The sequence below is a fragment of the Nicotiana tabacum genome, chromosome 23 (assembly GCF_000715075.1).
Source record: "Nicotiana tabacum cultivar K326 chromosome 23, ASM71507v2, whole genome shotgun sequence".
NCBI lineage: Eukaryota > Viridiplantae > Streptophyta > Magnoliopsida > Solanales > Solanaceae > Nicotiana > Nicotiana tabacum.
Window position 1 is genome coordinate 30542996 of NC_134102.1, and position 72089 is coordinate 30615084.

At 36.4% G+C, this 72089-nt stretch overlaps 3 protein-coding genes across 3 annotated transcripts; 2 read left to right on the forward strand and 1 right to left on the reverse strand.

The window, feature by feature from the left end:
* Positions 1 to 11159: 11159 nt before the first annotated feature.
* LOC142177098 (uncharacterized) lies at positions 11160 to 23824 on the reverse strand. Its single transcript, XM_075245560.1, has 7 exons — positions 23738 to 23824; positions 23035 to 23107; positions 13600 to 14242; positions 13190 to 13254; positions 11962 to 13118; positions 11560 to 11697; positions 11160 to 11327 (listed from the first exon to the last, which is right to left on the reverse strand). Exons 1-7 carry the CDS (start codon positions 23822 to 23824, stop codon positions 11160 to 11162), a joined length of 2331 nt encoding a protein of 776 aa, XP_075101661.1.
* Positions 23825 to 25292: 1468 nt separating this feature from the next.
* On the forward strand, positions 25293 to 42854 carry LOC107784095 (uncharacterized protein At1g01500). Its single transcript, XM_016605162.2, has 2 exons — positions 25293 to 26108; positions 41982 to 42854. The coding sequence occupies exons 1-2, from the start codon at positions 25431 to 25433 to the stop codon at positions 42210 to 42212; spliced, it is 909 nt and encodes a 302-aa protein (XP_016460648.2). The 5' UTR covers positions 25293 to 25430; the 3' UTR covers positions 42213 to 42854.
* A 1697-nt stretch (positions 42855 to 44551) lies between these two features.
* On the forward strand, positions 44552 to 49839 carry LOC107784094 (uncharacterized). The gene is made up of 7 exons (XM_016605160.2): positions 44552 to 44691; positions 47382 to 47479; positions 47572 to 47634; positions 47749 to 47796; positions 47904 to 47957; positions 48540 to 48597; positions 49519 to 49839. Exons 2-7 carry the CDS (start codon positions 47408 to 47410, stop codon positions 49560 to 49562), a joined length of 339 nt encoding a protein of 112 aa, XP_016460646.1. The 5' UTR covers positions 44552 to 44691; positions 47382 to 47407; the 3' UTR covers positions 49563 to 49839.
* Positions 49840 to 72089: the final 22250 nt, after the last annotated feature.

Here is a 72089-nt window from a genome sequence, read left to right on the forward strand (position 1 = left end):
CATACTAAGTAGCAGTCATACTGACCTGCTGTAGATGCTCAAATTACTTGCGGAATTCCTCTCTCAGTGTGATAGGGAGGAACTTTTCCAGAAATAGCTGAGAGAACTGCTCCCATGTAAGTGCAGGTGATCCGACTGGTCAGGTAAATGTATAATCTCTCCACCACCTCTTGGCGGAACCCATCATCTAAAATACAGCAAAATCAACCCCATTGGTCTCAACTATACCCATGTTCCGCAGCACCTCATGGCAGCGTTCAAGATAATCCTATGGGTCCTATGAAGGTGTACCACTGAAGTGAACTGGAAAGAGCTTGGTAAACTTATCCAGTCTCAATAAGGCCTCAAAAGACATGGCGGGCCTATCACCGATCTATGCCGCAACAACTGGCTGAACTACCCCAACTGGCGGGGCTGTTGGAGCCTGATTCTGGGGAGCCATTTGCTCCGGAGCGGGAGTAGTGGGAGTTTGTGCTCCTCCCCCATCCTGCAAGACGGCTGGTGCCACTGGAAATGTACCATTATGGGCCACGCCCTCCATAAGACTTACCAAATGGACTAAAGCGTCCTGAAGTACTAGAGTGGCTATGAATCCTTCCGGGACCTGAACTGGTCCAACTGGTACATTCTGAATTGGAACCTCCTCCTGAAGGTCCACCTGAGGTTCTTCAACAGGTGCAGCTGCTCGAGCTCTGTACTGAGCTCTGCCTCGGCCTCTAGCACGACCTCAGCCTTGACCTCTACCCCTGGCCATAGTTGCCACCGGGGGTTCTGGTCCCTGACCATCGGTAGAAGTATTACGTGTTCTCACCATCTGTGAGAGAATAAGAGTAGAATGGTTCAATCATCGATGATAGAATAAAATCGCATGACAGAATAAGAAAGAAGTGATATTGTTCCTAAACTCCATAGCCTCTGAGAGATAAGAACAGACGTCTCTGTACCGATCCTTCAGATTCTACTAAGCTTGCTCGTGACTCATGAGACCTATGTAACCTAGTGCTCTGATACCAACTATCATGACCCAAAATTCCCACCTTCGGACCGTGATGGCGCCTAACATTTCACTTGCTAGGTAAGCCAACGTTAGAATAATATTAACCAATTTTTAAATAATTTTTAAATTATTAATAATCAAAGAAACAAATGCGGAAACAAAGTTTGAAATATAGTGAATAATCCATAAAACAACGGTGTCAAAATACCATCCCAGAATTGGTGTCACAAGTGCATGAGCTTATAGAATAAATACAAATAAATGTCCGAATAAAATAAAGCGGTCTAGAAATAAACACACAGCTAAAGTAAAATAGACGGGGACTCCAGAACTGCGGACGCCATACAGTTATACCTCAAGTCTCTTCTGGTAGCTGAAATCCGAGCAAGTCTATGGTACGCCGCTGGGACCAACTCCAAAATCTGCACAAGAAGTGCAGAGTGTAGTATCAGTACAACCGACCACATATACTGGTAAGTGCTGAGCCTAACCTCGACGAAGTAGTGATGAGGCTAAGGCGGGTCACTTACATTACTTGTACGTAATATTAGTAACAACAACAATAATATAAATAAATTAGGTAACTCATTTATAATAATTGAAGCCAACTCAGCAGTTATAACCAATTATCATTTCCATCAATTCTGTTTCAGCGTGCAACCCACTCTCACAATATATTCACATTCGGTTCTATTGCGGCGTATAATCCGATCCCCCAATATTGACTTTTAATAAGTCTGTCATATATTTATTTCGATCAAGTATATATAGACTTTTTAATAAGTCTGTTGTGGCGTTCAATCCGATCCCCCAATATTGACTTTTAATAAGTCTGTTGCGGCGTGCAACCCGATTCTCCAATATGGACTTTTTACTAAGTCTGTTATATATTTATTTCAATCAAGTATATATATATATAGACTTTTTAATAAGTCGATTGCGGCATGCAATTCGATCCCACCCGATCCTCCAATATGGACTTTTAATAAGTCTGTTGCGGCGTGCAACCCGATCCTCCAATATATTCATTTTAGTTAATTTGGTTGCGGCGTGCAACCCGATACTCTAATATATTCATTATAATCAATTCTGTTGCGGTGTGCAATCCGCTCCTCCAACATTTTTATTTACCAATTCTTATAGAAGAAATTTCTCCAATAAGTGCAACAATTAATATAAAATTATAAGACAATAAGCATACAATAATTACGATTTAATTATGAAACAAACAAAGGCAAATAGCAAATTATTATGGAAATCAGAGAGAAAATATGTTGTTTAATATTTAATATGCTAAATGTCAAATAACAATTAAGCCACATAATTCAAATAGCATGTAAAAATTAATGCAGGAATTCGAGAATTGATATTTGCCAAAGAATAGGAGAGAAACAATTATTATAATAATTAATTCATGATTTAAAAGAATTTATGATTTTTCAAGTAAGCATGCAAACAATTAATTTGACGACGTATAGACACTCGTCACCTCGCCTATACGTCGTTCACATGCAATTCATATAACAAATAATTTGAGGGTTCTATTCCCTCAAGTCAAGGTTAACCACGACACTTACCTCGCTTTGCAAATTCCAATCAATTACTCAACCACAGCTTTTCCTTTCAAATTTATCTCCAAAAGCTTCAAATCTATTCACAAACAATTTGATATACTCAATACTAATCATAGGAATTAATTCCATATGAATTTACAAATTTTTCGGATAAAAATCTGAAATTCATTAAAATATTTGACAGTGAAACCCACGTCTCAAATCTCGGAAAACATTGCAAAATCCGAACGCCCATTTCGCTATGAGTTCAACCATACAAAAATTATCCAATTCCGATGTCAAATGGACCTTCAAATCTAAATTTTTCGTTTTTGGAAGATTTTAGAAAATTCTGATTTTTCTTACATAAATTCATGGATTCATGATATAAACGAGTATGGAATCATGAAATATAATCAATATAGGATAAGGAATACTTACCCCAATGTTTCCCGTGAAAATTGCCCAAAAATGCGCCTTAACTGAGCTTAAAATGACCAAAATGAGTAAAAATGTCGAACTCTTCGATATATACACTGCCCAGGAATTTCCGCACCTGCGGTGCCTGGACTCGCACATGCGAGCTCGCATCTGCGAAATGGGGCTGCCAGGCGAGGCCTCGCACCTGCGGAGGAAAAATGTGCACCTGCGCTGCCTTCCGCTTCAGCGATTGCCAAGTCCGCTTATGCGGACATGCGGGTGCATGCAAGTTTCCGCACCTACGGACCTTTGCCCAGATTGCCCAGGCCGCTTCTGGGATGGAAGGCTCATTTTTGCAAGATCGCACCTGCGGTCAAAAATCCGCAGGTGCGATTACAACAGAAGGCAAAATTTCAGATTTTGCTTAAGTCCAATTCTTGTTCCGATTTCGATTCGAGTCATACTCGGGGTACTTGGGACCCCGTCCGAATATACCAACAAATCCTGTAACATAATACGGACTTACTCGGGGTCAAAAATTACGTCAAACAATGCTGAAATTATAATTCATACCCCGATTCGAACTTTAGTTTTAAACTTTTCCATTTGCAAATCTCGTGCCAAAACATATTAAATTAATGCAGAATGACTTCAAATTTGACACACAAGTCCTAAATAACATAACGGAGCTATTCAAATTTCCAGAATCGAATTCCGGCTCCGATATCAAAAAGTCAACCCTGTGGTCAAACTTAGAAGTCTTTAGCCTTTATATTGCTAGTTCCGTTAAATGGTCATAACTTGAGCTAGGAACCTCCAAATTAAATTAAGGACATACACCCAAGTCTCAAATCACGATACAGAGCTACCGGAACTGTCCAAACACCGATCCGGGTCCATTTGCTAAAAATGTTAACCAAAGTCAACTCAGTTGAGTTTTAAAGCTCTATTTTACATTTTAATCCATTTTTCACATGAAAACTTTTCGGAAAATTTTACGGACTGCGCACGCAAGTCAAGGAATGATAAATGGTTCTTTTCGAGGTGTTAGAATACATAATTACTTATTAAATTTAAAGATGATATTTTGGGTCATCACAAAAGGCATCACATGGTAACAGTATGTACCAAAATTTGTAATAAATAAAGTTTTCTCTTGATCCTCCGGGTGCATCCTAATTTGATTATACCCGAAATATGCATCAAGAAAACTCATCAATTCATGCTCAACTGCGGCATCAATAATTTGATCGATGTTCGACAATGGGAAAGAGTCCTTAGGGCAAACCTTATTTAAATCCTTATAATCTATACACATCCTGAATTTATTATTCTTTTTTAGTACTACTACTAAGTTAAGAAAGAAACTTAAAATAGCTAGATTTAGCTTCCAAACAAAAGTGGGTGATAATTCTTCTAAATTAAACTACTAAGAAATTTAACTAACTAATGAACAAGTACTTATTGAAACATTTTTGAAGTTTTATCAAATAGAGAAAAGCCTAGGGTTGTAACCTTAACCTAGGTGTAAACCTAATGGGTAGAGTAAATCTATGCTTTCTTGGTAGATCGAGATTTTTTATGACTCTCAATACATAAGTGCCCAGTCAATACCTCTCGGTTAAAGAGTGATTATACCCAAATTAGCTCTCTCAAGTCTAAATGGTAGCAATCAAAGCAATTGAATATTAGTCTAAGTTAGATTATCCCTATCTCTAGTTTAAATCCTTTAACTAAACTAATCGATACTTCAACTAGTTTAATTTTTTGTTAGCCAAGTTTTCCTATACTAAATTCCTCTTTCTCAAATAAGAACAAAGCCAAATAGGCATGAATCAATGTTTGCAACTATTAATTCTAACTATAAAGCATAAACAAGGCTAAATAATATTCACCCAATAAATAGCAAGCATTAATATTAAACACCCATAAGTTTTACACACTAGGGTTGGATTACAACCCTAGATAAAATCTAGATACTCATAGCAATTGACATAGAAAAATAAAAATAAAAAGTAATTGAAGACATAAAACTAAATTAAAATGAAAAAGAAATTGATCCTCTCTAATTGTAGCTCAAAGTTTCCCCAAATCGCTTAAAATAACTACCAGTTGCTGCTACAATACAAAAATATGCCTTAAAAAAGTGTTTCACGTCTGTTTATAATGCTCCAAAATTCCTGACAAAAATACCCTTCAAAGGGTTTTGTGGCCACACTTTAACATCTGCGGTCCGCACTTTACTAGGTTAGTCCTGCGAGTGCTTTCAGTAGGAGGAGTTCTGCGGCCGCACATTAGTTTATATGACCGCACTTTGAGGAGGCTTTAGACTTTGTTCGATTGCATATTATCTGATCTTTCAGGCTTGTCAGTGCGAACCTATTTTGTGGATGAAGTGTGACCGCACTTTTTGGTTTGCAGATCGCACTTCTGCCAAAAATCCCTGAAGCTACTACTGGTGGTAACAATATTCTCTCCTTTTGGAACCGGATTGTAACAACCCGACCAGTCATTTTACTTTTTAGAACCCCGTTCCCTTAAATAAGTCTCCCCGTATATGCTTTTATTGTGTTATGACTTGCGGGGATGGTGAGTTCGGGATTTGGAAGGGTTCGGGTTGAAATCGGAACACTTGGTTTCTTAGTTAACTTTAAAAAGGCTAGGTTTGACTTCGGTCAATATTTTGAGAAAACGACCCCGAAATCGGGATTTGACAGTTCCTATAGATTCGTATGATGATTTTGAACTTGGGCGTATATTCGAATCGGGTTTTGGACGACCCGGGAGCGTTTCGGTATTTAATAGTGAAAGTTAACTATTTAAAGGTTTTAAAGTTATTTAAATTTGGTTTGGAGTAGGTTTTGGAATAATTGAGATCCGTTCAGAATTTCGGGCCTAAGAATAATTCCGTATGGTGATTTAAGACTTGCACGTAAAATTTGGTGTCATTCCGAGTAGTTTATGTATGTTTCGGCATGTTCGGACTAAGTTTGAAGGACTTGAAATTTCTAAGTTGAATCAATTTGGGTTGAGGTATGATTCTTTGTTTTGATGTTGTTTTACGTATTTCGAGGGTTTGAGCGAGTCCGTTTTATGATTTCAAACTTGTTGGTATGTTCGGGCGGGGCCCCGGGGGCCTCGGGAGTTAATCAAACGAGGCTCGGACCAAGTTGGAACTTGGGGGCAACAACTGAAGCTCCCATCTTCTGGTGTAATCGCACATGTGCATGGACAGCCACAGGTGCGAGCTCGCAGAAGCGAGCCACAAGATGCAGAAGCGGCCAAGAAGGTGGCTGCTAGTGACCGCAGAAGCGGGGAAATGGACCGCACCTGCGAAGGCGCAGGTGCGAGGAAGGCAGCGCAGAAGCGGACATAGGTCGCAGGTGCGACGCACGCACCGCAGAAGCGGTCTCGCAGAAGCGAGCCACTGGTCACAAAAGCGAAGGAGCCGGCTAGGGGAAGGACCGAATCTGTGAGGCCCTTTCCGCAGATGTGGAGCCGCAGATGCGGAAACCACAGAAGGCAGAACACTTTATTTAATACAGGGCTTAGGCATTTTTGCTCATTTCTTACACATCTTGGGGCGATTTTGGAGCTGGTTAGAGAAGGATTTTCATCAACCAATTGAGGTAAGTAATTTCTACCGCATGTGAGTTAAATACATAGTTTATGGGTAGATCATAACATGTGTATTATTGAAAAATCATGGGTTGGATGAAAAACCTAGGGTTTTGGTAAAAATGGTATTTAACCACGAAAATGGTTATGAAATTTAGTGAAAATCATATATTTGAGTTCCTAAGGTTATGGGTAACGACTTTCTGCGAGAATTTTCGGAATTCGAGCACGTGGGCCCGAGGGTGAATTTTAGGAATTTTTCAATTGGGGTTGGGTAATCACTTTAATAATTGGGATATGAACTTTCGAGCATGTATTGACGGTTTTATATAACACTTGACTAGTTTCAAGTCGTTTGGCACCGAATTGAGGGTTTAAGCACAATTTTGGACCGAAAAGTAGGCTTTGAGACTAGATAAGTCTCTTTTCTAACCTTGTAAGAGGGAATTAATCCCATAGGTAAATTTAATTAATATGTGCTTCTATTTGTGGGGGCTACGTACGCACGAGGTGACGAGAGTCTGTACGTAGCTACTGACTATGCTTATGTCCGAGTAGTTTTAGGTTTGCACCATGCTTCGTTGACACCGTTAATTGATTATGCTTACTAATTATCTTGTATAGAGATGAGGTTGAGGATTTCAATATTTTAAAAGGTTTCCAGTTGAATTTCTTATTTTGGAAAGAGTTGAGGGATATTATGATAATTTGAGAAATCTATGTTCAACCGTGTCGCAAGTATATTCCGCGAGCAGGGTAAATTTCCACTACTCTCATGGGAGCGGGTCGTTCGCCTCGGCAGGTTAATAGATGCATCTATGGTTTGTGCCATTCGACCCTCGGCAGTGCACACAGTATATGTATATGTATTATGGGATCGGGTCGTACGTCCTCGGCATAATTCGTGCGTATTAATACTGGGAGCTCAAGTATATTTGATATTGCTTCATTGGCTTGAGAGGCTAAAGGGTTAAATAAGGGAAATTGATTTAGTACTTACGATCGGTGAAAAGATTGTTTATTTATTTCTTGCATCTGAGTTCTATAGTCATTTATATATTTCATGTTTAATTAGAATTTTATACATTTTATTGTTGGCCCATAGTAAGTGTCGAAGTCGACCCCTCGTCACTACTTCTTCGAGGTTAGACTAGATACTTACTGGGTACATGTTGTTTATGTACTCAAGCTACACTTCTGCACTGAATGTGCAAGATCTGAGGCAGGTGCATCTGGATATCAATCCGGCGCGCAGCCTTGACTACTACTAGACTTTGCGGTGAGCTGCCTCCCGAGCCTGTTTCGCAACAGCCGAAGTCTTTTTTTGCTTTATTTTCTGTCTATTTCATTTTGGATAGAAGTGTAGTACTCTTTTGTATATTCTACTAGTATCTCATACACTTGTGACACTAGATCTTGGAGATTTATGCTAGTAGACACTTGATGGCTTTGGGTTGTTTTACTTATCTCACTTGCTTTAAAATTTTGATCTTGCATTCTTATTAAACTCTTACTTCTTATTTATGCATAATCTAAAATTCAACTATTTCAAATCTTTAAAAGTGACGATCACAGAGTTAGTTCACGGTTGGCTTGCCTAGCGGTAACGTTGGGCGCCATCATGACCTATAGGAGAAATTGGGCCGTGACAGGGATCATGAACTCTCGTAGCAACTCTGAGTCTCCTTGACCGATTGTAAATATATCTGCTTTCCTACCTTGATCTTTCCTTGCCCCAGCATGAGCTTTGATGAAAGAATCTGTAAGCATTTCAAAAGAATTAATTGAATGTTCGGGTAAAGGTGAATACCATGTTAAAGCCCCTTTTGTTAGGGTTTCGTCAAATTTCCCCTCACAGTTGTGATGTAGGTTGTAATGTATTCCTATGGATCTGAGGTTCTATCATATTTTGCAATATCCGGTATCTTAAATCTTTTTGGAATCAACTCCGGAGCCGTACTTGATTTGAACGGCAACTGAGTATACTTCTTTGAGTTTGGGCCCTTCAAGACCGGAGGTTCCCCCGGGATCTGATCCATCCGAGTATGGAATTCTTTAGCATTTTTATCCATCTGAGCATTCATTTCTCTCATGAACCTTATGAGCTCGATTTTAAAAGAATCATATGTGTTGTTTTCAATTTCGGATCCACTGTTTGCACCACCTGCTTGGTTGTTATTCGATCTAAACTCCTCCCTAGAGGCGACGTTATCGGTTCTTGGAGTTGTCTGATTTATAGGCACGCCAGGAGGGGCTCGAACGCCACCATTGGAATTGTTTGAAGCAACCAATTGTCTTGTTAGAGCTCAGTCATTATTCAGTCATGTCTTAAGAGATGATTCATGATTTTCTTTTATTGTGCTCTCAAAACTTTTACAGTATCGACAACAGGTTCATTATCTATATCATCAAGCGTAGGACTTCTCGTCTGCCGAAATTGTTTTTCTACCCGATTAGGAGTTGACTCATTCCCAACCATACAGGTTTTACTGGTTGAATCATCCTGATGGTCTCCATTATGAAAGTTGTCCACGTGCTCGTTATTGTTGTTTGTTCCAAAATTGAGAGAATTTTTGACATCATTAGGTGCTATAGCTGTTTTATGCTTATAGCAGAAAAATTTCAAAGTTCGTTAGTAAAGACGAACAAATCAAAGTAATACCACAATTATCTATGTCCCACGGTGGGCGCCAAACTGTTTACCCACAAATAGGTACAGTTAAATTTAAAACGTGATTTATAGACACGTGGATTAAATTGATCTGTTGAAATAAAATAACAAAGAGCAAAGCGGGTAAAATAAGGATAATTGAAGGAAAGACAAGGTCAAGAACAAGAAAATCTTAATAACAGTAAAGCTTTATCAATGAGAGAATAGTATCAGCCTTTTCTCATGCAAGTATTTTGTGTCCTTCAATGAGTACAAATTTCACTATTTATAGCTAAATTAGGGAAGACGAGATCCTCAAATCATGCTCCTCTTTAAGGTGAGTAAAACTCTCTCTTGATAGTTTCATAACGGTTGAGAATAAATACTATGATTTTCTGTAATGGCTGGTCCTTTAATGCTGACCTCTCCAACCGGTACCTTACTTTCAAATTCTCTTCCCCGGCCTTGATGCCTTCGGATCTTATATAATATCAGTCTCATGCTTGTAACCGGTGTTAGCCATTTACTGACTCATCTCGTACTTGTCTTCACTGCACGTATCTATTCGAGAAGCACGCAAATACTAATAAAGAAGAGCTTTTAATCGTTTGTCAATAGAGTATAAGTTTCATTGATTCATGGAATTGTCACTCCAATCGTCGGATTCTATTTCTTGTTCTATATTATTCATAACTAATGTCAACATTAATACTATTAGATTGAGCGGGTTGATGGGCTACATTTTGTTGTTGGAAAGTGGTACTTTGTGAGTAGAATGACATTAGCTAGCCATTTATAACATCCATATTTAATATATAATCAGTTTTTAAAATTTATTAAGGTTTAGCTAGTTTTGGTTAATTTTAAACTAACTTCAAATCCGAAAGTTAAAAATTTTAAAAGCTAAAATTCAAATTCAAAGCTTCAGGTTTGAGTTAGTTTTTTCCCAAAGTAACTTTTTCATTCAAACCTCATACCTGAAATTAAACTTTGGCAGAAGGTAATGCATATTTAAATTTGATTTTGAGGTTGCTAAACTATAATTTTCTTTAATAAGCTAGTATTTGGACATAAATTTGGTTAAAACTTGAAAAAGGAGTGTTTCAAGTTATGTTGAAAAATAATTTTTGAAAGTTGAATTTGTGTTTGGACATGCATTGTATTTGAAAAAAAAATTAAAGTTTTGTGAGTGGAAGAAAAGTATTCTAAAATCTAAGTTTTAATATTTCATGCACAAACAATGTTTTTAAATTTTTTTATTTTGAAAAAAAGTAACCAAAATCTATGGCCAAACGGGAGCTAAGTTTTGAGTGAAAATGATACCAGGTAGCCACTTTTAAGTATGATATTTAAAATACATCGACAGTTTACAATATATTTAAAGATTAGTCAATTCGCTCAAACTTCAGGAAACAACGTCCTGAAGTTTAAACTCAAAGTTCAAACTTCAGGACATCGTGTCCTAAAAGTCAAAAATTATGTTCAGAAGTTCGAATCTTATATCTTAATTTTAAATTAGTAGTTCAAATATTCAGGATACTTAGTCCTAAATTTTAAATTTGTAACTCAAAAATTTAGGATACTAAGTTCTGAATTTCAAATTAGCAACTCAAAAATTCAAGTTATTTTATCCTGAAAATTGGATGAATTAACTAGTCTTTTCTGGGTTAAAAGGAAAATTTTTATTTAACCAAGTATCAATATGTACATATGACTCAGTTTGACTCATGAGTCAAATCTCAAGTGAATCAGGACTATAACTAACTATAGAACTAACTTTAGATTACTAAAACTATGCATCACTATAACAACTCAAATCAATATAGGGTAGCTATTCAAACAATCTAAGTGACTCTTCCAACTACAAAAGTTTTTACCATATATATGCAACTGCTGCATGATTTCTCGAATCAGCTTCCCTTCACCCCTTTTTGTTGTCTGAACCTTCTCGCATTTCTTTCTGACCATTCATGATAAACCATTGCTGCAAACAGGAATCCAATAATACCTGCTCTTGGTCTCTTACTGCTGATTTTCTTGGTTGTCCAAGCAACTTCCTCCTCCCAACTTTTGACTTGTCTCTGTTCTCCTATCCATCGTAAGAGTGTGCTCCATACTAAGCTAGAGTAGGGGCAGGCAAAGAAGAGATGAGCTAATGATTCCACTTCATTAGAATTACATAAGATACATTCTTGCGGAACTCTTATACCTCATTTCATCAATTTGTCAACTGTTGACTACCTCTTATGGACAGCTAGCCAAAGAATAAAATGGTTCCTAGGTAGGATGTGTTTGTTCAGCACCAAACCTCGCCAAGATACCTTCTGTAACTGGGGGATAAAGAACTGGTAGGCCTTTTTTATGCTGAACTTTCCCTTGTCTTCAAACTCTTCAATAGCCACCATATTATTTCCAACATTTGTCAGCCAATCTCTTGCTCCAAATAATTTCCTGACTACCTAACATGCTTGTACTAGCATGGTCATACTCTTCAGGTCTTTGCCCTTTATGTAGATTGCATGAATCCATTACACCCAGAGTTTGTCCTTTTTATTGATTGCCCAAAGAAGCTTGCATATTGCAGCTTTGTTCCATATAAAAAAATCTAAGATACTCAGTCCTCCTGCAGTCTTAGGCATACATAGATTACTCCATGCTACTAATTCTTTTCTAGAAAATTCATTGCTTCATGTCCAAAGAACATTCCTAAGCACAGTTGTTACCATTGTGAGAATCTTTTTTGGAAGCAGGAATACTTGTGCCCAATAAGTCTGCATTTCGAAAAGAACACTTTTTATAAGTTGGACTCTTCCACTGTAGGATAGGAACTTTGTAGTCCAACACTTTATTCTATCAATGATCTTTTCAACCAATGGAAGACATTGAGCCATTGACAGTTTTCTAGATGATAATGGAACTCCCAGATACTTGAATGGCATCTCCCCTATAGAAAAGTGCATGTCTTGTATGATCTGAATTTTGAATTCAGGGGATACACTAGCAACATAGAAGGAACTTTTCTCCAGATTTGCTCTTAGCCCAGAAACAGTAGAGAAGTGATGGAAAGCTTGCAACATCAATTGTATGGAGACTTTGTCTGCTCTACAACACATTAGCAAGTCATCAACAAAGCATATGTGCACTAACTCTTTGCTTGCACACCTGGAATGGTAATTGAAATCTAGATTATGTCTGAGTTGTTTAAGAGACATGTTTAGGTACTCCATAGCCAAAACAAACAGATATGGAGACATAGGGTCTCCTTTCCTTAACCCCTTCTTAGCCTGGAATATTGGAGTCAGACCACCATTTATAAACAAAGAGTAACTAACTGTAAAGACATGTGTCATAATAAGTTCCACCACTTTCAATGGAATACCATACTCCAGTAATAACATCTTCAAGAAACCCCAATTTACTGAGTCATATGCTTTCCTTATATCTACTTTAACCATACATCTGGGGGACACACCTTTATGGGAATATCCCTTCACTAATTCATGAGCCACAATAACATTATCAAGTATATTCCTCCCCTCAATAAATGCAGACTGGGTTGGTCCCACCAAATAATCCACTACCCTTTTCAATCTACCAGTCAGCACATTTGCTATCAGTTTGTATATGGTGGAGCAATATGCAATATGCTTGTAATCCTTTACATAAGTAGGATTAGCAACCTTGGGAACTAGGGTGATGGTGGTACAATTTACTTCTTTTAGCAGCTTTCCATTTTCAAAGAACTGCAATATTGCATTTATAATATCCTCACCTACAATCCCCCAATACTCTTTGAAAAATTCTGCAGGGTAGCCATCTATACCTGGAGCTTTGTCATTTGGAAGTTCTTTGAGTGCTTGTAGGACTTCTTCCCTAGTAACTGGTTGTAACAATTCATGTTATTGTGCCAGTGACAGAAGGTCCATCTCTGAGATCAATACAAGCCATTACCTGATCTGTCTCCCCAAGTAAGTGCTTGAAAAAAGATATAAATTCCTGTTGTACCATTGTTAGTTCTGATAATTGTATGCCATGTTCATTATATATTGATAATATCCTATTTCTTGCTTGTCTTGCTTTGAGGTAGGCATGGGAATATTTAGTGTTTGAGTCACCATAAGCAATCCATGTAGCTATAGATTTCTGTCTTAGAATCTTCTCTTGTACCAGCTTCCATTTTTTCAATTGTATGGATACCTCTCTTTCCTCATTAATCAGCTGACTATTGAATAGATCTTGAGATAGTTCCTCCTGGATACTATGAGTTCTTTGTTGCAATCCCCCGATCTTCTCTTCTATAGTAGACAACTCTTTATTCATGTTGTTGGCTATATGATTTCAGCTTCCTCCAAATAACATACATGCTATAGCCAGTGATGCGTTGCAGCCAACACTCCTTCACAACCTCTTTGAATGCATCTTTGCTGAGTAGAACATTTAGTAATCTGAATAGCTTTTTCAACTTATGTCTAGAGACCCCAGTTATTATTGTAATAGGGGTATGATCAGAGCATCCAAGATTGTGGTAAGTTGCTTCCAGGCTCCCATAATGTTGAAACCATTTGTCATTTTCAAAGGCCCAGTCTATATGACTATAGATCCTTTCAGGTGAATCTCTTTTGTTACTCCAGGAATATTGCCATCCTCTTCTAGTTATTTGACCCAGCCCAACATCTGTAACACAACTCTGAAAATCAACAGTTTTAGTGAGGTGCACAGGTATCCCATTAATTCTGTCATCAGCATATAGTACAGTGTTTAAATCACCAAGAACAACCCACGGATCATCCATATTTCTACCAGTGAGCCTCAAAGTATCCCACAAAGTTTTTCTGGCAGCAATTGTATTGAAACCATAGACAAATGAGATCTTGCATTTAAACTGAGAACTTCTATCTTCAACTTGGCAGTGGACTAGTTGTGTTGTGGACTCTAGGATGATGACTGTTACATCCCTTTGTTTCCATCCTACACATATTCTACCATTTGGGGCTTGAGAATAATCTGTATAGAACTTCCATTAATTACCAAGTCTTCTGATAACTTTCTTAACATTATTTGCTATAACTTTTGTTTCAAGACAACCTATCATATCAACTTTATTCTTAAGCAAAAAGTTTTTTAGTTCCTTTTGCTTGAAGGGCTTGTTTATCCCTATGATATTCCAAGAGCTTAAAATCATGTTGGGAATTTTGCAATAGGTACATCCCTCTGCAAACTCTTTTTATTAACTTTCCTCAACCCTTGTATTCTTCTACTTGCAGCTCACCAATTTTAAGACTTAGATTGGCATAAGGATTGCAATCATACTCCTCATCTGATTCTTCACATTATATTGGAATAGTGCTAATATTTTGGTACACTACCACTTGTTTCTCTCTTAGTTGCACATGTGAGGGTGCAATATAGTTCTCCTTCTGTTGTGGAATTGTCACGACCCAAACCAATGGGCTGCGACGGGCACCCGGTACATAACTCAACTGAGTACCAACATAACGTATCTTTTCGTATCATGCTATCATAGGTAAATGAGATGGAAAGGCTGCCGTAGGATAACTAGAATAAAACATGTAATACCAACTTATACATAAGACATACGGGCCTATAAGACCAAAATGATCACTCGTACACTAAACATAGGCCAACAAGGCCATACAGTCTTTCACGTACATGACATATGTCTACAAGCCTCTAAGAATACATAATTGTCATAAAGGTCGGGACAGAGCCCCGCCATACCAATCAATACATATCTTAATCATACTGACCAAATAGCAACTCTAAAGCAAATGGAGCGCACCAACATCTTCCGCTGAGCTGATAGCCTACTTGGAGGACTTTCAACCTGTCTATCGGGACCTACGGGCATGAAACGCAGCGTCCCCATGCAAAAGGGACGTTAGTACAAATAATGTACCAAGTATGTAAGGAATAAAACTCAGTAAATAATAGACATGAGAGAAACATGGAGTAAAAGACTCGACATGTAAGTCTGAATAACTCTTTGAATCATTAATACTTATAATGTCATGCATATGCGTATAAATGGCATACCATGCATAGGTATATGCATTCATAACCTCATCAAGCCTCTGAGGGCATCCCATCATATCATCTCAGCTACTGTGGCAAAATTATCAATGTATACTAGCTGATCAATTGGTGGTGCGTATATAACGCCGTAATATTTTCCCATATCCCATATACATATATATATATATGCAGTTAATTCTCGAACGAAGCGAAGAATGACAACGGCTCTCTCTTCCCAGTAGCAGGCGAGGCAAAAAAGACCGCTAACGCCCCTTGCATTTCCCTCTTTGAGTTGGCCTATCATAAAGAAAAAACGAGTGAATGCGCTAGATGTCTATCGTTTTTTCAAATTACTGGTACTAGCTTAGAGTGAGAACCCAGTCCATAGCTTTACTTACCAGTTATCTGTAGATTGCCTTCTCTCCCATTACCTTAAAGTTCAATCAGAAGCCTAGAAGAAAGACTGTACCTACCAATCTAATAAGGAGATAGAGTAGAAGAGAAGGCCCAGAACAAGGTTGACTGAGACTGCCAACTGCAAGAGAAGAGAGAAAGCAAGCCGGAAAAGTACGTTAATAAAATCTTTCGGAATGTCATAAGATCATTATGCCTTTGATTAATGTCTTAAAGTAAACTTTATCAACTTACGTATTTTCTGAGACCCATGAACAAATGATAGAATAATAGGACACATGGGGAATCAAGAACATAGGCATCTTTAGTATTTCTATAAATAGAGTCATTTATAGAAATTGTGCATTTGCTCATTTCATTTGTATCGTATGGATCATGCCAAAAAGAAAGAAGGGATAGCCTTAACATACCTGAGCCAGTTCTCTTAACAATCCCTCTAATACACGTCTTTGCGAAAAATACGTAACGGCGGATCGAAGTAGGGAAAAATCCTTATGATGTTCTTGATATCATAGCACGCTATTTCTTATCCGACTAATATTCACTCCATACTCTTCATCATCAAACAATTTCTTTCGTCCTTCTTCTGTCATGTATTCCCAAAATTCCTCCAAGTTCATTACCAATAATGAAACCAAGACAAAGGAAATTGTCCAAAGACAACTTATGTGTTATGACTCATCATGCACCTTGGTGCCAGCAAGTTACACGACTTTAAGAGTCATTAACTTGGGCTTCAATCCTGCTGCCACGTGAGGTTATTTAATTTATCTAAAGATTTTAATTAATCTCCCACTAAAAATCATTAATTACCCAATTATCCACATAATTAAGAATTATCTCAAATTACTTAAAATACTACTCACTTTTAACACACTTTATATACCTTTATCGCGGTCATGAGGTACCTTGTATGGCACTAGTCCATAAATACGGGGTATTCTAGCTCAGATCGTGTTTTATCCCAAATTGTCAAACTTCAACGAAACTTATTTTCTTCGATTCGCATACCGTCTCATCGTCACGAATTTACTTATCACTTGTTTGAAATAGCATAATACTTATAATCTCCAAATAATCTTGTCCTTGAACTAATGTCAATTATCTTACGATAAATTCAAATGTACAATACTACAGGGTGTAACATCGTCATAATATAATACTACGGGGCGTAACATCATTCCCCTCTTTGGAAAATTCGTGCTCGAATGTTGACTGATGCACTTATCATTTTCATAACTTTTGTCTTCCGAATACTTTAGTATTCTCCTTGCCATCTAGGTAACTATTCTGTGAATACTTCCGAAGGCCAAGGCATTCCCCCCTTTAGGCCTCATTCTCACACCACGACTTGTGGTCGGAATCCTTCCAATCTTGTAACTGTTGCTACCTTCTATCATGCAGCCTATACGACTCTGACCTTGTGAGTGTGCCTATGCGATTCTTCTTTCCTTTTTCCTCCAGTTTTTAGCCAATCTCTAGGCCTCACTTTGTAAACATACACAGAGCTTGATATCAAATATGGATTGCAAAGAATGCAAAATAAACAAGGCTGGAAAGAAGATGATTTTTAAGAATGAGCAAGATGAATCAATTTATCAAGCTTAAAAGAATAACTCTTGAATATAGGAGAATATGGTGCTTGAATTACAATGTAAGCAAAGAAAAAAACTACCGTTTACAGAAATGTAGTCATCCTCTTTATAGTGGAGGATCTTACTTTTAGATATAATTAAAAATACATAGTGGGAGACCTATGATAATTTAGGAGATGTCCCTCTAGGCATCTATAGGTATACTGAAGTTCTTCGCTCGGCACTTTATCGAACTTACGAATATTGCTATAAAATTGGCCCGGTTATCTATCCACATGACTTTACTGCATCTAAGTAGGTCATACTATACCATAACTCTTACCTCGATTTATCGTTACTGAGGTCTGCTACCAAACTCCAGGTTACTTTCGTTGCTTATCCCATATGTATAAATCTAAGTCCTTTAATGCTTCCTCATTACTGTTCATCTTAAGAATGACGGCCTAATCTCATCTCATACTTTGTGACTTTTGTCCATCCATTGTTGATTCACCTCAATATTGATCTACAATCTACCACTGATAACTTGAAACCTCTTACGTAATCACTAGGGCTCACGTTGCATCGAGGAACATTTAAAGTGATTTTCCTAATCCACCTGGGGGTGATACGATACTATACTTCCATAACCGTATTTCATAGCATCCCAATGTAATTTACCTTATGTGGGTATTTTAATTCTATACAGTTCATGAAATAATTACTCAATCGAAGGCCCAAACGTCATCCTTCATCCATCACAATTACACCATCATTCTACTACCAGGGCAGCATTCTATCTCTTCTAAATGCTACTAGTCTTAGACTCCTTTGAGTTCATTCAGGCTATACTGAACTTTCTATAACTTAGAGAAACCATCAGCTCTCTTGTTTTTCATGGGCTTAATCCCGAGGATTTATCCATTCTCGTCACCTTCTCACTCGCCTCTTTTTTTCTTTTCTTTTTTATCCTTACTCCTGTCTTCCTAAAACCTTATCTCTCTATCATACTTTAGCTTGCGACCTACACATATCTATTAATACTACTCTCAACCTTCCTTCAACTTGCTTGCACCATAGATTTATGTTATTCCGGAATATCAAGCGAGATATCACATCGTCTCTAACTCTTCTTTACTCTCTTGACTAGATCTCTCGGTACCTAGAAACCATAGGCTGGAAGATATGCCACTGACGACGCCGCTATCATTCCTGGATATTGAATCCCCGCGCTTCTGGCCTTCTATCCGAAGTATGGACTATTCACAACCTTCTGTATTTGAGTATCTCGTACGTTGTTCACTTTTACCTTACTTACCTTAAAATCTCGCATCACATCTTCTATCTCTTTAATGACCTCCCTTCCACATAGGTATAATTCATGTCCACAACCTGAAGCTCTATTATAATACTTGCACCATTAGTGCATACACAATCCGGTAGGAGCTTCATACTGACTTCTTATGAGGCTGTTACTTTTCTAACTGGCTTTATCGTAGAGCCGTTATAGACTATGGTTGTTGTACTATCTCTGTTGTACCTATGATATTAAGGGTGATCCTGCAATGTTCTCAATCACGAGGTCTATAATTTTCTAAGTCCAATAATCAGACTCCTGATTTACTTAGTTGATGTAACTCTTTAGTTTCCTCTTTCCTCTGATTAACCTTTATGTAGGCTTAAGCTATCTTCCAATCTGCGGCTCCTGGTATTAGTTATTATTTTAGCCTTTCATGGGCGCTATGGAATATCCATGATACAATCTTCTAACAATTCAATCATTTGTCTATAACCTGGACTCAATCAATTTTTTTAACTTATACCAGAGTCTTCTACGACTGTATGAATGTCAATATATATGCTGCATGGATAATATAATACTCTGAAATCTTAAGTGCATTCATAACGTAACTAACTCTGGATCATTGATTGAATAATTCCTTTTGTTCCATCTCAGCTTTCTTTAAACGTTAGCAATTACTTTTCCTGATCTTTCTTCCCCCTTATTGCGTGCATACTTAGCTTATCTTAGTTCCCACGCATGCCAGATTTTTTTTGTGAAACTCATATGATTTCGACCATTAATTTTGGTTTCACTTCCCGCTCATTAGACACGATGGGTGTCACTTTCTTATAAAGTGCTTACAATGTTGTAGTGAGACTGTTGTTACAAGACTATTTTCTCTTTAGGTCACTGTGCTTAGGTTGAAGCCTTCTTCCTTATTTTCTCAGCTAGTCTTTCATCCTAGTACTTAGGGAGGACCCTCTGACTCTTGTAAAGCTGTGAGCTTATTACATCGTATTCCTGATAGAACTTTTTATGTTCGTACTCACCTATAATTATCCTTAGTTACTTACCTCCACACTCATGTGCTCGTACAGTTACTTCTGAACTCAAGTTTTGACTGTCTTCCTAGTGGGGCTCTCTTTTATTTCCGTAACACCCATACGGTACCTTTAACTACCCCAACTCCTATCTGAATATTTCTCAAGGGTCACGATGTCATATCTGCGAGACTGAATTCCCCATGTTGGGGTTCACTATGTTTATCTTGTATGATCTGTTGATTTGTTTGTATCCTCTTGTCTAGCCATACCTAGGCTCTTCCTGAATCAACTACTAACTACTCGTTGTCCCATTCTCATATCAATATTCCACGTGATCTTTCTTGGGTTATTTCTTTTGTCTTAACTTACGTCTCGCACTAGCTCCTTATTTATCAATAACATCTCGGGCAAGAACCTTTACTTCCTCTCCTTGACGTCGTGCTTGCATAATATTCTGGAATCATAGCATATATGTAGGATTTGAATATGTGCAATCTCATCCCTTTCTCATTTTATCACATTCTTCTTTTACCATTCCATAGTTACTAGAACCACTTAATTCCTTTAATGTCATACCCATCTATATTCCCCCTTTAGGGGAGTATTAAGATTTAGCGCTATGACGATCTACCTATAGATGTTTTACCTCTTCATCATTGGCGTCTTTTCACATCATCGATGACCCTTACTCTCCTTGCGATAATCCTTCTGTACCAATGATAACAAATTTCCTTACTCGTGAGGGTGACTCCTAGTGTGACTGGCACATACAGTCCCTTAAGCTTAACTTTGATCACATTGCTTATTTTAGGGAAGTGTCTTCCTAAATAACCTTTAAAGGTTATTCTTCTGTCGTCCATTCTTTTATCGCCGGAACGAAATCTGAAATTCTCATGATGTCAACCATTATCAAACTACTCAATCCCTAATTCATGTTTAGTTTATCTTGCTCACCAGCCTATACTGATTTCTATTATTCTGGGGTCTAACTTTTCCTTATGGTAGTCGCGTTGGAGTCACGAACTTATTTCTCGAAATGAGGATATGACTGTATGGCCTATACTATTTTGTGGTCTCAAGGCCTGTCACCTCTCGTATTTTCCTTCACTTAACTATAGACTCTATAATACTGTCATCCTATTTTTGATCTACCGTTGTCATCCATGTATCACATCTTACTCATAATGCTTCCTTAACTCTCTTCTTATTTTCCTGCTAACATTTCTGTCTATCACTTTATTCTAAAAACTCGAACAAGACATTCTTTTATTTTTAGCTCCCCTTGCTCCATCTACTGGCTCTTCGGGTTGCCTAACATTCTTTCTCTACTAGGGACGGAAGCCACACTAAGGTAATATTTATCCCTTCCAGGATTCCAGTACCTGTCTTTGTAAAAAAAATTTGAACACTCTAGTATTCATATCTAGCTGTACTATTCTAGAATGCACCATCTGGATGTCTCACAAGGAGAATTATTACCACGTTTGTAATATCCTTCGAAAATGTCAGCTAACGCTAACAATCCATCCAACATTTAGGGTTACTTTAACCCCCAACTGGATCCTGATATCCCGTCCTTTTCTTAAACTATATCTGTTGGCTCCCATGGAGCATAACTGAGATAGGTGTGACTAATTGCACATACCCCTGTTACAATTGAAGGTAACTCAAAATGCTTATATTTCTCTGCTTGAATTGTAAATACAATTAATCTTCATTAACTGGGTACCTCGTACCCTTCTTCACCTTGCTTCTTTTATTTATTGAAACTTGTACCTTCTGATTCTCTCGTTGCCTTTCACCATATGGGGGGGGGGGATAGATATTCTTACCTCAAGGCTCCTTATCAAGAAGCTTACATGCCTTAGTACACACACGTCCTGCTGAAGACCTCATATTAATTCATCATAAGCATGATGCAAAATCGAGTTCCTCTGACCTAACTCTTTCACAGCTACATTCAATCTCTTACCAACTGTCTTTTGGAAGTAGGTATCGTCTTATTATAAATAAGATAGAGTTTAGGAAGTTGAGTTCTTACAACCGAGCTCTACCACACGATCTAGAGTAAGAAGAAAGAGTGACAGTCCTAAATGCCCTGTAGCCTCCTACTTATAAGTGTGGTGCACAACACACCCATAAACAAGACTCTACTAGACACGACTTGTAGACTCCCTAGGACAGAACTGCTCTAATACCACTTTTGTCATGACCCAAACCGTTGGGCCGCGACGTGCACACGGTACCTTACTCAACCGAGTACCAACATAACGTATATTTTCGTATCATGCTATCATAAGTAAATTAGACGGAAATGATGCCGTAGGATAACTAGAATAAAACATGTAATACCAACTTATACATAAGACATACGGGCCTATAAGACCAAAATTATCACCCGTACACTCAACATAGGCCGACAAGGCCATACAATCTTTTACGTACATGATATATGTCTACAAGCTTCTAAGAATATATAATTGTCATAAAGGTCGGGACAGATCCCCGGCATACCAATCAATATATATCCTAATCATACTGACCAAATAGCAACTTCGGAGCAAATGGAGCGCACCAACATCTTCCGCTGAGCTGATATCCTACTTAGAGGACTCTCAACATGTCTATCGGACCTGCGGGCATGAAACACAACGTCCCCAGGCAAAAGGGACGTTAGTACAAATAATGTACCAAGTATGTAAGGAATGAAAATCAGTAAATAATAGACATGAGCGAAACATGGAGTAAAAGACTCCACATGTAAGTCTGAATAACTCTGTGAATTATTAATACTTATAATGTCATGCATATGCGTATAAATATCATACCATGCATAGGTATATGCGTTCATAACCTCATCAAGCCTCTGAGGGCATCCCATCATATCATATCGGCCACTGTGCGCAAAATCATCAACGTATACCAGCTGATCAGGTGATGGTGTGTATATAACGTCGTAACCTTTTTCCATATCTCATATACATATATATACATATATACGCATATATAACGCCATCTGGTCATGGGTCAATGTATATGTATAAATGAATGCAATGCATGAGAAGTACGTCAATAAAATCTTTCGGAATGTCATAAGACCATTATGCCTTTGATTAATGTCATGAAGTAAACTTTATCAACTTACGTAATTTCTGAGACCCATGAACAGATGATAGAATAATAGGACACATGGGGAATCAAGAATATGGACATCTCTAGTATTTCTATAAATAGAGTTATTTATGAAAATTGTGCATTTGCTCGTTTCGTTTGTATCGTATGGATCATGCCAAAAAGAAAGAAGGGATAGCCTTAACATACCTGAGCCGGTTCTCTTACAAATCCCTTTAATACACGTCTTTGCGAAAAAACACGTAATGCCGGATCGAAGTAGGAAAAAATCCTTATGATGTTCTTGATATCATAGCACGTTATTTCTTATCTGACTAATATTCACTCCATACTCTTCATCATCAAACAATTTCTTTCGTCCTTCTTCTGTAATGTATTCCCAAAATTCCTTCAAGTTCATTACCAATAATGAAACCAAGACAAAGAAAATTGTCCAAAGACAACTTATGTGTTATTCCTCCAACGTGTAAACAAGGCAATTTAGGTGTTATGACTCATCATGCACCTTGGTGCCACCAAGTTACATGACTTTAAGAGTCATTAACTTGGGCTTCAATCTTGCTGCCACGTGAGGTTCTTTAATTTATCTAAAAATTTTAATTAATCTCCCGCTAAAAATTATTAATTACCCAATTATCCACATAATTAAGTATTATCTCAAATTACTTTAAAATGCTACTCACTTTTAACATACTTTATGTATTCTATCATCGTGGTCATGGGGTACCTTGTATGGTACTAGTCCATAAATATGAGGTATACTAGCTCAGACTGTGTTTTATCCCAAATTGTCAAACGTCGACGAAATTTATTTTCTTCGATTCGCTTACCCTCTCATCATCACGAATTTACTTATCACTTGTTTGAAATAGCATAATACTTATAATCTCCAAATAATCTTGTCCTTGAACTGATGTCAATTATCTTACGATAAATTCAACGTACAATACTACAGGGTGTAACATCATCGTAATATAATACTGAGGGGCATAACAGAAATAATTGGTGAAGTAGTTACCTCTGTATGTTGAACAACAGGTGGAGTAACAACCTCTATAGGTGTTGCTGCTTTAACTTGCCATTCCTGTCTACTTTGTTTCCCCATGATATGGCCTTTCTTTTGAGGTGCTTTCACATCCTTTTGTTGAGTTGTCTTTTAGTAGGGCAACTTCCAGCCTTGTGTCCAAATTGTAAGCAATCCTCACAGAGTATGGGCCTCCATTTATAGTCAATTTTTTGTTCCCAGATACTGCCATCCGCTCTTTCAATGTTCAAATAGTCTGGGAGTGGTTGAGCAATATCCATTTCTATCAACATTCTAGCATAGGAAACTCTGTCTCCTTTGTCCTGTTAAACTGTTAGTACAAACAGGTTTACCCAGGGAACTTGCTATCCTTCCTAGATTTTTCTCAGACCAGTAAAGAAGTGGTAGGCCTGGGAAGCACACCCATATTGGTAGTACTCTCAGAGGCTCCTTCTTCAGCTGAGAATCAGCTTCCCATTGCTTTAGAATCATTGGCCTATTTCGAAAGGTATAGGGTCCATTTTGCAGAATTACTTTTTAATCCTCTTCAGATTCAAAGCCAAATATGAAGTACCCATCATCATGCAAAAAGACCCTAGGGGTTGAGACGAAATGCCAAACCCTATAGACAAATTGAAACATCTCATTGAACGTTGGAGCACCTCCTATAACATACCCAATAAGCGCACAATTCCACTTTTGCTTCTGACATTCTATCTCATGGTGATTTAATTGCACTACTCTCCCGGAATTTAGCTGGCCAACTGGATTGGGATTAGGGCTTGGGACTCCCCTGTTTCAGAAAAGATTTGCCTACTTTTCATGTCGCCATTACAGTTTCTTATGCTCAATTGCAGTGTCGTCTCGTTTGGGTTGGCTTTAGGGCTTTTTTGGGTTTTATCGATCGAAAGGTTTTGTGCATCCAGATCTTCCCTCACAGATTTGGGACTGATAATGGTAGGAGCTATTAGTGAATCTGGTTTGGTACGCGTAGAAGTAGAAGCTTGAGGAGCCTTCCATTTCCGGCGAGGCATGGTGGTGGCGGCGTGCACATTACCAAGACGGGTCTAACGTGCACCTTGGGACTTTCTCTCACCTATCTCCTCAAACCGTCCTTTTAATTAATTAACTAATCTTTAAATACATTACGGTGGGCATAAAAGTGATTAATGATGCAGTTCACCCAAGTTTCGTCTAGACGTATTAACCCAAATAGCCGCTCACTCTATCACTTAAATTAAAAATAGATGGTGAATGTGTAATATATACATAATTTATATATTACATATGTATAATTATATATAATTAATGTATAATTTATTTATATGACTAAAAAAAATAAATAATTAATATGAACGGCTATATTTATAAAAATCCCTTTCGACTATTCTTTAACGTTGGCCCAAATACATTAGTAGCATTGTCTCTTTCGCAAATGTTAAGAGCAACACAAAAATCTCCAACTGACGCGTGTATCTCACGCTCCACATGTCCGTTCCCTTAACGCTCAAGCCTTCTCGTTGACCCCTTTACCATGTTCATACATATACCAAAATATCTGCACCCCAAATTTTCACTCTAAATTCAGAAAACCCTAATAATGACCCCTAAATTATCTTCAATTCTCCTGGTTAGTCAATGATCAATTTCATTAATTCGCTCTAAATTGAAGAAAGTTTATGGATTTATGGGTAATCAGGGCGAAGAAATGTCATTGACAATCTACAAAAGTTCAAATTTCACCGGAGGTTGTTTAGAAATCCGATTATTCTACGTACGGATCACGCCATGTTCTGTAGAAGCCGTACCGGACCACCTCGTACTCCGCCACCTCCGGCGCGAGATGGGAGTGTCGTTAGAGATCAACGGCTCTCGTGTTCCCGCCACCGACACCGCGTTCGTCACCCTCCGTCGCGATCGCGTCGACAAGGAGTCCTCCGAGGTGACGTACGTGAGCACCGACAGCGTTAGGGTTTCGGACCCGGTGGAATTTGAGGTATACGAAAGTGAAAGGGATTTAATACTTTGTGGATCGTTGGAGAGAGTGGAGACGGGTTGGGCTAATGGTAATGGGATCGAGAATAATTCGAGGACTGGTTGGAGCATGGATTGTTATACAGCTGCGTCATTTGGGAATGAAGGATCGGCTTTTGTTCAGCCTAAGTTTGGGGTTTATTCGCCGTCAATTGAGGTTTATATAGCGGGTTGTTGTTCGGGTGTACCTGTGATTTTAACTAAGACAATTCAGGTTAGCCCGAGAAGGAAGGTACCTAGGCAGGGGATGTTGGACGCAATTCCTGAGGATGGGGAGGTTGAGAAGGAGCATGGGGGCTCAAATGGATTCATTCGACAGAGAAACCTACCGGTAATGCAATTATGACCTTTACCTTTACCGTGATTAGAAGGAATAGAGGGATAAATTAGCTTTTTGTGTGTCAATGGTGTTGGTTAGGTTCTTTTTGGTTGAAGCAGTGTCTTGAAAAGCACAATTCATGACATTTAATAACTATAAAACTTATACTCCCTCCGTTTCAATATATGTGAACCCATTTGACTTGGCACGGAGTTTAAGAAAATATAGAATACTTTTAAACTTGTGGTGTAAAATGAGGCACATATATTTTCTGTGGCTATAAATTATTGCATAAAGTTAAATTATTTCCAAATAGGGAAAGAGGTCATTCTTTTTGGCACGAACTAAAAAGGAAATAAGTTCACATAAATTGAAACGGAGGGAGTATGAATTTAGTACTATAATGATCAAATATCAATTAAAATAACTAATTTCAATATTTAATATACAATATAATAATCCAACTCCTCAAAGTTGAGATTCAAAGAATCGACTGCTTCCCGTTGGGATCACTTTGCGCATCATGGTATGAAGTGTATGGCTTCCCCCTCAAAGCGATAACCCCTTGCTTGGCATCGCTTCATCCCTTTAAGCGATGAAGCAATGGTTTTTAATAACACTGGGATGAAGTGCATCGTAGAGTGTGGCTATCTGAGGTTCAAATCCCAACGGATGCAAAAAATACTAGGTGATTTCTTCGCATCTGCCTAAGCCTTGTTACTCTGAACCTGTATTGGTGGGAGATGGTGGGAGGTAGCAGATAATCAGTGGAATAGTCGACGTGCGTGCAAGTTGGCCAAAACATCGCTCTTATCAAAAAAGAAAAAAAACTGAGATGAAGTAAATGATTTCATTAATGTGGGAAAGTTCCCATGTACAAGAAGTATACGATTAGATGAAGTAATAAATAATTTCATTAACATTGGTGAAATTTCCGTACACAAGAAGTATATCAAAAAGTAGAGAACTTACAAAAATTTGTTGGATAATTGTGTTGGCTAGGTTCTTAAATTGTTATTGTGCTTTATCCTGGGTGACTAAGATTTAGTAATGTAGCAATTTTTGTATGATGCTAGCATAGAGCTATACAGAACCTTTAGTAGGAAACAACTTAATCACAGATTGTGTGCCCAAAAGATTGATCCTTTGTGCTGAACACCCATAACGTCAGTCTCAATTTGGAACATGGCTTTTTGAAGTAGACCCAAAACAAGAAAAAGAAGGTTGTTGCATTAACTTCTAGTTTCTGCCAGCAACACCTTTGATTGATAGCTCCTCGACGAAATTGAGTAACTATCACGGTATCTTGTTGAACATTTTTTGGTACTACTGTACAAGTCACCAGCTTAGGAGTTAGGTCTCATCATTTACTTTCACTTGCTATATGACTAAGGGTGGCAAGTGGGCCGGTCCAAACGGTCCCGGGCTGGTCCCAAATTAAACGGGCTAAACGGTCCCGGGCTAAGTGGTCTTTTTGTAGGGACCGGCCCGGGACCGGCACCGTTTGGTCCCGGGTTAAACAGTCCCGGTCCGCGGGCTAAATGGGCTAAGTGGGCCCAATGGATTTAAAAAAAAAAAAAATTAAATAGATATTAGAGACAAAAGGATGCTAAAAAAAATATCTAAGGCATGCTTTGTAAATTTTATTATAAAATTGTGACCTAAATTTTATTTGAACATCCTAAATTTTAATATTCAATATTTAATTACGAATATAGCTTATATAAATATATACACTATACTATACTATATATACATCTTATATCGAATATAACTTATATATATACTATACTATACGTACATCTTATATAGCTTATATACTATACACTTAGTGTATATTTATATATATATATATATATAGCTTATATATTATACATTTAATATATATATATATATCAGATGTATATATATTATACAAGATCAAGTGGCGGGCGGTAATCCGCACGGCCTTCTCAACTGAGCTAAAACAGAGATCACCGATTGATCGGGAACTGGAATTGTTTCACACCTCTGCTAACTATTATATGTCCACCGAGGTTTCCACCAGTTAAAGATCTCTATTTTAACACGATCGATAGTTCTTAATCTAGCTAATTCAGTATCTTTATGTTTAAAGACGGGCGGTAATCCGCACAATCAGTAAGAATATAAGAATCGAAATATGCTTGAATTTTTTATATATTTTGATGACTGTATGGAAGGTTAAACCTTTTACTCAAGCAAGAGGTCTGTCCTAATATAATACATACTCTCATTGAGCCCATTTGTCTAGCAGTTCTAACCGTGAAAGAAGATACCCTTTTCAACGGGCTAAGGTTCACGGCTGGCCAGACGGAGCCACTAAGGCAAAGCCAATAAGAGTAGTGCTATATTAGACTGTACCAACCATCTCGAAACCAAGTCAAGAAATTATATATAAAATTCATTTATATTTTGATAGATGCCGTCTCTTTCATGGTTTATATAGGAGAGAAGTTAGATATTCAACATAGATATGAAGTCTCTTAGCCGGACATAGTCACGACCAGAGAGAAGAGACTAGATGAAATACTAATAAACAACAAAATAAATACCTTTTGGCCGGGATGCAAGGCCTGAAGATGAAGAACTCGAAACTTTATTTACTTTGTTCTTCGATTACAGAGAGTAGTACTTACAATTGAGAGAGAGAGAGTTTAGAGAGGGGGGTTTGGCTTCTGCCTTCTTTCTCTGAAAGAATGAATCGTTTAAATAGAAAAGAAAAAGAATCTATGAACAGTAAAATAGGGTCCCACATGGGTCCCTGTACAATGTTTTTACTGTGCAAACAGTGTTTCTACTGTTGATGAACAGTATTTCTACTGTGCAAACAGTTTTCTACTGTTGATGAACAGTGTTTCTACTGTTGAAACAGTTTATCTACTGTTGAATGGGATCCGGTGGCTGGGTCCGGCGGCTTCACTGTTCTGGTCGCTTTTCCATCTCTTTCATTTTGCGGAGGAATTCTTCCGCATTTTGTAAGGCTTCATCACATAATATCTTCTCTGATTCAATAGGTTGGGAATCATCTGCGATATCATCGTTGCTGGTCTCACTTTGCATCGAAGTGTCTGATTTCTCATACTGATTGATGGAACGAAGCAAATTTCTTTTTACTTCTTCCAAGTAGTCGTTGATCATTTCTTCTTTGTCCCCTTCTTGAAAGGAGATCTTTCTGGCAATATGCCGAACTGAACTATCATCAACCTTCTTCTTTTGAGGGTTGATGGAATATTCTTGGATTTTTGTTTTGATGGAGTCTAAGAGTTCTTGACCGTATAACGTCTCCGTTTTGGGATCCTTTTTCATTAGTTTATCCCAGAAATTGTTATAAAATGTCCTGTATAAACATGGAATTTGTTCCTCGGTGAATCCAACTTCTGGAGTCCATTTATGAATCCAAGGAATAGAGAATTCCAGAAAGAAATATATCTGGTCAATTTTTTCTAGGTAACAGATATGATCTGTGTGGTATAATTCATTTATAACTGGAGAAAATTTTTGTCCATTCTTTGTATAACATGAGAAATGGATCAGGTAATATCTTTACTGTCGGGCCGTGGTATGACCACCAGTTTAAAACCCAATTTGGAATGGGCTATGCAAATATCTTTGCACATACTTTTACGAACCAAGTATGCTTGTATCGATCATTATTGTAGTAGAGCACTTTATCAAAGGCCTGGATATAATCCCAATAGGTAAAATTCACACGGGACTTGTTAAGGCTTATCTGCCTTTCTTTCATCGTGGATATACCCCAATCTTCAACAGATATAATCTGTTTGATTATGATCTTTGAGAAGTTATAAACATTCTCGTCTGTGCTATAACCAGAAAAGTGCTGAAATTCTGCACTGCCAGTACTGGTGAGTATAGTTTCATAATGAGAACGGGTTTTGTATGACTCACCTGGATAATACAATCCATTTATCAAATACCTTTGGAATATCTTCCATGGTTCTTCTTTTCTCTGAATATCAAAATTTTCTAAAAGAAATATCATTTCTTTTTTAGGCAATTTCTCATAGGACTTGATATCATCATTGTTCTCTTTTGTAATAGAAGCAAAAATATCACTTTGCTTTTGAGTAGTCAAATATGCCTGCAAGTGTGCGTAGAACGGACTATCTTCTGGAATATCTTCCAGGTGAATGGATGGTCCTATCATCGAGGACTCGCCTGTGAGAGATATTTTCTCATTAGTCAAACTTTTTCTTCATATTTATATAACTGGGGAGTTTGATGTGGATCCGTATGACAATCCTGAAGGGGATGTTCTTCCTTTGGAATGTGGGGATGATCTTCCCCATCCTCTGCCTCTACCCCATGGGGGTTCCATCCTGCAAATATTCACGAGATAAGAAATCCGGCAGAGAATTATCAATTCCCTTTTTGTATTGAATTTCAAAATCAAAATGGGCCAATTGAGCCTGCCATCTTGCGAATATCATTTTTGAGGCATCATGTTTAAAATCTTTGTTAAACATATATTTAACAGATTGTGCGTCAGTTTTTATCAAAAACTTTTGATTGTATAAATCATCTTGGAATTTTAAAACACACTTAACTATGATTAACATTTCATGAGCCACAGTAGCGTATTTTCTCTGGGCTTCAGACCATTTTCCAGAGTAAAATCTAATCAAATATTCATGCTTATTATTAGGATTTATCTGTTTCAAAATCCCTCCGTAACCAATATTGGATGCATCAGTAGAAACACTGTTTGCACAGTAGAAACACTGTACAGGGACCTATGTGGGACCCTATTTTACTGTTCATAGATTCTTTTTCTTTTCTATTTAAACGATTCATTCTTTCAGAGAAAGGAGGCAGAAGCCAAACCCCTCTCTCTAAACTCTCTCTCTCTCTCAATTGTAAGTACTACTCTATGTAATCGAAAAACAAAGTAAATAAAGTTTCGAGTTCTTCATCTTCAGGCCTTGCATCCCGGCCAAAAGGTATTTATTTTGTTGTTTATTAGTATTTCATCTAGTCTCTTCTCTCTGGCCGTGACTATGTCCGGCTAAGAGACTTCATATCTATGTTGAATATCTAACTTCTCTCCTATATAAACCATGAAAGAGACGGCATCTATCAAAATATAAATGAATTTTATATATAATTTCTTGACTTGGTTTCGAGATGGTTGGTACAGTCTAATATAGCACTACTCTTATTGGCTTTGCCTTAGTGGCTTCGTCTAGCCAGCCGTGAACCTTAGCCCGATTAAAGGAGTTGAAAAGGGCATCTTCTTTCACGGTTAGAATAGACACATGGGCTCAATGAGAGTATGTATTATATTAGGACAGACCCCTTGCTTGAGTAAAAGGTTTAACCTTCTATACAGTCATCAAAATATATAAAAAATTCAAATATATTTCGATTCTTATATCCTTACTGATTGTGTAGATTACCGCCAGTCTTTAAACATAAGGATACTGAATTAGCTAGATTAAGAACTCTCGATCGTGTTAAAATAGAGATCTTTAACTGGTATCGTGTTAAAATAGAGATCTTTAACTGGTGGAAACCTCGGTGGACATATAATAGTCGGCAGAGGTGTGAAACAATTCCAGTTCCCGATCAATCGGTGATCTCTGTTTTAGCTCAGTTGAGAAGGCCGTGCGGATTACTGCCCGCCACTTGATCCTGTTAAAATGGTATATATATATATATGAAGTAAATAAAATTCCCAGTTCATCGGATTTTGACCTTTCATCCCGGCCTTAAGAGGTATTTATTTCTTTAGTTAATTTATACTTTAATTAATTCGTTTCTCTCCCCAGCCTTGACTATGTCCGGCTAAAAGATTCATATCTATGTTGAATATCTAACTTCTCTTGCATATTAACCATGCAAGATCTAGCCTCTGTCAAAATATAAAGGAATTTTAATATGGCTTATTGACTTGGTTCCAGAGATGGTGGTACAGTCAGATCTACTCTTATTGGCTATGCCTTAATGGCTACGTCTAGCAAGCCGTGGACTTAGCCCGTTAAAGGTGTTGAAAGAAAAAGGTCTTCTTTTCCCGGTTAGAACTGCTAGACGCATGAGCTCAATAAGAGTATGTATTAGATCCAGACAGGCCCCTTGCTTGGGTAAAAGGATAGATCCTTACATATAGTCATAAAGCTCTATAAAATTTTTTGTATATTTCGGTTCTTATATCCTTACTGGTCGAGCGGACTACCGTCAGCCTTTAAAATTAAGGGTACTAAATAAGCTAGATCCAACTTGCCTTAACAGGCTTTAAGGATCCTGTTATCTGGTATCAGAGCCTAGGTATGTGATAGATCTGAAGTATTCGACATAGATATGTTTTTGAAAATGGATTTGGGAGAAACAAGTACTAAAAGTACTAGACTTGAAGAGGTTGATATACCTCAAAATCTTGATTTGTTAAACAAATGGACAATTCCTAAAGTCCCTATTAAAACAATCGATGATTATGGATGGTTTGATAAACTATCTTCAAAACAATTAGTAAAAACAACTGAACAGTCTTTAGCATTAAATTCGTCAGAACAGACTATTCGTTTATTGAATAAACATGATATTGATTTATATAAAAATCATTATAATTATTTGCATATTGGTATGGTCCAAATTGCTTTTAAACCTTTAACCCTTAAAGGGTTACCAGAGACATTTCTGGCAGCCCTTAGAGACGTTAGAAATTTAAATTTTAGACAGTCTCTGATGGGATCTATTGAATCCACTGTGGCCTATGGACCGGTATATTTCAATATGCAACCAAATTTGCAGTTATCTTTGTCTGATGTTAATATACCTGACGCATTAACATTAAATATTAAAACGCATGGTTATAATTATGCACCTGAATCTGAACTTATATGTTTATCTTACAAAATTTATTTCAAATTATTGTCCACATTAAATCCAAGATGTAAATTATATGATACATTTGATCAGACTATACTGGTGGAAATCAGTCCAAGGTTTTTTATGATCCTTTTTTAGTCTGTCGTATAAATGGGCCAAATCACGAGATAGATTTTTATAAAATGGGGATATATAATTTAAACTTCCCAAAAATCTCATCAGGAAATTTTGATGCAAAATCAATCGATCATTGAATAGGAGTAATTTTTCCTTGACAAATATTATGTCCTAAAAATCGAACATCTGTTTGGAATAAACTCATTTTTGGTTTTGAAATAACTAAACCATTTTGTATAACAATCTTTTTAAAGATATCAAGCTGCTTGATATGCATTTCAAATGTTTTAGAAAATACTAATATGTCATCAATATAAATGATGATGAAATCCAAATATGGATTAAAAATATCATTCATTATTTTCTGAAATTCAGAAGGGGCATTTTTCAAATCAAAAGGCATAACATTCCATTCATACTGCCCAAATGGAACATTAAAAGCAGTTCTATAAGTATGCTCTTTAAATATTTGAATTTGCCAATAGCCAGATTTTAAATCTAACTTTGAAATATATTGGCATCATATAATCTTGATAATAAATTTTTTTTGTTGGGGATAGGATACCTTATCCATTTTAAAAATTTATTTAAAGGTTTATAATTTATAACCAATCTAGGAACGCCTCGTTCTTTTTCTGCAGCATTATTAACATAAAAAGCGGTACAAGACCACGAAGATTTTGAAGGTTTTATCAAACCTTTTTGTAACAAATTGTCAATTTCTTTCTTGCAGAATTCTACCAATTCGGTATTCATTTGACAAGGTCGAGATTTAGTAGGAATATCATGCTTTGATACCAGATAACAGGATCCTTATAGCCTGCTAAGGCTAGTTGGCGGTAGTTCGCTCGGCCAGTAAGGATATAAGAACCGAAATATACAAGAATTTTTATAGAGCTTTATGACTGTATGGAAGGATCTATCCTTTTACCCAAGCAAGGGGCCTGTCTGGATCTAATACATACTCTTATTGAGCCCATGTGTCTAGCAGTTCTAACCGGGAAAAGACGCCCTTTTTCTTTCAACACCTTTAACGGGCTAAGTCCACGGCTTGCTAGACGTAGCCACTAAGGCAAAGCCAATAAGAGTAGTACAAGATCTGATTGTACCACCATCCCTGGAACCAAGTCAATAAGCCATATTAAAATTCCTTTATATTTTGATAGAGGCTAGATCTTTCATGGTTAATATGCAATAGAAGTTAGATATTCAACATAGATATGAATCTTTTAGCCGGACGTAGTCACGGTTGAGGAGAGAAACGAAGTAATTAAAGTATAAATTAACTAAAGAAATAAATACCTCTTAAGGCCGGGATGCAAAGCGTGAATGCGATGAACTGGGAATTTTATTTACTTCAACGCCGATTACAAGAGAGTAATTACAATATAGAGAGAGATTTACAAGAGAGAGAGTTTGGCTGATGATTTACACAAGAGAGAGAGAGTTTGGCTGATGCCTTCTAAAAAAAAAAAAAACGACCCTATATATAGAAAAAAACCCAGAAAGAATCTATGCACAGTAAAGTGGGTCCCATTTGTGGGTCTCTTACACAATGTATTTACTGTATATACAATGTTTCTACTGTGTAAACAGTGTATCTACTGTTGAGTGGGGTCCTCGGCAGCTTCACTGTTGATCACAGTCCACGTTCCTCTAATTCTTTCATTTGTTGGATGAAATCTTCCGCATTTTCTACGGCTTTATCAGATAATATCTTCTCTGATTGAATAGGCTGGGAATCTTCTGCAATATCATCGTTGCTTGTTTCACTCCGCATCGAAGTGTCAGATTTTTCATACTGGTTAATAGATTGATGCAAGTTTCTTTTTACTTCTTCCAAATACTTATTAATCATTTCATCTTTATCTCCTTCTTGAAAAGAGATTCTTCTAGCAATATGCTTGACTGAGCTATCATCAATTATTCCCTTCTGGGGAGCTGTCGAGTATTCTTGGATTTTTGCTTCAATAGAATCCAAGAGTTCTTGACCGTATACCATTTTTGTTTTGGGATCCTTTTTCATTAATTTATCCCAGAAATTATTATAAAATGTCCTATATAAGCAAGGAATTTGTTCTTCGGTGAATCCCAGCTCTGGAGTCCATTTATGAATCTATGGAATAGAGAACTCTATAAAGAAATATATTTGGTCAATTTTTTCTAAATAGCAGATATGATCTGCGTGGTATAACTCATTCAAATCTGGCAAAACTTTAGTCCATTCTTTGTATAACATAAGAAATTGGTCAGGTAATATTCTGACTGTTGGACCGTGGTATGACCACCAATTTAAGAACCAATTGGGAATTGGTTCTGCAAATATCTTTTCACATACCTTTATGAACCAAGTATGTTATGTCTATCATTATTATAATAAAGTATTTTATCAAAGGCTTGGATATAATCCCAATATGTAAAATTCATACGAGTTTTGTTAAGGCTTATCTGCCTTTCTTTCATTGTGGAAATCCCCCAATCTTCAACAGATATAATCTGTTTAATAATAATTTTTATGAAGTTATAAACATTCTCATCTGTGCTCTAACCGGAAAAGTGCTGAAATTCTGCACTGCCTGTACTGGTGAGAATAGTCTCATAATAAGAACGGGTTTTGTATGACTCACCCGAGTAATATAATCCGTTAATTAAATACCTTTGGAATATCTTCCATGGCTCATTTTTTCTTTGTATCTAAGAATTTTCTAAAAGAAATATTATTTCTTTTTTAAGTAATTTTTCATAGGACTTTATATCATCAGTGTCCTCTTTGGCAATTGAAGCAAACGTATCACTTTGCTTTTGAGCAGCCAAATATGCCTGCAAATGACCATATAACGGGCTGTCCTCTGGAATATCTTCCGGATGAATAGAAGGAGTTGACGAAGATTCGCCTTTGAGAGATATCTTCTCATTAATTAAACTTTTTTCCCCCATTTGTATCACTGGGGAGTTAGATGAGGATCCGTATGACGATCCTTGAGAATATGATTTTCCTGGGGATGATATTTTCCCCCTTTGCCTCTACCTCTGCCTCTGGCCCACGGAGGGTCCATGCTGCAAACATAACAATTCATTTTATTCAGATAAATAATAATCTTCCATATCATCTCTAATTTCTTCAGAATAATCATGAATAGAAAATTCTTCTTCGACAATGTTATTAATAATTTTATCAATTATAAGACTTTGTAAGCCTCTATATAACTTAACCACTTTCAAAACAGTGATTAACGTTTTTTCATCTAAAAAAGTTTTATAAAAATTCATGATTAATTTAAGTATTCACGGGATAAGAAATCAGGAAGAGAATTATCAATTCCCTTTTTATACTGAATTTCGAAATCAAAAGGGGCTAATTGAGCCTGCCACCTTGCAAATATTAATTTCGAAGCATCATGTTTAAAATCTTTGTTAAACATATATTTAACAAAGATTTTAAACATGATGCTTCGAAATTAATATTTGCAAGGTGGCAGGCTTAATTAGCCCCTTTTGATTTCGAAATTCAGTATAAAAGAGGAATTGATAATTCTCTTCCTGAAATTTTAAAACACATTTCATGAGCCACATTAGCATATTTTTTCTGGGCTTCAGTCCATTTTCCTCTAATTCTTAGAAAAATAGGTATCATAGATATCCTAACCCTGACAGCCCTTATAAGAAAAAGAGGTATCATAGTTACGATGGGCTTTCCTAGCATCACGCTCTTCTTTGGATCTATATCTCGATCTCTTTTTCTTATAAGGGCTGTCGGGGTTATGATACCTATTTTTCTTTTTCTTGCTATGAGCAGAAGTCTCGGGTAAACCGAACTGGGTGCAAAAGTCTCCTAATTGAGATTTCTCCTTAAGCTTATCTATCTTAAGCTGTCTAGACAATTTTAACTCATATATATGAAGTAAATAAAATTCCCAGTTCATCATCGCATTCAGGCCTTGCATCCCGGCCTTAAGAGGTATTTATTTCTTTAGTTAATTTCTACTTTAATTACTTCGTTTCTCCCCAGCCGTGACTATGTCCGGCTAAAAGATTCATATCTATGTTGAATATTTAACTTCTCTTGCATATTAACCATGAAAGATCTAGCCTCTATCAAAATATAAAGGAATTTTAATATGGCTTATTGACTTGGTTCCAGAGATGGTGGTACAGTCAAATCTTGTACTACTCTTATTGGCTTTGTCTTAGTGGCTACGTCTAGCAAGCCGTGGACTTAGCCCGTTAAAGGTGTTGAAAGAATAAGGGCGTCTTTTCCCGGTTAGAACTGCTAGACACATGGGCTCAATAAGATTATGTATTAGATCCAGACAAGCCCCTTGCTTGGATAAAAGGATAGATCCTTCCATACAGTCATAAAACTCTATAAAAATTCTTGTATATTTCGGTTCTTATATCCTTACTGGCCGAGCGGACTACCGCCAGCCTTTAAAATTAAGGGTACTAAATAAGCTAGATCCAACTGGCCATAACCGGATCCTGTTTAGATGTATATATCTTAAGATATATACATTTAGTATATATACTATATATATATATATATATAAGATGTATATATAGTATAGTATATATATATATATATATATAATATATATACTATACTATATATACATCTTATATATATATATATATATATATATAGCTTATACATTATACATTTAGTATATATACTATAGTATGCTATATTATATATTCTATACTATACTATATATATACTTTTTAGTAGTAACATGAAAGGACCAAAGTATGATACTTTTTAGCTGGTATAAATATGGGATGATGGAAGATCAAGTTTTAGCTCAACTCAGATTACAGTTTTAACTAATTTCCCACTCTTAGATATATTATCCTCTCTATCGGCTAGCTACACAACTAATTTCATGAAAATATAGTTAGCCGATAGAGAGGATAATATATCTAAGAGTGGGAAATTAGTTAAAACTGTAATCTGAGTTGAGCTAAAACTTGATCTTCCATCATCACATATTTATACTAGCTAAAAAGTACCATACTTTGGTCATTTCATGTTACAATAAAGTAAGCAATAGTAACAATTATAGAAGAAAATTAGAGAGAGTATGATAGATTGATGATTTTGTAAGAAAAATGAAAGAATGAGGGGGTATTTATAGTTGAAAAAGTGTAATTATAAAAAGTTTTGGGTTAAAACAAAGTTGGGGGGGTTAAATGGCTATTTTATAAATAGCCAACGGCTATTTTTGACAGCCCAACGGCTATATATTTTTTTTTTTTTAAAATATAGCCGTTGTGACCGTTTGGCCCGCTAAGGGACCGGTCCCGGTCCCTGGCGGGCCCAAAGCATAGGACCGGCCCACGAGACCGGCCCAGGCCCACTAAAACTGGGGTTTGGCCCGCGGTCCGGTCCCGGGCCTGGACCGGCCCACTTGCCACCCTTATATATGACAATGACTGATGCAGTAAGGGTTCAAATACTTGACAAAGTGCTTATATAAACATGGAAATTAAGTGAGAAGTCACATCATGAGAACATTGTAGAAAGCATTAGCAGCTCTTTCTTATTTCACTTGTATTTTTGGTCTGAACAGACTGATAAAAAAAACACATGTATTTTTTGTATGAATAGAGAATACATAGGCAACTCGCTAGTTTGATGTATGCTGTGAATGACTCGTTTTAGTTATAGACACTTGTACATAGTTTTGACACCTCTTGGTGTATTAGTAATGAAAATTTGACTGGGAATAGTAGTGAAGTACTATTCACTTTTTTGAGGGGCTCAACCAATGCTTGCTTGAGAAGTAGATTTCTGGTTTTTGATGGAGTTGAGAGGTTGATTTCTGTTAACTCTGCCAAGATCAAGCTGGGAAGAACGACCTCTAAAAACGAAGAGGGAAACCAGCTATTCTTTGGCATAAAACTAAAGATGACCAAAAATAACTTCATGGTCTTTCCTCGCTACACTTAATCTAATAAAGTAGAGGTTGCTGTTGCAGGCTTATCTTTAGAATTCACTCCATATCTTTTGGGTAAGTAAAGATATAAACAATGATGTAAACACTTCAATGTGGTGCTTGATATTGTTTATTGGTTAGATGACAGTCAACTTATGAAGGGCTGGAAAAAACTTATTAATAAGGGTAGCGACCTCTTACAATAGCGACTAAGCATGTCATCTGTTGTACAAAGAAAATTCTCTCTTACCTTGTGACTGGTTTTTACCAAGTCATTTCAACTGATGGTGGACAAGAGTGGGTTGCTCTAGTGGTGAGCACCCTCCACTTCCAATCAAGAGGTCACCCTAAGAGCAAGGTGGGGAGTTGTTGGAGGGAGGGAGCCGAGGGTCTATCGGAAACAGCCTCTCTACCCCAGTGTAGGGGTAAGGTCTGTGTACAAACTACCCTCCCCAGATCCCACTAGTGGGATTATACTGGGTTGTTGTTGTATTTCAACTGATGGTGATCTTCGGTTTCTTCCCATTTCTCCTAGTTGTGAATTCGTCTCCGTTAAAGGTGCTACAGCAGGCTTATCTTTAGAATTCACTCCATATCTTTTGGGTAAGTAAAGATATAAACAATGATGTAAACACTTCAATGTGGTGCTTGATATTGTTTATTGGTTAGATGACAGCCAACTTATGAAGGGCTGGAAAAAACTTATTAATAAGGGTAGCGACCTCTTACAATAGCGACTAAGCATGTCATCTGTTGTACAAAGAAAATTCTCTCTTACCTTGTGGCTGATTTTTACCAAGTCATTTCAACTGATGGTGGACAAGAGTGGGTTGCTCTAGTGGTGAGCACCCTCCACTTCCAATCAAGAGGTTGTGAGTTCGAGTTACCCCAAGAGCAAGGTGGGGAGTTCTTGGAGGGAGGGAGCCGAGGGTCTATCGGAAGCAGCCTCTCTACCCCAGTGTAGGGGTAAGGTCTGTGTACAAACTACCCTCCCCAGATCCCACTAGTGGGATTATACTGGGTTGTTGTTGTATTTCAACTGATGGTGATCTTCGGTTTCTTCCCATTTCTCCTAGTTGTGAATTCGTCTCCGTTAAAGGTGCTACAGAAGATAACTGTAGCAAAAGTTAGGGACTTGAGAAGGGGAGATATAAATGTATAAACTAACACGCCCGAAAGAAAAGAGGAATAAGGACATAAACCAGGTGAACTATATGATAGAAGATTCTCAGCAAGTGTTGACATGGGATAATCAGATCAAGGCTAGCTGGATAGGCTATTTTAATCAATTGTTCAACTCTAATCACGAGGTAACCTCACAGATCTCCGTACATGTTTGCACGGTAAAAAATAGGCTGACAGAAGTAACGGATCCATGAAAATTTGAGGATTATAAAAGCGTGTGGCCAAGATGGGATCCACTTATGGTATTCATGTAGAGGTTTGGAAGTGTCCTGAAAAGGTGTAATAATATGGCTTACTAAGTTATTTAATGTTATTCTAAAAGTCGTAGAATGTCTCACAAGTGAAGAAATATCCAATATATGAGAAGTAAAGATAAAGAAGATATTCAAAGTCGTGTGAACTATCACGACATTAAGCTTATGAGTCCAATGAAACTTTGGTAAAGAGTGATAGAGTGTAGATTTAAGACACCACAAGAGTTACAGAGAACCAGTTTGGTTCTTTTGGTTTTGTGCCCAGTAGAACAGAGGCTATGTTCTTGTTAAGAAGATTGATGTTTTTTGTCAATGGGCATGCGAAGAACATGTTGGTTGACGAGAACAACAATTTTTGTTGCCATTTATGAGGTGTTTGTCATGGTTGTGACTATCAGATTCAGCCTGAGAACTGTAGCCGTTGTTTACTTTTAGTGATCGGAGTGCTTATTCACGAATACACTTGTTTCTCTTCTTCCCTGTAGTTCCTGATAAGGGAGAGATCACTCGGTCAAACTGCTGAATTGTCCTCCTCTAAACCCTACTCTCCAGCCTCTCAGATTTCACATGTAGAGGTCTGATCTTTGGCTGAAAGATATTTTATTGGGATGAAAATTGTAAAATATCTTTCAGATTAAATGTGGACCAAGCATCTTGATCATGTGTAAGAAATCTTGACAGATATCAAATACGTGTGGCCTTTCAAATTGATTGAAAGCAATTAGTATGATTCCACCTGAGAAGATTATGGCTTTAAAAGGAATTAGTCAAGCTTCTCAGAAGTTGTTTACATATCTTGTGAAGTTGTGTTCTGTGGGCAGTAAATACCGTCTCTTGAAGGTGAATGCATTAAAGCTACCTTGCTGGATCTGCAGTTGCAGGCATCTTGAAGGATGTCATGTTAAAAGGTTGATTCCAAATTTGGATTGGAATGAGAATTTGTATCATGCAAACAGATTATCCAAGTTCTAAAATGCTTGTCAGTGGAGCCTATGATGTGCCAGATAAAATGTCTCTTCTGTATCCTAAAGCTGAGTGCGTTATAACCTATATTAATTTAACCTTCTTTAGATGTGTGAGATAATTTTTCGTTTGCATCTCTGTTTCTTTTCCATTCTCTTCTCTCTTTAAAGGGGAGCCTTGGAGCAATGTGTGACCTATAAGTTATGGGTTCGCACTATGGAAGCAGCCACTAATGCTTGTATTAGGGTAGGGTATTTACATCACCCCTAGGGGTGTGGCCCTTTCCCAGACCCTGCGTGAATACGGATGCTTTGTGCATTGGACTGTCCTTTTTTTCTCTTCTCTCTTTGAGTCTCTCAATTGAGCTTCTATGTTTCTCTTTTTCTCATTCCATCTGTTGTTTTTCCTCTTGGTTGTCTCTTCCTTGAATCAATTTTAAACATTCTTATTTACTAGTTGATGGGACATAGTTATTGAGTGCTGACCAAATGACAGTTTAGTTTGGTTTGTCAAAATAAATCCAATTACGGTGTATATTTGCTTACAATTACTGTGTTTTTTAGCAGATCACAGAAACAGACGTGGACGATTACGAGTCTGAAGTGAAAGCTGGATATGGATTCTATTCAGAAGACATGTACCATGGTGAAGATGGTCAACTCTCCTGGTTCAACGCAGGAGTGAGGGTTGGTGTTGGGATAGGCCTTGGGATGTGTGTTGGTGTCGGCATTGGGGTGGGACTACTTATGCGTTCTTATCAGGCAACCACTAGAAATCTCAGGAGGAGGTTTTTCTAGGCTTAACACTTTTTATGATAGAAGTGAAATGGTTTTCTTGACTTGGATTTTGGAATTGGGAAGCTGGACCTTTTATGGCCATTAAGATAGTTTGGCATATTAGTGCAGAGGCAACAGAGAAGCACCTAGTGCTGCAGCTGAAGAGTGGTAACGTAATTATCAGGTGGGAGGCTGTAATGCACTTCCTATCCATATACAAAAGCTGCAGTAGACTTCCGTCCAAGGCTCATCGCCGCGAGTCATGAGTGATGGTATTCTGTGGATATAGCTGTACTCAAACCCCAGTGCAGAAGACTTTGTCAAGGTGTAGTGAGGCTATATGCTGTATTTAGAACTGAATATCTCGTTTATATCTTTTTTTTTCTTCCAGTTAAGTCGTTTTCTCCTGTTAGTTAAATGCCTTAGTCTAGGTGCTGGTGTGTGCTGAAGGCTTTTGTTTAGGCAACCTTTGAAGAGTTGACATTTGTCATACAATTTTGATAGTTGGAACTTGGAATAGGTGGCTTGGTGTAACAAATTTGGTTTGTATAGGTACTCGGGGAAATTCTATTGTAATAGGAATCCAATAAATTGTAAATGATTTTGCTTTCATAATTTCACTAGGAGCTATAATGTATGAACGTGCGATATGTCTTAATATTATGCTTTTTGTTCTCTTTAAATCCTTTTAACGCTTATCTGAATTCTGAAGTCAAATGGGAAAAATCTTTTATACCACTAGCATAAATTTTTGGATGATATCATCTTTTGATGGTTGAACATGAAGATCTTCTTAATTAAGTTGTCTTTTGCTATAGGGGAAAAAAATAATAGGGCAAGTTAGATTTCATAACTCTGCATTTAGGTAGTTAATGAATATTTACTACTAATAATCAGTTACAAGATTATTCATGCAAGTGGTTGTGTATTTCAAGATTTTTGGAGTTTTAATAATTCGAAACTTGGAACTCACCACTGGCCTACTGGGACAGTTGTTTCGAGTATTGTATTTGTAGAAGTATTCCAATATAGGCATTTTAACGACCATTTGTCAATGCCAATTGCTGGTACTTTTTGGCTATTTTCTCCTCCCCCCCCCCCAATCGATTTACATATTGCTATCCATTGTAGGTCTTCTTTCAAGTTCTGGACAATCAAAGCAAGTCCAAATTTGAAATTTTCTAAAGGTAAAAAATTTCCTCATAGAAACAACCTAAAAGACCAAAAAAAAAAAAGGAAAATAAGTAGACAAACAAATGTAGAAATAGCGCTCAAATTTCACAAGTGAAATTCCAACACAATATTCTAAGGTTTACTTATTGAATTTGAAACTCTAGAATGGTGGTAATTTTTCAATTATAGGGGTTGAAAAGTGGCTATATGTGAATTTTCCCCCAAACAAATGCATAGCAATTTGGATAGTTTAAAAATTTAGTGTTTTGCAATTGGCATTTTCACTTTCATCTTATGTTTGAACTTATCTGACCGGATGCCAAAATTTAAAAGAGAAAATTTGGATTCTCCCATTCATCCTTTTGTAATTGGGATAGTTCATTGCTCCCTTGTTTGTGATAAATACAATTGTTGGGTTTGTACATGTATTGGTATAATGGTAAAAATTTACTTGCATCGATTAATATATAATTAAGGTGAAAATGTATAATAGTTAACCGTGGTTTAGAAAAAATTATATTTGTAAATATATGTATCATGTATTTATTGAATTAGTGTAAATCTTTAAGTACTTGCTAGTTATAATTTGCATGTGTTGTTCATTTATCCTACTGAAAAGATCAAGGTAGTTTATTTTTTCACATAATTGCTATGTAGAGTAGGAAAGATTAAATTGAGGTCTATGTTATGGTCTTACTTTCACTTAATAAAGAGTAGAGAATACTAAACTAAATCACAAAAGTCATGACGTTGCTGATAACCTGGTTGAATTTGAGTAGCATCGCACAATTGCCATCGACTGTCATCACTAGTCATATCCATAGCTAACCAAATTGCACAGGCATCGCCACATAACTATTAGTATATACAACCACCCCACAAGGTATTCCACCAACCACAGTAAAAATAGATTATAAAATTATTCCATGTTTAAATATAAAAACATCTTATATATCAAATTATATAATAAAAGATTCAAACAACTTAATTTAGAAAATGAAATATATCATTCCTTTTATTATTTTTACAAGTGCAAATAATAGAAAGGGGTGTGAATTGGGATGAATTTCCAGGTTAAAAATCCAACAATGTGTGAAATGGTGAAAACTCACGGGGTCTGATCTTAACAGCGTCAGTAATGTAACAGACTATGATTTATGATTGATTGACTTACGCAACTTTAAAGAGAAAACATTTATTTATTTATTTATATCAATCAATTCAAAGATTCCTTATTAAAGACTTGGCCACTAACAGTTGAAATTTCTTCTCCCTCTCTCGATTTGATCCAAACCCCTCTGGCCATTCTTCTGCTTCCTTTGATTTGGTAAGTCACTCACTCCCTTAACTATTTTCTCTTCTTTAGTGATGAATATTTCCTCTTAAATCTTTCTTTATCCCCAATAAATTGTTGTTAATTGTAGTATTAACGAATTCGGATCTTACATTTCGACCCTAATTCTTATTGTTTTCTTGTTTGTTTTAGTCGATTCAAAAACCCCAATCCTTTTTCCCAATGATTTTTTCATGATAAGATGTGAATCGTGGATTGAGTTTGCAGTACATGCGGATCCTGAACTTGAACTTTATGAGTTCTACTGATTTGATTCGAAGTCAATTAGGTGTACTTATTTAGTGAATTTTAGTACACTACCTCCATTTCATTTTGTGTTTAGTTGACTGGGCACGTAGTTTAATAGAAGTAAGAAAGACTTTTGAATCTAGTCGTCTTAAACAAAAGATGTGTTTAATGTACCAAAATATCCTTGAATCTTGTAGTCTTAATTTTGTCACGTGGAATGTTGGAATTAAAGAGTTACTAAATATAGAAAGAAGAGACATTCTTATTTAAATAGACTAAAAAGGAAGTAAACACACATAAATTGAAATAGATGGAGTAACATATATATAGGGCGTAAACCAAAGCTATTGGGTTCATCTGAACCCCGTAACTAACACCCTACATCCCATTACGTTGTGTTTGCTCTCACTGTAGTTCTTGTACCTTTCCTTTTTTTATTTTATTTTGTTATAACCGAGAAATTCCTAAAGCCAGTAGCGGAAGGTTCGAAACTCAATGATGGGTGTGCCCCTCTATTGGGTCGAAACTGTAGGTTTGCAGCAAGGTTTAAACCGGTGACGTGCGTCTAACTCACACATCATGTGTTGCGCTTTTACCACTAGATGCGAACCCACTAGATCGAAGCCCTGCAGCCTTGTGCCTTTAAGGTTTATAAGTTGATTGGCATTCCTATCTCCTTCCTATGTGATTGTGGCTTGCGAGTTCTCGTGATCTTGACTGTTAACTCACAAGAAAAAGAAAGAGAAAAAGTGGCTTGTAAACTTCATTTCATCTTCCAAATTGTCTCTTTTATCCAAGTGATTTAACCATTTCAATTTTAACTAGTTGAAATTGATTGAAACATTTTTCTTTTGAATCCAGATTAGTCCTTTTAATACTAGGATGTCACAAGGCTTGACTATTATCTCTAGTAACTAATAATACGGAGTTATTGTTTTGTTCACTGTGATTATTACTCCTTATAAGCCAAATCAGGCATGTTCATTGTGTCCGCTTTCCTGTTCAAAAGAGCTTCTCACCTACATTTTTCAATACCTATTTTTTTGTATCCGTATAATCAAAATTGTATTATGAAACCTACTAATATATCAAAGAAAAAATCAAATTTCTTCAAAATATTAACATTATATTGACTTCTAGACTAAATTCTATTTGAATTTAGTTTAATTTTATTTCCAAAACAAAGAGAACAATGTAATTGGAAAGAGAGAGTTCTTGTTAGAGAGTGAACTGGGTAATTAAACGCACAAACACTTACATGCATATGCGTCAATTTATGTATTTATGCATATGTCCACATTCATAGATATGGTATTTTAACATTGCTAGTTGCTGCAGTGACCCTGACCGAGTGACTGACACTTGAGCTTGATCTAAATCATTGCCAAGAACTTCATATCCTTGTTGCATCTAATGATGCATTTTGACTTATTCTATGCTCCTTTTCTTTTTTATGTTACGGAGGAAGGATCTGATGCTTTCATTAGTCTTTATGATATTGTACATTTTGATATCATTCAATCGACTATGTTTTAATCCCAAATTAGTGGGCCGGCTATATAAATCTTTTATATCCAGTTCTGCTCTATTTTAGACTAATGTTGTACTTCTGGTAGAAGATTAAAATGGTGGCTAGAAATGCAGGCCCTTCTCCATTGGATGCCTTTCTGATTTATTATGTCCACAAATGGTTAGGCCTGAAATACATGAAGCCTCTAGACTCGTGAGGAAACTAGTGAAGATTTTACTACCATTGGAGGATTGGTTAGCCTTGTTTGTGTTTGCGTATATAATGATCCAGTTTTAAATTTTTGAATTATTGGATAAACATTGTATCCACAAAATTCATAACTTACAGAAATCATGATGTCCTACTACGTAAGTCTAACACGGTAACCGAATGGAGATATGGTTACAGATCAACTAAGACAAACATGAAAATCTTCAATTGCACACTTTAACCTTCCACTGCTTCTTTGGTCGTGAAGATCAAAAGTTGAAGCATGAACGGTTGTGTTATTTTCTTCTGTAGTGATTTTGACTCGAGATCAGGGGTTGTTTTGTTCTTTCAGTGATGCATTAGGGATCACTTGAGAGCAGAAAATGTTTTTCGCATGTGTTTTACGCATCTCTGAGATGACCACTTGTAGAGAAATGTCATTTCAGGAATCACAAACAAAGGAATTGAATTTGGACAAATGTCTCACATGTCTCATGTTTCTTCATAGACATCCCTCTTTCATGAGAACGATATGTTTAAAGTCTAGTGAATGATTTATCCCTTTCCTCCTCTCTACCAAAAAGCTAGTTCCAGACTACATTAGTGAGATTCTGTTTGAAGAATGATCTCTGACTCTATGTATATTGTCTTAAATGGGAGGTTTTATTGAAATGTTCATTTTGGGTAAGCCTTTTATTTTTCCTTGCTATTGCAGTTGTTGTCAACTAGGTCAGTAGAAGTATGTCAGAGATGGAGGATGTCAAAGACCAAATAGATGGAGCAGAAAAGCCAATGCCATCAACCAAACAGGAAGTTGTGCTCACTTCGAGATTTTTGCTTACCATGTTATTTTTAAGTTATGGTACAGAGATTTTGACATATATATTTACCATTTGTTATTATAGGAGGAAGTTGTTAAAAAGAAATACGGAGGAATTATGCCAAAGAAACCACCTCTTATCTCTAAGGTAATGAACGCAATGGCATTACTGTTTCTACACTGTTTGTGATTGTTTGTGCTGTGAACTTCCAATGTCGTGGTCAACTTCTGTCTGTTTTAATTAACCCTTGCTGGTTGTCAGGATCATGAACGTGCTTATTTTGATTCTGCTGATTGGGCTCTTGGAAAGGTACTGTTCCTCTCTGTAGTCGCACAATTTCATTGTAGTTGACTCTTCTTTGTCCATACCTTTATTATGGCTATCTCCCAAGCCTTAATGATTGTTGATGATTACAGCAAGGTGTAGCGAAGCCGAAAGGTCCACTCGAGGCACTTCGGCCAAAGTTGCAGGTATTATGTCAATTCTATGCCGTTTCTTTTTGCCTAGAACTGCTTTTGTTAATCGTTCTCTAGTCCTTTATGCTGCAAGGCACATTAGAGCTTGCAAAGCACTTTGTTTGGTTGTTTGTATTAATTTTACTCTATTTGTTTTATTTTGTGTGGGTAAATGTGGGGTGTGTTAAGGAAGCACCAGATGTGTCTCTTGGGCTGATGTATTTCGTTCTTATTTTGTCTCTACAATGATATATATTCTTTATTCTGTTTTTTTTTTGGGGGGGTGGGGGTGGGGTGTGGGGGAAGGCAAGGGGGGAAATGATGAAAATGTTAGTTGTTTTTGCCTGCTTGATTGACATGTATACCTGATGTTAAGAAGGCATTGACAATGGGCAGGATAGTGGTTCTGCATGTTTAACATGTCCTGTTAGGGTAATTTTTTGACTTATGTATGGATGTACAAAATGTGATACATTGCACTTCAAGATGGATGAGAGTGACATGACTGCCCTGTTTGATTCCACAGAGTATTAAGCATTTCCCTTGTGAGCTTTGTCATTCACTTCTGACATTTCTATCTGAACTTTTCTAATTTAGCCGACGAATCAACAAACTCGATACCGCAAGTCGCCTTATGCTCCATCTGAGGGTGAAGGTATGCAAGATGATTTTCTTAATATATTTACTGTTCCTCCAGTGAAATTTCTGGTTTGGGGATTGACAACCCTATTACAGCTCCAAGTAAATGAGATCTCTCCACGAGAATTAAATGGTCTATCCTTTTTTTGGATGAAAGGTGCACCAAACATTCAGGGTTTGTTTGGTTGATGGCTTAGTTATACAGTGATTGGAATGCATGGATTGTTATACGGCGAATAATAATTCAAAGATTTCTATGTGGATAATAAATAATATGGGGATTGTTATATGAAAGAATAATTATGCATGGATTGTTATATGGTTAATGAATGAAATGGGATTGTTATTTAGGGATTATTACCTATTGTGAGGGCATTTTTGTCGTAGATGCTCTTATCCGTATATTGCTAATACATGGATTACTTATTCCACCTTCTATCCCACATAAAATTAGTCATAGAATTCCCTTATAAATTATTCCCGTACTATTTATACAAAGTTTCCCATACTATCTATACAACGTTTTGTTTTTGGTGTTAAACTCCACATAAGTTATAGCGGAGTTTCCAGAAATCAAACGTTGTATTAGTTATATGGAGATTAACTATTAATGCAGGATTTTGTACTTCATAACAAACGTTGTATAAAACAGTATGGATTCTTAGATAATGATTGTTTTTGCTTACACCTGAAACCATACAGCCCCTCATTTTTCTTACATTTTTTTCTTCAATATTGGTCCTTGAATTCGAAAATTTTCAAAAATTATGCAAAAAAAAAAGAAGAAAAGGTTATGGACAATGTCAGAGGATTTACAATGAAAATCAAGGGCTGGAGATGAAATTGTGTCTGTGTAACTGTCAAATTTGAGTTACCATTACTTTTTCTCATCTGTCATTAAGTTTTGTAGCCTCACTGTCTCTCTTCCCTCTTGTAGATGGAAGCAATGTGCCACCGGAGGATGCAACTGCAAATGAATGAGAGCGGATAATGGCCCTTCGAGCTTGTGATATTGTTCATTGTTATTACATGTATGAGCAATTTCTCTTCAGTATTAAGAAAGCAAAATCAAAAAGTTTGAGGTGTTTTCATGTTTATTTGAGGCAACCAAATCAGTAGCTGTGGTGTTTTAACTTTGGAGTTATACTTTCTGCGATCCTCCATTTGTGTATGACTTTTCAGCAACTGTCATGGTAAGGAGTTTTGGCTTTGGTAGCAAAAACTGCCTAATAAAAAATTGCTAGGTCCTTGATGTTAATTGCAAATGTTAGTATTCATGAAATAGACTGAAGGTAGTTATGCCTTAAGTAAATATGTTAGATTATGTGAGAGCTAAGTTATGCCTACATGGTCGGATTCACAACCAATTTAAATGTATTGGTAGAATGCATATACTTTAAAAGTCTACTGTATTGTCATAGTCGTACACAGTCGAATAAAACAAGTAGTTTGAGCTAAGCTCTGCCTATCTGGTAGAGTTCTCTACCAAATGAACTATAGTGATATAATCAATTAAGTTAAAAGTTCTACCTTTTTGTCATAATTATTTATAACTTTAAATGAGGTACTATTGGTAAAACATGACAATCTCTTATATATGAGGGACTATATTGTACTATCTTGTATGTCGAAATAGTTTAGACCTTATATACAACTGTATCATTTATACATGTTTATCGTGTATGTCCGTTCACAATATCATTTAGAAGTACAAGCAGTTAAACACTTGGCTATTTTGACACATGGACTAAGGTTTGACAAAGTAAACCAATCAAGCTTTGCAACACACTATTGCCTTCTCACTGTGAATAATTTTTTTTTAATGAGTGCAAATTTATGCAGAGGTAAGTTTCATAGGCGAGAAGATATCTATACAAGTGTTGTTATTTCCATTTTGGTTATTGGAACTATTTACAACCTACGGAGATTGTTGCTCAAAGAATGGGTCACTACTTTTAAAGCACTAATTTGGCCCTTAGCTTCAGGTCGTTGATAGTGTTTCTCTACTGTGATTATAGACTGTACATGCATTCCGCATTTGCAAATCCCTCCTTCCTGCCAAACCAATAGACAAATATAGAAAACAAGCGAGATAAAAAGACCTTTTCAAGTTATCAAAGAAAAGGAAAGACAAGGATACCCAACACAACATGCAAACTAAAAATAAATTTTATATAACTAATTATATAATACAACTTATTTATAACTTATCTACGACCTTCATACATCATTTCTATCCAGCTAAATACAACTACAACATCATACAGCTTAAATACAATTTTCATTCAAATTTTATACAATATGTCTTTTGTATGTATTTTGTATATTATTTGTATACATTTTGTAAGTGATATGTTCTTCTTCCTTTTTGAAATTCCAATTAAAACCCCAGTGAACCGGGCGGGGCACTCGAAGAAAGGTGGAACATAGAGCAAGTACGAGAAATTGGCCCCGCTCCGCTTTCTTAAAAGCAAGGACCACTACGGGAGGTCATTCCTCTCTTAAAATAATTTTGATACATATCAACAACTTTATGTAAAAAGATAGTATTTATAACTTAAATACAAATTTCGTACAACGATTCATATATTATACAACTATTTTTCAACTTTCATGCAACATTTAAACAAAAAATATATAATTACAATAGAATACAACTTAAATACAATTTACATACAACTTTAATACAATTTCGTAAGTATATTGTATGTCATGTCTTCTTCTTCTTCTTCTTCTCCTTCTTCTTCTTCTTCTTCTTCTTCTTCTTCTTCTTCTTCTTCTTCTTCTTCTTCTTCAATCCAAACAAATAATAGTTTTGAAAAACCAAAATTTGAATTCAAAACTTTGGAGCTTTTTAATGGTTGTCAATGGTGGAGAATCAAACACATTCAAAATTTATTAATTGACAATTTTAATTCGAACACAATTGTGCAACATGAAAGGAAATTGCTAAGTTAAAACCTTATATTAAAATAATTGAATTCATTGATAAAAAAGAGGATAAAAAGCAAAGAAAATGAAGGAAGAAAAATTAGGGAAAGAATAGAGAAGGAGAGAAAGAGAAAGAAACGGGGAGAGAGAGAGAGAGAGAGAGAGAGAGAGAGAGAGAGAGAGAGGATGGGAAAATAACTGATTCCCTATTCAATTCCTAATATAAAGGGATACACATTAATACTAATTTGAATATAATTGGTAAATTGTATATGCCCATATAATTAGGTAAAAACTTGATTAGGAAGGGTTAATAAGTTTCATATACAGTATAGGAAGGTAAAAATCCCTTAGTGAAACATGACAATTCAGGTAGAGTTAGTAGTTATCCAACAATACGATAAGTTTATTTCAGCGGAAATTTCCGACAAAGCAGAATATTCACTCTTGCATGAATTAGTGGTCAAGCATATGATGGTCCATGTGGGAACCACCGTCAGACGAGTCCATGCATGCCAGATGGCCCATGCAATATCATTATCCTCGCCCATTCAGCAATAAATCAATACAGGGGAAGGATGGATAACCTACTTACAAAAGAAGAAGGGATGGAAGATTTGAGACTGTCCGTGGAATGGAAATGAACCAATGGGTTGTACCTTATAACTCTTACTTGCTTATGAGATACAATTGTCACATAAATATTGAAGTATGCTCGGGAGTAAAAGCAATAAAGTACCTTTATAAGTATATATATAAAGGTCATGATAGATGTGCAGTTTATATTCAGTCAGATGATGGAAAAAAAGTAATTGATGAGATTCAAAATTATCAAGATGCGAGATGGGTCTCGCCATCCGAAGCATTATGGCGAATTTATGAATTCAACATATCTGAAATGCAACCTCCAGTTTTTAATCTACAATTACATCTCCTTGACAAATATTTAGGTATACAAAATATTTATGATACACACTTATAGTTGTTGATATTTTCGTTTAAATTTTAAAATATGAAATATTAACTATTCATCAACCTCAGTATTTTATTGGAAAAATTGCAATTTGCAAAATGTGATCGCATCGGATAACGTCAAGCATACCATGCTTACTGAGTATTTCAGAATGTGCTCCATCGATAGTGAAGCACGAACCTACCTTTACAAGGAATTTCCTGAGCATTATGTTTGGAATCTCGAGCCTAAGATTTGGACAAAAGGATAAACAAGATCGGTAATTGGTCGAATTGCAACCGGTACAATATATACTATTAATCTCTATATTTACACTCATTTTCTTGATTTAACTATATTATTAACATATACTCAATACTGCGGCTAATCCTGGAGAGGGGAAAGATATTATGAGCGAGTATTACTCAACCATGTGAGAGGACCATTTTCATTCAAAGACTTACTCACTAAAGACTTACTCACTGTGAATGGAAGATATTGTGGAACTTTTAAAGAAGCTGCTAAAGAAAGGGGGTTATTAGAATCAGATAACAGCATATCAGAATGTTTGCGTGAGGCTGCAATTTTTCCAATGTCGTCAGCTCTTCGTAGTTTGTTTGAAATAATTATGGTTCACTGTAATCCTACTAATATTAGAATACTCTAAGAAACTTATTTAATTTTGAGGATATGCTAGGTGACTTTAGAAGGATACATTACAACTCAGCCACAAATTACCTACAATGTAGGTTGAAGAGTATTAATTATTATTTGGAGAGTATGGGTAAGAGCATCGACAAATTTGACCTCCCTAAACTTAAACACCAATTGGCTGAAGTTTCTACATCGGAATGTAGAGAAATGATTGAAGAAATGTCTATATCAATACCTAAAGAAGATTTTGAAGCACAATCAAAATTAAATCATGAACAAGAGCATGCTTTCAAAATAATTTTGTAAAAGGTTAATTGTGGAAGAGCTGAGTTATTCTTTGTCAATGGACATGGGGAACAGGAAAAATATTTTTATATCAAGCGTTTCTTGCAAATATTCGCTCAAGGGGATTGATAGCATTGTCAACGACAACGAGTGGAGTAGCTGCTTCAATTTTGCCAGGAGTTCATAGAGCTCATTCTAGATTTGACATTCCCCTTTAAACAAATGACTCGACCATAACAAATATGTCAAAACAAAGTGGTGCTACCAAGTTGATCAAAAAGGCAAAAATTAGTAATATGGAATGAAGCGCCTATGGCGAGGCGTCAAACAATTGAAACAGTTGATAGGAGCTTTAGGGATATAATGGACATCGATAAACCTTTTGGTGGAAAAGTAATCGTCTTTGGAGGAGATTTTCGTCAGGTATTACCAATAGTTCCAAAGTTTACAAGAGCAGAAACTGTCAACGCAAGCTTAGCAAAGTCATACCTCTGGCCTTTGATGGGAAAAAATTCGTTTCACCATAAATATGAGGGCAAGAACAGACCTAACTTTCAGCGACTTCTTACTTCGCGTTGGCAACAGAGAAGAACCAACAATAAGAGATAATTTGACCTTCTTCCAAAACAACTGACTGTTAAATATAGTACTGATGATACAGCTGTTGATTGCTTAACAAAATAAATATTTTCGTTACTACAGGAAAATGCAGGCTCTGCACAATATGTAATAGAGCGGGCTATCTTAGTAAGTCGAAATGAGTATGTTGATAAACTAAATGGGAGATTGATAACCACATTTTCGGGTAAAAGCAAAACTTTTATAAGTTTTGACTTTGCAGAAGATGACACCAATAACTACTACCAAGAAGAATATCTAAATACTTTGACACCAAATGGTCTCCCACCACATAGGTTAAATGACAAATACCCTATGTTATATACACATTCTATTTTTCCACTCACATCTCACTTGTGCTTGCATATACATACATATTTTAGAAATAAAATTAAAAATAAGTGTTCTATTTTGTACATGTTAGTTTTGAAGAAGAATGCACCAATCATGTTACTCAGGAATTTAGATCCTTCAAATGGCTTATGCAACGGCACAAGAATGATATGTAGAGGTTTTAACAATAATGTCTTACATGCTGAAATAATGATTGGACATTGTGCAACTAAGCATGTGTTTCTTCTCAGAATTCAACTTTCACCCTCTGAAAATGAAGGATATTCTTTCAAATTCATTCGGAAGCAATTTCTAGTACGTCTTTGCTTTGCCATGACAATAAATAAAGCATAAGGCCAAACAATTCCCCACGTTAGCTTGTATTTTTCACAACATATTTTCTCTCATGGACAATTGTATGCAGAGGCAGATGTAGCTTACTAATTACGGGTTCAACTGAACCCATAACTTTCGACGCGGAGTAAAAATTTATATGTAAAAATTTATTAAAATTTCAAAAATAGTAGATATGAACCCATAACTTTAAAAATATAATGAGTTCAATGTTAAAAATCTTAAAATTGAACCCATAGAATTTAAATCCTGGATCCGCATCTGATTGTATGTCGCACTTTCAAGAGGGATATCAATGTCCACAACAAGAGTTCTGGTCATGACAGAGCAACTGAAACGTAGAAGTGGAACATACACCAAAAACATCGTCTATAAGGAAGTTTCAGGTAAGATAATTATTTGTACCTACTAAGATCAAAATATAGATACTATAAATATACCAATCCTAACAAATTTAATCTGTTCAATTTTGCAGTTCAGAAAATATATAATAGGCAGACTTCTACTCCTTGTCAACTTATATTTTATAAATTACATTTTCTTTTACTAATAACAATGCAATTTAAATATAATTCATACAATCTGTACCACTTGCATGGAATACACGTGCAACGCACGTGTCAAGGACTAGTTTGTATATAATTGGTAAATTGTATATGTCCATGTAATTAAGTTAATACTTGATTAGAAAGGGTTAATAAATTTTATATACAGTATAGGAAGGTAAAAATCCCTTAGTGAAACATGACAATTCAGGTAGAGTTTGTAGTTATCCAACCAGATAGTTAGTTTGAATAAAACATAAAATCGTACCGTTTTATCACTTGTCTCCTATCATTCTGATATGTTTTTTACTCTTTCATTCATAGTTTTAAAATTATAGCAACCTGGTAGATTTTGCGTGTTATGCAACATGATAGCTACGTTGAATATTGTTAGTCCCGCGAATATTGCTGTATATGTAAATAATAATTCTGTAAAATATAAGTTATCGTAATGAAACAATAAATAATTCAAGCCCACTGAATTCACAGTATTTCCTTAAGGAATTTAATCCCCTCCTAGTACCCAAGGTAATGGATTATTTCCTCCCAGGATAGAATGAATCACACACTGGTGTAGCGGTACTTCAAACGCCAGTGTTTAAGCGAATACAAAGTTCGGTAGCAAATCACACTTACAGTTGCTTTGTTTGAAGTTAAAAACAATGCAGAACGAGGGAGTAGAAACTCAGAAAAATTGTATGAAAATGCTGAGAGGAAGGAGTGCAATGTATAGCCAAATCTGTTGAGCGATTTCAGTTTGTGTCTTGTGTGTTGTGTATCTTTCTTCAACAGCTGATGCACATATATATAGCAGCCAGTATTGAAGAAGAACAATCGTCCACCCTCTATGGTGGAGCAAGCATTAGCTTGTTTGTGGAGCAAGCACAATCATGGCGGGAAGAGCATTAGGCGGCTACCTTGTGGTCAATACACGGATTGGAAAATATCCGTTATAAATGCGGATAATCTTATGTTAATATTTACTATTAACAAATAAATTTGGTCCAAAAAATTAATCAATCAATCGATCATTTGGCCAAATCCAAATCCAAATCCAAATCCGAATCCGAATCCGAATCCGAATCCGAAGCCGAAGCCGAAGCCGAAGCCGTAGCCGTAGCCGAGCCGAGCGAGCGACGACGACGACGGCGCGGGGCTTGCTTTCTTCTTAACTCTTTAAGAGCTACAAGAAGAGCAATTATATATATACCCACCAAAAATCTTTTCTTCTTCCAATATGGGACAATGTCTCATTGTCAAGAGGGGGAAACTTAAAATTTTACTCAAAAATTTCATTTTCCCTCCATTTCTCATTCACCCTCATTTTAAGACTATTTCATCTTAAAAACAAAACCTCAACAATCCCCCACATGAATGGGGAATGGCTATATCACGGAAGTATGCATGAAAAAACTGTGTGATTTACAAGCAAGGATTAATCGCAACTGGATAAGTAGGTTTTCCTTTGAACTTTTCGTAGTAAACATATGTCGGATATACTCGATCAATCGGTAGATTTGATATCTTTGAACCGTCGATCTTTGGTGTATACCTAGACAACCATAAGTCACACAATCAACCCTTAACCGTTTTTGGTTCTCATTGTTGTGTTCGTTTCAGCCATGAACACCGCCTGGTTTCATAAGTGTGTAGAGAACTGGCCTTACAAAGTTCTCCTTGAAGCGGCTAACACTTCACACTTACATAGGTGATTCCTAAACGTGTCATCCTGTAGATACACTATTTGATATACCCCATATCAAATTTAGAAATCATTAAAAAGCCTTAATGCTTTATCCTTGGTACTGAACATTGTCTCATCACGAGAACGGACTAAAATTTTATTTGACAATGTTGAACCGTCATTAATGACTTTGTTTGATCTCCTTGAACCTAGATCTTGGGATCTCCAGTCTTCTAGGTAGAGTTACCGCCACAATGACTTGTTCTCAGCCATAGCCCCATTCCCCTTGATGATTTCTCAACTACCTCTCTAGTTAGGCCTTCTGTAAGTGGATCCGACACATTATCACTTGACTTTATATAGTCAATTGTGATATTCCTCTAGAGAGTAATTGCCTAACGGTTTTATGTCTTCGTCGTATATGACGAGATTTACCGTTATACATAATGCTCCCAGCCCTTCCAATTGCCGCTTGACTATCACAATGTATGCATATTGGTGCCAACGGTTTGGGCCAAAATGGAATGTCTTCCAAGAAATTCCGGAGCCATTCAGCTTCTTCACCGGCTTTATCTAAGGCTATGAATTCAGCCTCCATTGTAGAGCGGGCAATACATGTTTGTTTGGATGACTTCCAAGATACCGCTCCTCCACAAATAGTGAATACATATCCACTTGTGGACTTAGAATCAGTTGAACCAGTGATCTAATTTGCATCACAGTATCCCTCAATCACCGCAGGGAAATTACTGTAGTGCAATTCAAAGTTCTGGGTATGTTCTAAATATCCCAAAACTCGTTTCATTGCCATCCAATGAGATTGGCCTGGATTGCTCGTATATCGACTCAGTTTACTTATAGCACAAGCTATATCTGGTCGTGTACAATTCATGATATACATTAAGCATCCCAACACACGAGCATAATCCAATTGTGATATGCTTTGGCCTTTATTCTTTGCTAATGCAAGATTCACGTCAATTGGAGTCTTTGCAACTTTAAAGCCCAAGTGCTTGAATTTTTCAAGTACTATCTTAATATAATGAGATTGTGACAATGCCAGACCTTGAGGAGTCTTATGGATCTTAATTCCCAGAATTAAATCAGCAACTCCCAAGTCTTTCATATCAAACTTGCTATTGAGCATACGCTTAGTAATATTTATGTTGGCAATGTCATTACTCATTATCAGCATATCATCCACATATAGGCAAACAATGACTATGTGATTTGGAACATTTTTAATATACACACATTTATCACATTCATTTATCTTAAAACTATTTGACAACATTGTTTGGTCAAATTTCGCATGCCATTGTTTGGGTGCTTGTTTTAGTCCGTAAAGAGACTTAACAAGTCTACATACCTTCTTTTCTTTACCTGGAACCACAAACCCTTCAGGTTGTTCCATATAAATTTCTTCCTCCAACTCTCCATTTAAGAAGGCCGTCTTAACATCTATTTGATGAATTTCAAGACCATACACTGCAGCTAATGCTACTAACATCCGTATGGACGTAATTCTTGTAACTGGAGAGTATGTATCAAAGTAGTCTAGACCTTCTCGTTGTCTATAACCTTTGACTACGAGTCTTGCCTTGAATTTATCAATAGTGCCATCATCTTTGACTGCCTATTTCCAAAACAATGATTCCGAAGAAATCATAGCTTCTTTAAATGTTTGAGGCTCATTCTCCAATAAGAAAGTCACAAAATCTGGTCCAAATGAAGTAGACGTTCTTTGACGTTTACTACGTCTTGGATTCTCCTGATTATATGTACTTTCTTTTGTTTCTTCCCGAGGTCGTTTAGATCCTTCACCAAACGACTCACATTCCTTTTTATACGGATATATATTTTCAAAAAACTCAGCATTATCTGATTCTATAACCGTATTATTATGAATGTCGGGATTTTCTGATTTATGAACCAGAAATCGATATGCTTTACTATTTGTCGCATATCCTATGAAAACACAATCAACGGTTTTCGGTCCTATCTTTACCCTTTTGGGTTTAGGAACTTGCACTTTTGCCAAACACCCCCACACTTTAAAATAATTCGAGTTGGGCTTCCTTCCTTTCCATTTTTCATATGGAATGGATTGTGTTTTGCTATGGGGCACTCGATTTAATATTCTATTAGCCGTAAGAATGGCTTCCCCCCACAAGTTCTGTGGCAAACCAGAACTTATCAACAACGCATTCATCATCTCCTTTAATGTGCGATTTTTTCTTTCCGCAATCCCATTAGATTGGGGCATTTAAGGGGCTGTTGCTTGATGAATAATTCCATATTCTAAACATATTTCTTCAAAAGGAGATTCATATTCACCACCCCTATCACTTCTTATCATTTTTACTTTTTTGTTAAGTTGCGTTTCAACTTCATTTTTGTATTGCCTAAATGCGTCTATTGCTTCATCTTTACTATTCAGTAAGTAAACATAGCAATATCGAGTACCATCGTCAATAAAAGTTATGAAATACTTCTTTCCACCGCGAGATGGTATTGACTTCATGTCACAAATATCTGTGTGAATTAAGTTTAAAGGATTTGAATTCCTTTCAACTGACTTATAAGGATGTTTAATATACTTAGATTCCACATATATTTGACATTTTGATTTTTCGCATTCAAACTTAGGCAGTACTTCCAAGTTAATCATTTTCCGCAAGGTTTTATAATTGACATGACCCAAACGTACATGCCATAAATCATTTGACTCAAGTAAGTAAGAAGAAGCTGAAATATTATTATTGTTTTCCACAACCATTACATTCAGATTTAAAAGGCCCTCGGTGAGGTAACCTTTTCCTACAAATATTTCATTCTTACTAATGACAACCTTGTTGGACACAAAAACGCACTTAAAACCGTGCTTAACAAGAAGTCCAGTAGAGACTAAATTCTTTCTCATTTCGGGAACATGAAGGACATTGTTCAAAGTCATGACCTTGCCAGAAGTCATTTTCAGAAATATCTTCCCATATCCTTCAACTTTTGCTGTTGAAGCATTTCCCATATAAACTGTCTCTCCGGGTCCAGCAGGAGCATAAGTAGCAAAAGCTTCTCTAACTGCACAAATATGGCGAGTGGCTCCTGAATCAAACCACCACAGTTTAGGATTTCCCACCAAGTTACATTCAGAAAGCATGGCACACAAGTTATCAACATCATCATGGTTTACTACCATGTTTGCTTGACCCCTTTTCTTGTCTTTCTTCAGAGCACGACACTCCGTAGATTGTGTGTCCGATTTTCCCACAGTTGTAGCAGTTTCCACTGAACCGCTTCTTGCTTGGGTTGTATTTCGGACCAGAAGCCTTCTTCCTCTTTTTGTTATCTTCAACAATATTTGCTCCCATTATTGTTGAATTTCCACGGCCTCTCCTTTCAGCAGCTTTATTGTTCTCTTCGATTCTCAACCGAACAATGAGATCTTCAAGGGACATTTCCTTTCGTTTGTGTTTCAAATAATTTTTGAAGTCCTTCCACAACGGAGACAACTTCTCAATCATTGCTGCTACTTGGAATGCTTCGTTGATGATAAGACCATCAGCAAGTAGATCATGAATAATCACTTGCAATTCCTGGACTTGGGTAATAACAGACTTGCTATCTACCATTTTGTAGTCCAAAAATTTTGCGGCAACGAATTTCTTCATCCCGGCATCTTCAGTTTTATATTTCTTTTCAAGCGCATTTCACAATTCTTTTGACGTCTCCACGCTACTGTATACATTATACAGATTATCATCCAGTCTGCTAAGAATATAATTCTTGCATAAAAAATCAGAATGCTTCCACGCTTCAATCACGAGAAAGCGTTCATTCTCTGGAGTTTTATCTGGCAGATCAGGAACATCTTCCTTGATGAACTTCTGTAGACAAAACGTAGTTAAGTAGAAGAACATCTTCTGCTGCCAGCGCTTGAAATCAATCCCGGAAAATTTTCCAGGTTTTTCTACCGGTGCCAACGCCGGTGTTCGGCTTGTCGATGCTTGGCAGTCACCATCGGAACAGCTTGGTTTTCGCTTTCAGTCGTCATTTTTTTTCTGTAAAAGAATGACACAAACAAACGTTTAATACACGTTTTCAAACTGGAGTAAAAATCACGTAGATTTTAATCTCCAACAAAACGCCACGAAGGCTTTACTCTCCAAAACGGGAGTACACAAAACCACAAAGGTTTTAGTTTGCAGAATAATAAGAATAACACAAATACAGAAATAAATATTAAATTCTTTAAGATTGTTAGTCCCGCGAATATTGATGTATATGTAAATAATAATTTTGCAAAATATAAGTTATCGTAATGAAACAATAAATAATTCGAGCCCACTGAATTCACAGTGTTTCCTTAAGGAATTTAATACCATCTCAGTACCCAAGGTAATGGATTATTTCCTCCCAGGATAGAACAAATCACACACTGGTGTAGCGGTACTTCAAACCCCAGTGTTTAAGCGAATACAAAGTTCGGTAGCAAGTCACACTTACAGTTGCTTTGTTTGAAGTTAAAAACAATGCAGAACGAGGGAGTAGAAACTCAGAAAAATCGTATGGAAATGCTGAGAGGAAGGAGTGCAATGTATAGCCAAATCTGTTGAGCGATTTCAGTTTGTGTCTTGTGTGTTGTGTATCTTTCTTCAACAGCTGCTGCACATATATATAGAAGCCAGTGTTGAAGAAGAACAATCGTCCACCCTCCATGGTGGAGCAAGCATTAGCTTGTTTGTGGAGCAAGCACAATCATGGTGGGAAGAGCATTAGGCGGCTGCCTTGTGGTCAATACACGGATTGAAAAATATCCGTTATAAATGCGGATAATCTTACGTTAATATTTACTATTAACAAATAAATTTGTTCCAAAAAATTAATCAATCAATCGATCATTTGACCAAATCCAAATCCAAATCCAAATCCGAAGCCGAAGCCGAAGTCGAAGCCATAGCCGTAGCCGAGCCGAGCGAGCGACGACGACGACGGCGCGGGACTTGCTTTCTTCTTAACTTTTTAAGAGCTACAAGAAGAGCAATTATATATATACCCACCAAAAATCTTTTCTTCTTCCAATATGGGACAATGTCTCATTGTCAAGAGGGGTAAACTTAAAATTTTACTCAAAAATTTCATTTTCCCTCCATTTCTCATTCACCCTCATTTTAAGACTATTTCATCTTAAAAACAAAACCTCAACAATCCCCCACATGAATGGGGAATGGCTATATCACGGAAGTATGCATGAAAAAACTGTGTGATTTACAAGCAAGGATTAATCGCATCTGGATAAGTAGGTTTCCCTTTGAACTTTCCGTAGTAAACATATGTCGGATATACTTGATCAATCGGTAGATTTGATATCTTTGAACCGTCGATCTTTGGTGTATACCTAGACAACCATAAGTCACACAATCAACCCTTAACCGTCTTTGGTTCTCATTGTTGTGTTCGTTTCAGCCATGAACACTGCCTGGTTTCATAAGTGCGTAGAGAACTGGCCTTACAAAGTTCTCCTTGAAGCGGCTAACACTTCACACTTACATAGGTGATTCCTAAACGTGTCATCCTGTAGATACACTATTTGATATACCCCGTATCAAATTTAGAAATCATTAAAAAGCCTTAATGCTTTATCCTTGGTACTGAACATTGTCTCATCACGAGAACGGACTAAAATTTTATTTGAGAATGTTGAACCGTCATTAATGACTTTGTTTGATCTCCTTGAACCTAGATCTTGGGATCTCCAGTCTTCTAGGTAGATTTACCGCCACAATGACTTGTTCTCGGCCATAGCCCCATTCCCCTTGATGATTTCTCAACTACCTCTCTAGTTAGGCCTTTTGTAAGTGGATCCGACACATTATCACTTGACTTTACATAGTCAATTGTGATAATTCCTCTAGAGAGTAATTGCCTAACAGTTTTATGTCTTCGTCATATATGACGAGATTTACCGTTATACATAACGCTCCCAGCCCTTCCAATTGCCGCTTGACTATCACAATGTATGCATATTGGTGCCAACGGTTTGGGCCAAAATGGAATGTCTTCCAAGAAATTCCGGAGCCATTCAGCTTCTTCACCGGTTTTATCTAAGGCTATGAATTCAGCCTCCATTGTAGAGCGGGCAATACATGTTTGTTTGGACGACTTCCAAGATACCGCACCTCCACCAATAGTGAATACATATCCACTTGTGGACTTAGAATCAGTTGAACCGGTGATCCAATTTGCATCACAGTACCCTCAATCACCGCAGGGAAATTACTGTAGTACAATTAAAGTCTGGGTATATTCTAAATATCCCAAAACTCGTTTCATTGCCATCCAATGAGATTGGCCTGGATTGCTCATATATCGACTCAGTTTACTTATAGCACAAGCTATATCTGGTCCTGTACAATTCATGATATACATTAAGCATCCCAACACACGAGCATAATCCAATTGTGATATGCTTTGGCCTTTATTCTTTGCTAATGCAAGATTCACGTCAATTGGAGTCTTTGCAACTTTAAAGCCCAAGTGCTTGAATTTTTCAAGTACTGTCTTAATATAATGAGATTGTGACAATGTCAGACCTTGAGGAGTCTTATGGATCTTAATTCCCAGAATTAAATCAGCAACTCCCAAGTCTTTCATATCAAACTTGCTATTGAGCATACGCTTAGTAGTATTTATGTTGGCAATGTCATTACTCATTATCAGCATATCATCCACATATAGGCAAACAATGACTATGTGATTTGGAACATTTTTAATGTACACACATTTATCACATTCATTTATCTTAAAACCATTTGACAATATTGTTTGGTCAAATTTTGCATGCCATTGTTTGGGTGCTTGTTTTAGTCCGTAAAGAGACTTAACAAGTCTACATACCTTCTTTTCTTTACCTAGAACCACAAACCCTTCAGGTTGTTCCATGTAAATTTCTTCCTCCAACTCTCCATTTAAGAAGGCCGTCTTAACATCCATTTGATAAATTTCAAGACCATACACTGCAGCTAATGCTACTAACATCCGTATGGACGTAATTTTTGTAACTGGAGAGTATGTATTAAAGTAGTCTAGACCTTCTCGTTGTCTAGACCCTTTGACTACGAGTCTTGCCTTGAATTTATCAATAGTGCCATCATCTTTGATTCTTCTCTTAAAAATCCATTTAGAACCCAAATGTTTATTTCCAGGAGGAAGATCAACCAATTTCTATGTATGGTTGTTCAATATGGATTCTATTTCACTATTGACTGCCTCTTTCCAAAACAATGATTCCGAAGAAATCATAGCTTCTTTAAATGTTTGAGGCTCATTCTCCAATAAGAAAGTCACAAAATCTGATCCAAATGAAGTAGACGTTCTTTGACGTTTACTACGTCTTGGATCCTCCTGATTACATGTACTTTCTTTTGTTTCTTCTCGAGGTCGTTTAGATCCTTCACCAAACGACTCACATTCCTTTTTATATGGATATATATTTTCAAAAAACTCAGCATTATCTGATTCTATAACCGTATTATTATGAATGTCGGGATTTTCTGATTTATGAACCAGAAATCGATATGCTTTACTATTTGTCGCATATCCTATGAAAACACAATCAACGGTTTTCGGTCCTATCTTTACCCTTTTGGGTTTAGGAACTTGCACTTTTGCCAAACACTCCCACACTTTAAAATAATTCAAGTTGGGCTTCCTTCCTTTTTATTTTTCATATGGAATGGATTGTGTTTTGCTATGGGGCACTCGATTTAATATTCGATTAGCCGTAAGAATGCTTCCCCCCACAAGTTCTTTGGCAAACCAGAACTTATCAACAACGCATTCATCATCTCCTTTAATGTGCAATTTTTTCTTTCCGCAATTCCATTAGATTGGGGCGTGTAAAGGGCTGTTGTTTGATGAATAATTCCATATTCTAAACATATTTCTTCAAAAGGAGATTCATATTCACCACCCCTATCACTTCTTATCATTTTTACTTTCTTGTTAAGTTGCGTTTCAACTTCATTTTTGTATTGCCTGAATGCGTCTATTGCTTTATCTTTACTATTCAGTAAGTAAACATAGCAATATCGAGTACCATCGTCAATAAAAGTTATGAAATACTTCTTTCCACCGCGAGATGGTATTGACTTCATGTCACAAATATCTGTGTGAATTAAGTCTAAAGGATTTGAATTCCTTTCAACTGACTTATAAGGATGTTTAACATACTTAGATTCCACACATGTTTGACATTTTGATTTTTCGCATTCAAACTTAGGCAGTACTTTCAAGTTAATCATTTTCCGCAAGGTTTTATAATTGACATGACCCAAACGTACATGCCATAAATCATTGTATATACAATTAATTCATCATTACGTATTGACTTCATAATTTATGGTATTGACTTCATAATTTATGTCGCTCAATCATAGGGTATTTTAGTCCGTATTATTTTATTAATTGTGCGTCTATAACACATTAGAGTCATTCTGGTAATATTATTAATTTTGGGGACAAAAAATCTCAAGACCAGCCCCAAAAGTCTCTCTGATGAATACCATAGAGATTTTATTATTCACAATACTTGAAATCAAATATTATACTTTTATGCATTTTTCCTTGATTATTTGTATTTCTCAACGCGAAAATTTATTTTTACAATCTTATAAAATTAACTTTTGAATGTATATACATGATAATTCATTTCTTCTAGATTTATTACAAACAAGATTAAGTGTTATGTAAACACTCAATTTACTGATTACTTTTATGATCGGGCAAAGAAATTTACTAGTTAGAGTATAATTCCCATGTAGCCCGGATCCAAATTGACATACAAGTCCAATTGTAATACTCATAGACACATGTAGAGGCTGAGTCGGGATTTAAAGTTACTGGGTTCGGAATTTTAGCCTTTTTATGTTACTGAATTTAAAAGTAAGAATTTATACATATTCAATTTATCTCTTAATATATATATAGAATTTGCACTAAAGTTATTGGGTTCGGCCGAACCAGTAAGCGAACCCGTAGCTTTGCCCCTGGACACATGCATACCACTTTTATAAATTCAAGATACACTACTGTTTGCCGTGCATGAAAACGAAAGGATTACGGGCAATGATGCAAACTACATTTTGAAAGTCAAACTACTGCTACAAAAACATGAAGTTAACCACTAATAAGGTAAACAAAGGAAACACAAAAAAAACAGAAAGACAGAAAGTAAAAGAAACCTATATATAATTAACACTACTATAAATTAAAGATCACTTCACTTAGTCTTGGACTTGTTTTCTTCAGCACCAGTAGTAAAATAACTAACTACAGCTTTAGTTCCTTCAGCAATGGCATGTTTCCCAAGTTCTTCAGGCAACTCCATCTTCACAGCACCCTGAATCTCCCTCGACGACAACGTTGTGGACCCTACGTACTTTGACAACATTGTTAAGTTGCTGCCTCCGCAATTCTCACAAACATGTCTCCCATTAAATTGTCCAATATGGTCATAGCTTTTGATGTCTGGATGTACTTGCTTCATTACCTTATAAATATATCTTCCATATCCTACTTTGTCTCTCTTCTTTTTCTTCCTCTTCTTGCCTTCTTTTTTATTCTTTCTTGGTTTCTTTTTCTGCCCTTTCTCTTTTATTTTCTTTCTCTTGAGTTTCGTCAGCAAGTGGTGTGACAACTACTTGGAGGGTTTCTTCTACCAATTTCTTGGCTGTGACTGTGGTACTCATTCTTTTGTTACTCTTCTTTGGTGCCATATTGTTTTGAGATGGATTTTGAATGTGTTTCTTGAGATAGCTGCAGGATTTAATATGCAGTGAGATGTTCAACTGTCGAGAGACATAGGCGGATCCAGTATTTCAAGAGGACGAGTGCATTGTTGTGAATAAGCGGATATAGAATTTATACTTGACGGGTTTAACTTTAGTTTTTTATCATGAACGCACTACACTTTTAAAATTATAGGTTCAAAATTATATTCTTTTTAAAATTTTAGTGAGTTTCACATATATATCTATACTCCGTACCGAAAACAAAATCATTTGGAATGGGATTTGAACTATCAATGTCACTTGTAGAGGTGCACGCAATAATAATTACATCATAGGAGTCTTTGAACATGAATGTACACATTTATTTAAATAATTTTGAAGAAATATGAAGTTGTAATACATAGTTCACGGAGAGAATTACGGGTGTTAAAGATTTCGTGGGTGAAAAGCGGATATGGCAAAAGGCGAATATGGCGGAAAAAGTTAAAAGATACGTGGGTTTAAATGTGGATATACACCAAAAACGGTTGTGGCAGAGGAGTCAACATATATTCTCTCAATTTTTCTCAAGAGTATTTTTTATGTCATCGACGGTCCAGCACGGTAAACTTTACGTAGTGATGAATTAATGATATATACTATAGCTTTAAGTTTTTCTTATGTACCTTGACAAGTTTCTAGTGGATATCACACAAATTGATCAATAGATTTGACTATTTGAGATCATAAAGTTAATATAAGTAGAATCAATTTAATAAATATTTTTTATAACATTATTTAAGTAAGTTTTCTAGCTAATTGATAGCACAAGTAAAAATTGCTGCTCAATAAATTTGAATTGATAAATTTATCTTAATGAGTAATAAAATACTTGTTGGGTTTTGTACATGCGGTGTGGATGAAAATGGAGAAAATTAAAAGATTTGAAAAGATTTCTTCTACAAGGGAACTTTGTCCCATACTAAAAGAGAAAAATACATTTGTTGGGTTTAAATAGAAAAGTATTTCTACTACATCTTAAAAAGACTTCAGAAGAAGGAATTTGTTGCTCGGACACAAACAAATAATCTGATTGATTGATTAACTTTTTGTATGGAGAAATTTCTGAATTCTCTTTTCGAATTTGCTTATTACTGTTGTTTGAAGTATCACTACACGAGTGAAGGTAAATCCGTTTTATCCTGAGAAACAAATAATCCTATCTCAGTTAATGCCAGGGGATTAAATTTCTTAAGGACACGCTGTGAAATTAGGTGGCTCGAATTATTTCTACTTCTTTCTTTTCTGTTTCTATTTTGCTATCCGAGGTCTATTTTTTCAAATACAGAAAGGTAACAAGCTTAAGGAACTTAAATTTATATTTTATTATGTATTTGTTTTAATATAGTATTTCCGCAGATTAAAACCTTTATGGTATTCGACTCCCGATTTTAAAGTTTTTGTAGTTTTTTACTTCGCATTTTAATTTACTTACATTATTTTTTGTTCATCTTTAATCTGCTTTGGAGATTAAAATCCTAGTTAGGCAAGTCCAGTGAAGAAGTTGAATGGCACACAAATTGTTAACATGATGAGTCCCACAAATTTTATTATTTGGAACATTAGGGGTGGGAATAATGAAGGCTTTAGGAGAAATTTTAGGAAACTCATGGTCCACACAGGCCATGCATGGTCACACTTCTTGAAACTAGAATACATAATCATGTCACTCTATTGAATGAGTTTGGTTTTTCGGAGATGATTGAGATTCCGGCAGATGGCCAGGCTGGTGATATGGTTATCCTATGGGACTATGCCAAAGTGAATGTCCACAACTTTGTTCGTAGAAACCATGAAATCCATGGAACCATTGAGGTATGCCCTATTAGACTTAATTGATTATTTTCTTTAATTTATGCTAGTACTAATTCAGTCATTAGGGACCAAATGTGAAAAAATATTGAAAGCATTGCTGATAATTATACTGGGCCATGGCTTGTCGGGGGTGATTTTAATAATGTATTTAGAGCAAATGAAAAATTAGGGGGTAGACCGCTGAACAGTAGACAAGCTGCCAAGCTTTGGTCTAGTCTTAATTATTTCAAATTACTTGATCTTGGTTACAAGGGTTGCAAATACACTTGGTCTAACCATAGATTCACCAATAATAGCCTTATTATGGAACGTCTTGACAAAGTCTTTGGTAATGACCAATGGATTCAAAATTTTCCAAATGCTTTTATAACTCATCTTCCTAAAACCCATTCGGATCACAATCCTTTGCTTATTAATCTCATTCCTAAACAATTCCCCCAATTTCCTAAATCTTTCCGGCTCGAACTCTTTTGGTATAAGAATCCTCAATTCACAAATGTGATAACAAATGCATGGTGTAACAATTCCTAAACCATGGCTACATCCATCTTTAAAGATAATGTCATTAATTGAAAGAATAATACTTTTGGTGACATTTTTAAAAACAAAAGACGCATCCTTTCAAGGCTCAATGGCATACAAAAGTCCCCAGCTTACCATTCGAGTGCCTTTCTTCAAAATTTAGAAGCAACCCTAAAAGCTGATTACAATAGCATTATGAAAATAGAGGAAGACTACTGGAAACTGTGCTCTAGAATCCATTGGCAAAACGAAGGAGATGCAAATACAAATTTTTATCAAATTATGGCTACTAATAGGAAAAGAAGAAATATAATTATTTTCTTTAAGGATGATAATAATAACTGGATTGATGACCCTGAAGCCATCATCAACTACACTAGTGATTACTTTAAAAAAGTTTTCACAACTTCTTATGTATCCAGCGACTGGAGTAGTATAAAAAATGACCCTAAAAGTTTTAATAATACTGACATCTCTTCTCTCGACAACCCTATCACAAATTCTGAGATCATTAAAGTTTGTTTTTCCTTTAAACCTTACAAAGCACCGAGACCTAATGGATTTCATCCCTTTTTCTTTCAAAAATTTTGGAATATAATAGGCGGTTCAGTGATTAGCCTCTGCCAGGACGTTTTCAATAGTGGCAGAATACCAGATGGCATTAATGATACTCTCATATGTCTAATTCCCAAAATAACTTAAAAAATTTAGGCCCATAGGTTTATGAAATACTATTTATAAAATCATTACTAAGGTTATTACGAATCGCTTGAAGCCTTTCCTAAACACCCTAATCAGCCCTTATCAAGCTAGTTTCCTAAAAATTAGAAAAGCTTGTGATAACGCTTTCATTATTCAAGAACTCATCCTCAAAATGAATAAGTATCGTGGTAGAAAACACAACATGATTCTAAAAATCGATCTAGAAAAGGCTTTTGACCGACTTGAATGGTCCTTTGTTTATAGAGCCCTCACCCTTTTTAAATTCCCCCTCCCCCCCCCCTCCCCCGCAATATCACAAAACTCATTATGAATTGTGTTTCATCTAGTAAAATAGCTATCCTTGTTAATGGCTCTAGAACTGATTACTTTACCCCTAGTAGAGGTATTAGACAGGGTGGCCCTATGTCTTCTTATTTATTTATTTATTTATTCTTTGTATGGAAATGCTTTCTACTCTCATCAACCACTAAGTGGACATTGGGATCCAGTGACTATAGGTAATAATAATCACCAATTATCCCACCTTTTCTTAGCAGATGACCTTACCCTAATAGCTCAAATTAATAAAAATACTACCACTACTATTAAACAGTTCCTGGAATTATTTTGCTACCTGTCAGGGCATACCATTAATAGGGCAAAATATAAAATCATCATCTCTAAATATTTCCCTAAAAATACTGCCTCAAATCTCTCAAACTTCTTTAATATCAATGTTATTCATTCCTTCGGTAAATACTTAGGTTTTCCGATTACTAACTCGAAACCTAGGGCCACTGACTATCAATTTGTTCTTGATAATATGTGCAAAATTAGCTACATGGAAAACAAACTGCCTTAACATTGCTGGCAGGTGCATACTGGCTACCTCATGCCTTAACTCCCTCCCAAACCACATTACGCAATACACAATACTGTCATCCAAGATCCTTAAGAACATTGACAAAATTCAGCGAAATTTCATATGTGGTACAACTGCCACTTCCAAAAAATTTCATCTAATTAACTGGGCTACCATCACCAAACACAAGAAGGAAGGCGGGTTAGGGATCAACACTGCGAAGAGTAAAAACCTAGTGAATCTGGCCAACCTATCTTTGAGACTTCTCACTAACACCCATTCCCCTTGGGCAAAATCGATTCTTGGGCTTCATGGCACTAGGAAAAATAATAAAAACTCTTCTTTCATTTGGAGTAACATTATCCAAGGATGGGAAATTTGTAACAAAGGTATTACTTGGTTCCTCCATAATTCATCAAACTTCAATGTCTAGAATAGTCGTTGGATTCATCACACTCCACCACTACGCCAATGTATATACGGTCCCCTAACACAAAAAGACGATATTCTCACCATTAAGGATATCTGGATTAATAATCATTTCCCCGATTTTATGCTTTTCCAGCTAGGCCTGAGACCGAGTCATCTGATGCTGTGATCACTGGTATTATTCCAGTTTGCCATAGAGATGCTTTAGTTCTATTTGATCCAGGATCTACATATTCCTATGTGTCCTCCTATTTTGCTTCATATTTGGTTGTGCGTTGTGATTCTCTGAGCGCTTCTGTGTGTATATCTACACCGGTGAGAGACTCTGTTGTTGTAGATCATGTCTATCATTCGTGTGTGGTTACTATTGGTAGTCTTGAGACTAGTGTGGATCTTCTACTACTTGATATGGTAGATTTTGATATCATCTTGGATATGGATTGGCTTTCACCTTATCATGCTATGTTGGATTGTCATGCCAAGATAATGACCCTAGCCATGTCGGGATTACCTCAGTTAGAATGGAAGGGAACTCTTGGTCATTCTGCCAGAAGGGTTATTTCTTATATGAAAGCTCGGCGTATGGTCGAGAAAGAGTGTCTAGCCTATTTGGCTTATATTCGCGATCTCAGTGCGGATGTTCCTTCTATGGACTCAGTACCAGTTGTTCGTGAATTTTCAGAAGTATTTCTTGCAGATTTGCTGGGGATGCCACCCGACAGAGATATTGACTTCTGTATTGATTTAGCTCCGGGCACTCAGCCCATTTCTATCCCACCATACTGTATGGGCCCGCAAGAGTTGAAAGAATTAAAGGAGCAATTACAAGACTTGCTTGATCAGGGATTCATTAGACCTAGTGTCTCGCCCTGGGGTGCACCAATACTATTTGTAAAGAAGAAATATAACTATATGCGGATGTGTATAGATTCTCGACAGTTGAACAAGGCCACTATCAAAAACAAATATCCGTTGCAAAGAATTGATGACTT

What these genes read in the sequence shown, in the direction of transcription:
- LOC142177098 (XM_075245560.1), bottom strand. Translation starts at nt 23,824, where the DNA reads ATGGGGAAACAAAGTAGACAGGAATGGCAAGTTAAAGCAGCAACACCT. An exon ending in CTGTTGTTCAACATACAGAG is followed by an intron (nt 23,108 to 23,737) that starts GTAACTACTTCA and finishes ATGAACTTGAAG; the next exon opens with GAATTTTGGGAATACATTAC. An exon ending in TTATCCCCCAGTTACAGAAG is followed by an intron (nt 11,328 to 11,559) that starts GTATCTTGGCGA and finishes TACGATGGATAG; the next exon opens with GAGAACAGAGACAAGTCAAA.
- LOC107784095 (XM_016605162.2), top strand. Translation starts at nt 25,431, where the DNA reads ATGGGTAATCAGGGCGAAGAAATGTCATTGACAATCTACAAAAGTTCA. An exon ending in TTCGACAGAGAAACCTACCG is followed by an intron (nt 26,109 to 41,981) that starts GTAATGCAATTA and finishes GTTTTTTAGCAG; the next exon opens with ATCACAGAAACAGACGTGGA.
- LOC107784094 (XM_016605160.2), top strand. Translation starts at nt 47,408, where the DNA reads ATGTCAGAGATGGAGGATGTCAAAGACCAAATAGATGGAGCAGAAAAG. An exon ending in TGCCATCAACCAAACAGGAA is followed by an intron (nt 47,480 to 47,571) that starts GTTGTGCTCACT and finishes TTGTTATTATAG; the next exon opens with GAGGAAGTTGTTAAAAAGAA. An exon ending in CTGATTGGGCTCTTGGAAAG is followed by an intron (nt 47,797 to 47,903) that starts GTACTGTTCCTC and finishes TGATGATTACAG; the next exon opens with CAAGGTGTAGCGAAGCCGAA.